At 55.3% G+C, this 70,741-nt stretch overlaps 1 long non-coding RNA gene across 2 annotated transcripts; it reads right to left on the bottom strand.

Moving 5' to 3' along the window:
- Window positions 1-55,313: 55,313 nt before the first annotated feature.
- Window positions 55,314-68,509, bottom strand: LOC119049463 (uncharacterized). Of its 2 annotated transcripts, none has more exons than XR_005082522.2 (3): window positions 68,382-68,509; window positions 56,971-57,101; window positions 55,314-56,198 (listed from the first exon to the last, which is right to left on the bottom strand). It is a non-coding gene; the product is annotated as an uncharacterized LOC119049463 (long non-coding RNA). The 2 variants fall into 2 exon arrangements; XR_005082526.2 differs by having other exon boundaries at window positions 68,405-68,509.
- Window positions 68,510-70,741: the final 2,232 nt, after the last annotated feature.

Below are 70,741 nucleotides of genomic sequence, written 5' to 3'. Positions count from 1 at the left end.
GCGGGACACTCTTATGAGAATGTTCGAAGAATAACGGGACCATCAACGCCCCTCCTGGCAGCTGGGCAGGCTGGAAAAGGGCTTCTGCCCGCTCCTCCAGTGGGACAGAATGAACTGGTGCTCAGGGCTCCCCGGTGCGTAGCCCACACGGTGAGGGGAAGACACGCTGGGAGGGAGAAAGGTCCTCGCCGCGAGGGCCCTGCAGTCAGAAAGGAGACGAGACACAGAGAGGGCAGGGAGCAGCCGGGCGGGTCTGCCCCGTGGCAGGCGCCCCGGGAGGAAATCCTGCCAGCGGCAGTGGCAGCTCAGAGACAGAGGGTCCCTTCAGATGTGACAGGCTCTTGGAGGAGGGCGGGGTGTTCCAGGCTGTGCTTGGGGAGAAGATCCCAGGGAGCTGGTGAGCAGGCGAGTGAGGTCTGACCTGTCTACAAAGTGGTTTTGGACCAGATACGTAGGTCGTGGTCCTCCAAGATATTTGGGCTCATTTTCGTCAGCAATGGGCAGCCCCCAGAAGGCCAGTGGGCTGTCAGAATATAAGCGTGACAGGACTTGGGAACAGCGTCAGGTAATGGTGTGATCTGGGGACAGCGTCAGGTAAGTCTGGATGAGCAGCGGTTTGGCAGGGAGGCCTTACAACTGCGCAGTCATCGAGCAGTAGTTCAAGGTCTCGCTCAGGGCAGAAGAGCCAGGGTCAAGGCGGGAATGTGGACGGGGCAGTGAGCACTGTGAACCGGGGGCTCACAGGGTGCAGGGGGTCGTGCTGAGCATGGAGACGCTGTCCCTCTGCAGATGCAGGGACCGCACAGCAGGCTGGAGGTGACGGCTGAGTGGTGCTCCGGTGCCCCAGGGCTCGCGGGGCTCCCAGAGGAGCTTTAACCGTGGTCTGTGGGGCACCTATCACGTGCTGGATGGGACCGGATTAAACTTGCAGGGGAGAGTAGGGAACAACCTAGGTTAGGGTGTTGAGGAAGAGGAAGAGGAAAAGGGAACACAAAGCCAAAATGAGTGAAAAACATGTCGTGGGACAGGGAGACACCAGGTCGAGGAATTTGAAGTGCAGAAGGCGGATGTGGCGGCCAAAGGGCACCGGGGCTTAGTCCCCTGCACACACGCCTGTGCACGTGTGTAAGGGGGGCCAGGAAGGGGGCGTGAGGACCTAGTGCTGGCACTGAGTACCCAAACTCAGAACACAGGGGTGGGAAATGCAGAGCAAGCCCAGACCATCAGAGGTGGAGAAACGGCCTTAAAAGAAGAATCAAGGGCAGGGTGGAGTCGTGAACCAAACTACAGGAAGGAGGGGCGAGTCGGGGAGCGGCGGGGAGGGAGTGTGGGGGCCAGGTTCTTCCTGCCCACCCGGCCCGCTGTCCCGGGAGCCACCCTCCAGCCTTCCCCAGCCCAGCTCAGGAAGGGCGGCCACCTGTGTCTGGTGCTCTCGCCCTTAGAGCTTAGGAGTAGCCTCCACTGACCGTCCAGGGACGAGGCCACCGTCCCACCGGGAGCACCAGCCCAGCGGTCTGGACTTCCCTGCCCCGGCTGGGGCGTCACTGACCACCGGAGGGAGGATGCACGCCCAGGTTCACCCAGACCCCACGAGCACCCAGGGCTCTCTTAACGCCAGAGCTGGCGGGGCGCCAGGGTACCACTGTCCTGGACAAGCCTCCTTGTCTGTGACACACGGGAGGAAAAAACTCTTCCTTCATGGAAGAAAGTAACTGGGGTTTACCTTTAAGGGATTGAAAACTAAGAAGAGAACGTTGAAAAGAAGCGCCTCCGGGGGGGAATCGCTCCCCCTACACACACAAGGGCTTTCCCGGTCAAGCAGGTCAACGGAAGAAACACAGCGCTCTCCAGAAGTGCCTCCCTCCAAGCAGATAGGGGGGCCCTCGGAGACAGCAGGGGTCGCTCTAACTGTGACCACCGAAAGGGCCCCGAGTATTCATCGCGCTCTGCTACTTGGCCCATAAGTTGTGGGCTCTTCCACGCTCCTGCCTCACGGTTGGCGCGGGAGGAGCCCGGCTGACCCAAGACGAGGGCAGCGTGACATCAGAAAACTCACCCAATGGCATTTTTGACAGCTACACGTGGGGGCTGCTATCCTAAGAACCACTGCACAGAGGGGGGATCTTTGTGCTGTTGGCTTCCCCGTGTGGGTGAGGGTGTTTCCCAGAACTCAGCCACGCCCGGTCTAGTCACAGACGCCTCCGGGAAGAACCAGGGTGTGAGAGTTTAAGGAATAAGGACATCGCACCCTGAAGGGGGGGGGTGCTCCGGAGGGTGAGAAATGCTGAAGACAGCCACCGAATCTGCTTGGTTTCGTCATCTGGTCTCCGTCCTGCCTCCGCAGGCCGGAGCTGAGCTGGCACACCCTTCTGGCTGGAAGGCAAGCCCGGCTCAGCTCGCCACGTGGTTGAAGTTTCCAAAAAGAATTTTCAGCAGATGTACTAAATATGGTCAGGCAAAAATTTCGGTACAATTTCTAATTGTTTGAAATTAAATAACTGAAATCTTTAGCTGCAGCTGGTTCCTAAAGCTCTTTGGAATTAAAACCTAACTTTCCACCCATAGAGAATCCCGCTTGAAGAACCTCTAAGTGATTCTTCCGGAAACGCTCCTCTCCCCCCGGCAAACAGAGCTCAGTTTCTTTCAATGAGAGTTCACAGTTTGTCGCTTCTCATTGCCCCCCAGTACTGCCGTCCGTGTTGGAGGTAAGGAAACCGAGGCACAGGGGGGTTAGAGGAAGCAGCCCAAGGCCAGGTGGTGGACAGGGGTCAGGCCAGGACGCGGGCCACCTCTGCCCTGTCTCCCAACCGTGGTCCGTGCTGGCTCAGGGCGCAGAAGCAGAGAAGGAAGTGGAGCAGCAGAGACACGCCATGACTTGGCATAAAACTGAGGGCCTTTTAGAAAATGAGAAAATTATGTGTATTCTTTTTTTTTTTTTGCTCTTGGTCATGACTTTTAAGTTGTTCGCATTTCATCCACAAAAAAGGAACCCCCATGTGTAGTGACCTGATTTGCATATGACCTTCATTAAAACATGCGATTTAGGTTTGTTCCTGGAAGCCTATTGGCAGAGAGCTGCCTGCTACTCTCTGCCTGGGCCTGAGTTCTCGGAGATGGGCCCGCCCTCGCCCGTGCCAACGCTGGGCGGTCCTGCCTCCACCTCCGCCGTCACCACAGTCAGTGGGCAGTTGGGAGTTTGAGGACCTATGGGAAATGGAGGGTTCATTTTAGGTTTCCTGGTGTTGCTTCTTTAAATCACCGACTCTGGAAACGAGATTGAGAATTCTTGGTGTTGTCTTCCATGTGTGCGCTTTTATCACCGTTTACAACTCAGGATCAGCCAGAGAACCGGCTTCCCAGCTCCCTCTGTCTCCCCACGCAGGTCTCAGTCCCCACGCGGACTTCCCGCTCCGGCACGCACCCACCGAGCTCTCACTCCTTCCCCGTCTGGGGGGCGGATGTGAACCTGCACCCCGGTTCGCTCTTCTCTCTAGGGGAGTGAGCTGTGCCTCTCACTTAGATGGGGACTCCGGCTGAGGGCGAAGCTGCTGCCCGCTCCAAGCCATCGATCAATTGAGCTGTTGATTTTTAGTTAACACACAGTTTCACTATTCATATACTAGCAAATATTTCACCAGGCACCTGTGTGTCTGGGATAGAAAGCACCATCCCGGGCACTTTTGTTCAGCTGCTACCACTGTCCTGTGTGCGCTAGACTGTCCTGCAGACCAGGACTGTGCGCGACTCCGCCTTCACCTGGTACCTTGAAGGAATCGCGCTCACGTGTGTGTGTGTGTGTTTACTATGCAGATGGCGGAGCAAGCATTTGGTGACTAGCCACGTGAAGTACCATTTTCTGTGAAAACTCACATGGGATGCACGGAAAATGCCAAAGGCCACTGCGTGTGTCTAACAGTCACCGTCCCTTCCCTGTGATGGGGGCTTTGGCACGGGACCCCCTTCCCAGGGCGGATCTAAGCAGTGCCATCCACGCAGCCCACCGGCCACCCACCCTCCGTCCGTCCGTCAGCATCTCTCTCTCCACCCCGGACGCCAGCAGCTCAGGAGGCCGACGTCGGGAATCCGCCCCCTCGGAGTGTGGCAGGAGGTGCGGGGACACTCTTGGAGAAGCTGACGGGAAGGAAGGGTTCGCGTGTTGCAGGGGCCCCGGCAGGGTTGCAGACCCTCCGTCTTCATTGGTGTGCACACAGTAGTGCTGACTTTCATCCAGAGAGAAGGTCGCGGAAGCATCTAGTCACCAGACCTGAAGCTTCAGTTATGTAGACATGGTCACGGGGTCTCACATGACCTCGCTGGTCAGAGCAGAGTCTGATGACCCTCAGAGCTCTCCGTGTGTTTGGGACGTGATATGGTCTGTCTGTGTCCCCTTCAAATGCACACATTAGTCCTGCTGATGGACTCGAGGGTACAATAGTGGGAGATGGGCCAACGAGAGGCAATCAGATCGCGAGGGTTCCCCTCTTAAATGGCACTAGAGTCCTTATAAAAGAGGCTCCGGACAGTCCCCTGGCCCCTCCACTGTGAGAAGTTGGCAGCCTACCACCTGGAAGGGGCTGTGGCCAGAACCTGGCCCTGCTGACACCCCCATCTCAGGTGCCCAGCTTCCAGGACTGTGAGCGAATGAAAGTCTGTGGCGTTCTGCTGCTGCAGCCCAAACGGACTAAGACAGAAAGATTCCACCCACCTTTTTGAAATGATACCCAGGTCCCTCAAGGTCGGCAGCAAAGAGGAAACTCCACAGGGACAGCAGTGCCAGATGCCGCAGCCCCAGGTCTTGTGTCCTCTGAGTCAGCATTCAAGGTCTCCCACCGGGTGCTGCAGCGGCCACCACAGGGCCCAGTGCACACACAGCTCCCCTTCTCTCCTCAAGCAGCTTAGAGCAGCTGGGACAACAAACAGGACAGTGACAAAGGGGCTGGATGGCCAAGGGGACAAACAGGAGGAAGCACCCAGCCAGGTCTCCACACGGGGTTCAGGGGTTGCAGCACTGGCTCGTGGCCGGGACATCTGCCCACCCCCCCAAGCCCACAGGGCCCCGCACACCACACTCGAGAGGCCCTGCTGGAGGGGCGCGGTCCAGGTGCAGTGGCCGCACCCCACACTCGGCCTACTGGGAAAAACTCAACCCGCGCCCCTAGCAGAATGTTCCTCTCTCTTCTTCTTCATTGCAGGGCAGAACAAAAGTGGCAGCGAATTTCTACATTTATTAGTCCGCACTCACTAATGCATAGCCTGCGAGCGGGTTACAGACTCCATTCTGTGGGTGTTCGTTCCTTTGGACGAAGGCGACCAGGAGCTCCAGGGAAGGAAGCCAGGCCCAGTCGCACGACACCATCTACCTGTGAAGTGCCCCCACCCCATCACTGCAGGACAAACAGCCTCCTGCTGGGTGCCCGGCTGTGCAAAGGCGCCCTGCTCAGCGTGTATGACCGAGAGCGGAGGGCGCGGTGGTGGCGGGCAGGCCTCTCCTCTCTCTGCCCCTCTCTCTGCAACTTTGGGCTTTATCATCGTAAAGGGAGGGCCTTGGGTGCTCCAGTCCTAATCAAAATGTAACTCATCCTCACATCGGGTCCAGAAAGCTGGTTTTCTGTAGTTTGTACGTAACAGTTGAAAGTGGCACTGAAGCCCCTCGAAGGCTTCATAAATTTCCCGTCAACCCCTGAAAAAGTACAGGCTTGGGTCACTGCGCTGGCCCATGAATTAACCCTCCACCCGCGTCCACCGGTTTGGTCTCCGGGCCTCCGCAAGGGTGTGGTGGGCCTGGGACCCTGGAGGCGCTGGGTGGGAAACCAGCAGCGGCGAGGGGGATGCACCCGCGGCCTCTGTGCACACCTGGTCCAGGCCAGGTGCTGCCCGAGGACGGTGCAGAGATGAACGAGCCTGCATCCCTCCCGCTGGGGGAGCTCCGGACACAGAGGCCAGCATGCCTCCCGCCTCCCTGCACTTTTTATTTCTTCCTTCTTTGTTCAAGGTTGAGGTTAACCTGCTGCTGAACAGCATCCCTCAAGTCAGCAGCCTTAGGAGCCGACCGAATGAACTGAGCCATCAGGCCTGGGACTTCCTCCTCTGGGTCCTTTGGCTGCTCCCATCAGCTGCTTCCTACCCGTGTGCTAAGCATTTTCGTGCGGCCTCATCTATCTTTTCAGTAAGAAAGCGGTTGATAAACTAATTCACACTCAGGTGGGCCGTCGGACCCCAAAAGGTTGGCAAGGAAAACAACACTTAACAAAAAAATCATCCGATGGCAAATTTTCAGTAGCCAGTGAGAACACGTTCTGGGTGCGGGTAATTCCATTCCTTCAGGGGTCAGACCGCAGTTACTGATGTGACCGGAAAGCCGGTCCAGGAGCGAAGCCGGAAGGAATCCTTTCCTATTCATTCCGGGCAGTAGGACTGGGTTTTGGTGGTGGTTTTGTTTTTTGTTTTGTGTTTCTTTTGACCAGTATTCACTGGTTCAAGGACTATGTTTATAATCAGGTCTCACATTTAATTTTTTTTTGTTAGATGTTACGCTTCTGGGAAGTTTCCTTTACTGGACGTTTAGTTTCTCATTTAGTTGGTGTGCAGTGAGTCCAAACAGCTCTGAGCAGAGTTCGTGGACGCGCATTGGGTCCAGGAGCACGCCTGTCACTCAGATCCTGGGGAGGCGGGCACAGGTTTTGGAACACAAACCTGCGTCCTGGGAAGCCGCGGGGAGGGGCGTGCAGACGGTGTCTCCACCACTGGTGCTGACCCCACCCCCTTTTCAGGAAGAGAGGACTCAGCCCACCCGTGGCCACGTGACTTGCACTGCCCTGCGCCCTGGAAGGCGTGGCCCGGGGCTGGCGTGGGCGGGTAGAACATGAGCGAGGAGGGGGAGTGACAGAGTGATAGACAGCAATTAACAAATGGATTGATTGTGTGCCCCCCATGCCAAAAGCCTACCCCAAAGCAAGGACCCCGCACTGACTAAGGCCGTCAGTGAAAGGAGTCTGGGCTTTCTCTCTCCCGTGCCCTTGAAAGGCACAGCATACGGGCTACCTTCGGTTGTCAGGGTAAATGGAAGTACTTAAGCCAATCAGAATGATCTTTGAAAACAGCTGTGATCACAGCGCAGCTTCCTTACTAATTAACTGTTTCTCCTGAAATGGGCTTTAGCCGTGCTGGTCACTGCCCTTTTTCTGGGGGCACATTTAGGGAGAAAGAACAAGGGACCATTAGACAACCCGGCCCAGCAAAGTCCCTTCTGCAAACTTTGCTCCAGCCTCGCAGAATCGCAGAATCGAGGGGCAGGGGAGGGGGAGCGGCAGCAGCTGGGGGGGCGGGGGGCGCAGTCCCTGCGGGCGGCCTTGCTCCTCCGGGCTCTTCTGAGGTTTTCTTCCCCACGAAGCCGAATTCACCTCCTCGCCATTTCCCGTGGGTGTTCTCACCACAACTGTATGGAAACGATTCTAGAACGTTCACCAGACAATTCGTTTGCAGTCGCAAGGCTGCAATGCTGAATACCCATCAAATTATTCTGTAAAAAAAGAAATGAGGCTGGAAAATAACTAATGCTCACCCAGGGCGGGGCGCTGGGCCACTGGGCCGCAGAGATAAACGGGGTGGACACCGGGGCCTGCAGGGGCCTCTTCCGCCTCCGTCCTCCAGGCGACCGACCTGCAGAGAGTGGTCGCCTCTCCCAGCCGGTGACACGGTGACATGGGGCCTCCTAACAGGAAGCTGCTTCCTCGTGAGCCCCCCCCCCCAGGCCCATTAGTAAAGAAGTGTCTTGGGAAAAAGACCCAGAAACCTCGGCCTTCTCTGGGTTTATTTCCAGACGACTCCTGTCCTGCTAATTAAGGTCTCTGCGTATCGGGTAAGCGTGCAGCTGGCTGGAAACCTTCGCAGAGGCTGATATTCAAACCGGGAAAGGGGCACATTAATTTTATTTTTTTCCCCACAGATGGAAATCCGTCCCTCCTCCCACTGTGAGTTTTGTGTTGCTCCGTGCACCCGGCCCCACTCCAGACACCCGACCACCCCGGCGCCCCATTAGGGCGCAGCTAAACTAGTCCCCGTAATTCCTGCTGCGGACGCGCCCAACTTCCTACCAAAACCGACACAAACTCACAGATGAAAAATGGAAGCCTGATACCAAACACCCCAGGAATAGGTTTTGGGCTCCGCCAGGAATTGGATTTCTTCCTCATCCAATCAATATTTAATAAAGAGAGGAAAGGGGCTCGTTACAAAGGCCCTCTCGCTCCTGCACAAGTCGTCCGCGCGAGCTTCCAGGATTTCAGGGAGCCGAGCTCTTAATTGGAACGTTGCGTTCTCTCCTTGTGGCCCGGCGCAGGTCTCCCTTTGCTAGAAAGCTCCCCGGGCGGGATGGGGAGGGGGGAGGCCGGGCCGGCCGGGCAGCGGCTGCGCTGGCGCTGCGCGGTTCTGCAGGCGCGTCCCGGAGTTTCACTTTCGGTTTGAGCCTCCCCGCTCCAGTCGCAGGCTCGGGCACACGCAGTTGCCCTTGCCTCCTCCATCTCCCCTCCCTCCTGCCCGCGCTGAATGGGTCGAAGGCATTGGAGGGTTGTCCTCCACCCCCGCCCGGTCTCCTGTGAGTGTGCAGTGACGTTTCCTCCTCCTAAACGGAGTGCATGCACGGGGGTGCATTGTTTATAAGGTGGAGCCCGTGGGTTCCCGCACCTGGCTGCCTGCCTGAGAGACGCCCCCACGCCAGCCTGCCCCCACCCCCACCCGCGGCCTGGAGAAAGCGCCCGGACACCCACTGAGACCTGAGGATTCCTCTGAGCCCTGCTGGCCTTGCTGCAGAGGCCCCCTTCCCTGGGCTGGCGCTCCACAGGCCCTGAGCAGGGGCCGCCACTCCAAGGCTGCGGCTGTGCAGCTGCCCAGCTGCCCGCTGGCCCAGGAGTTTGCAGCAGGAAGAGTATTTAAACTCTGGGACTACCTTCCTCCTCCCTCGGACGGGGTAGACGGGGTTTTACACCCCCGAGTTACAGTTAATCAGTGTAATAATTTCCCCCGGGATGTGTGGAGACCCAAATTTGCTCCCGACCAGGGCGCCGTGTCCCGCACTGCACTGCGTCTTCTGGGGAAGGGACCGGGTATCGCCGTCTCTGCCTCCCAGAACCTTTGGGGGAAGACGAGGCCCTGACTCAGAACCAGGCTGGTGGAAACGGAGGTGCAGGCCCCTGTGCCCGCGGAGCCAGAAGACGGCGCAGAAACCAAGTCCACTCGCATCCGCAGCCCATGATTGGGGGCGTCCGGAGTCCGTGCAGAAAGGGCTGGTTTTGCTTTTCTAGAGTGAGAACAGTCGACCCTCCACTTGGAAAAGAAAAGTAGAGACTCCTGATTCATACTGCAAACAAAGTAAATTCCTGTTACACCAAAAACCTAAATGTAAAAACTAAAACCCAGAAGATTACTGGAAGGAAATATGGGATGACCTTTTCCGTAATCCTGCAGTGAGAATAAACAACATGAAACAGTGCACAAAATGACATAATTGGCTACAAAATAGTATAAACTTTTTCCAGTGAAAACCAGGCCGAACAAAATTAAAAGACAAGTGACAGACGGTGGGGGGCACAGCTAAGTGTGGACGTCCCCTATTCACTAAGTCTGACAGCTGACAATCGTGGCCATGCCGTGGCACGCAGGGAGATGGTGACCACGCAGGGAGGAGGCTGCAGCTGTGAGCGAGCCTGCGGGGAGATGCCACGTGGCTGACCGCAGGGCCAGGGACTTGGACGACAACCCAACGCCCTTTCTCAGGCAGATGTGCGTGTGAGACAGCGTGAGCTCCCGTGCCCGCTGAGGACATGAGGACCTGGGCACCTTCGGGATTTCTGCCAGGGACACCAGTGCAAATGCTTTGGGTGGGAACCCCGCATCATCTAAGGAAACGTCTGCACCCCCTCGAGCTCACAGCTCGCTTTCCTGCATCTACACGGACATGAAAACGTTGTCAGGATTCACGCCAGGCTCATCACAGGAGCCGTGGCGCGGCCTGCGTGTCCGTTGGCACAGAAGGGCTTCCTAAACTACGACAGGTTCTTCAGGTGGAGTGCCACGCTCCTATTACAACCTGGAGGCCACCGAGTCCCTGTCCACAGAACGGCTATATAAATGCCAGTGTCCCCGTGAAACTGAGTGTTATGTAGCTATTAAAAAGAAGGGGCTGGAGCGGGGGAGAGATGACAGGGGTCTGCGCTTCGTCCAGCGACGGAGGCCGGTGGCAGAGCAGGGACCGGTGTCAGAGGCGGGTACACAGGTGAGACAGGACATGTGAATGACTGCGTGGGCAGGGTTCCTTGGGGGGTGGGTACTAGGTAGGTAGGTGGAGTGCTCTTGCTTAGTTTCTCAGTTGAGTCTGCGCACCTTAACTCCGACTGCTCCGACAAACTGCCCCGGGACGTGCAGCCTGAACTCCCACTCGCTCTCACCGGCCTGGAGTCTGGAAAGCCCAGGCTGGGCCCTGGTGGGTCCGGGTCTGGGGAGGCCCTGGCTCTCCGGCTTGCCTCAGCCCCGTCCTTGGTGTGTCCTCCCGGAGAGGAGAGCAGAGGGCCTGCCCCCCTTTCCTGAGAGCACTAGCCCATCTCGAGGGCCTCACCCTATCGCCTCATGTAGCCCTCGTCCCCTCCCAGGGCCTCGCCCCTCCCCATGCCGCCCCACAGGAGATTCTGACAGTCCACAAGGGGTGTGTGGGCCAGGATGCACAACACACCACCAAAAAATAGTCACACTACAGCATTCTTGGTGCTGGTCTCTGGGGGCGGGCTCGGAGGGAAAGGCCCTCACTGTGCCTGTGTGTGTGTGTTCACACCTGTGTGTGTGTGTGCGCGCGAGGCGGTGATTCTACAGACTCCAGAGCACAGACCCTAACCGGCCTCATTTTCCTCTCCAGTGCCCACCCTGCCTGGTGCTGGAAGTGAGTCGGGGCACTTCTTTCCCCAGGACCGTCTGGTCCTCAATAGAGCCAGGGTGTCAGTGCGGGGGCCCACCTGCACCTGCGCAGCACGCAGCCATGGCAGAGACCGCCCCTGAGCTGGCAGAGGGTCAGGGCCTCCTGGGTCCCGCCCTTGAACACAGAGCATGGTTTCGCCACCCCTGCCCAAGGTGTGGCCAGGGGCCAGGCAGGGGGGCCTGGCTGCCAGCCGGCCCCGAGGTCCCACCCCTCCTGTCTCTGGGCTCCTGATGCTCCCAGAGGGTCTCCCTGGGCTCAGCTCCCTCTGCCCCTTCGGGGCTCCTCTCTCTCCTCCTCAGGAGGGTCCTCAGGATGCGCACAGCGCCCCTTTGTCGGTGACCCACACGCCTGCGCCCCCTGCCCGTTCAGCTCCTCCAGTTCTGGGCCCCGACAAGCTTCATCTTATCCAGACCGGGGGCGCGGTTCTTGCCAACCATGCAGACAAATATACCGTGTGACCCGAGCGACCTTGCCCTCCGGGTTTTGGACTTCCGGAACTCTAGAGCCAAGGTTAACTTTCTCCCTCTTTTTCCTGCTAGAATCACCTCCCCCTAAGCCAGGAACGCAAAACAGAAAAGACTATTTGGGAGACATCACGAACCCCAAACTGACAGGGGTGTGAGATGCCCAGCGACCACACTGCGCGCCCGAACACCCATCGTCTCCTGGCCTCTCTGTCCCAACGCCCTCAAAACGCAGAAAACGCGGCGAGCCACGCACGCCCGGCCCAGGGGGCTCTGCAGGACCCCCTCCTGAGGCGCAGAGTGAGGGGCCCCTACCCCGCCACGCGGAAAGCAGCCTGGCCAGCTCTGCTCCTCGCCTCTGTCCCCAAAGGCCTGTGGCCGCAGCCGCAGCCGCAGCGGCGGCCTGGGCCCCTCTCCCGAGTGACGCCCCAGCCCCAGGTGCCCCTTCTTCTTCTTTGCTCTCCTGGTGTGGAGTGGCTCCCCGTTCAGTGGGCCCGGGACACGGCCAGTGTCATTCCGGTGGACAGAGGAGCTCTGAGTCTGCAGGAAGGACAAAGAAACACTGACTCCTGACCAGGGACTGGGCCCCGCTGGGAACGTGTGAAGGGTGTTGGGTGAAGGGCTTCCCTTCAGTGGAGGCTTCTCCAAGTCTGTGCCGACTGTCGCTGAGACCTGGCCCCCGGGGCCCGGCCTCTAGGGCCCACGGGAAACACAAAGACACAGGTTGGTGCCCCACGGGGGCCAGGCATTTTCTCGCTGTCAGAGCAACTGAGCGAATGCAGGTCCAGGTGTCCTGAGACGCTTCCAAACCCAGACACCTTCTCATGTGACCGTCACCGCACTGGAACTGCCACCAGACTCTCAGCAGCGGTGGGTGTCGGGCCAGCACTCTTTCCACAAACCGGGAAGGCCCTGCCAGGAAAAGCAGCAGGCCGCGCGGTATTTTTAGCGTGTGGTTCTGGGACTCCCTCTCCTTCAAAATCCAATTAAAGCCTGGCAAATAGAAACCTTGTTCAATTCGGTTTTACACAGCAGTTTCCTGTTTTATTTAAGGGTTTGCCTTTAATTCGCCGGTGTTGCTCCCTTCCCTCCTGCCCTCCCCGCCTTCCTGCTTCTATTCCCAGAGTGGCCTGCCTCCAGGGCTGCAGAGACCGAGAATGGAGAGACCGGGCCTCCTTCTACAGGCTGCCTCCGGGGCTCCGGGCTCCCCCCCCGGAGGCCGGGTGGTCAGAGCGGTGTCCAAGCTGGAACCTCGGGAGTCCTTGGGTTCGGGGACGTCCGGAAACTCGCGTGCTCTGGTGTCTGGGTTTTGTGCCAAGAACCAGTCACTGGGCCCACAACAGCAGAACAAGTGTAATGATTCGATTTCTTGTACCCGCTGTCACCTTCCTCCGTGTGTCTGCTGGTGATGGATTAACGTCTGCTTCCCCCGTCTCGATCTGCAGGAGACCTTGCATCGTTGGGTTCTTCTGCAGAGTGGAGAGAAATGGAGGCAGCAGACGAGATTATGACTTATTTTCCAACGCCGAATTTATAAAGAGATCTTTTGTCAGCCATTGCGCGGCACTTTGTGGGGTGAAATTAATCCCGTGAATAAAATCGCTAACCTCACCTAAAACAGGTGCTTTATTTAAAGGAGGATCGATGAGGCCTGTTAAATATTATTTTTAGTGTTGATAAAAGCTTTTCATAATCTTAGGCTGCGAATGGGATAAATGGGCAGTTCTGGGTGGCGCGCTGACAGCCGTCACGAGCTGGTTCCCCCCCCCGCCCAGGACGTCGGCGGGGCAGAGCCAGGCTCCAGGCTGCCCCGGGGCTGTGGCCTCCTCTGCTTTAACCTGGACGGGGAGAAAGGCTAGTTTCTGATGCAGCGATGCTACTGTGCAAACGTGCTCCCAGGATCTCCTCCCAGAGACCCTCGTCTGTGACTTACACAGCTAGACGTTCAGCTGTGTACCAAAAACCGCTCTGGAGGCCGAGAGACCACACCCCTGGCCCTTCGTTCTTTGCCCAGGGGTCTCATGAGTTCTGATTTTAAGGGGAACATTGGTAGTCCATTACTCAGGTGTGGTTCTTTGTGACAAGCTTCATTAAGTATGGTTTATTTCACAGTTCACAGACATTCAATCCTCGATGTGTGGTCCCCACCACAGGGCAGCCAAAGGCTGCGAGAAGCCAGCCTACTGTGCATTACTGATTTTTGTAGCCTTTGGCTCGTCGGGCAGTGAGTCCAAGACTCTTAGCCATCCTGAGCCAAATCCTCAACACCATCAAACAGTGCTAACTCCTGTAAGCAAAATCCTCACCGGCCCAAAGCAGAAACATCTGGAAAGAAGTTTAAATTCAAAATGTGTTCATTGGATAAAAATAAACATTAGATCTTGTCCAATCATTCTTACTCATCAAGAAGTGTGTTTTCCCTCTTTTGCCTCGTTCATCTTTGAGTTTGAAATCATCGAAGAACGCGGCGGAATTGCAATGAACGCCGGCACACTCACCTCCCTCGGGCCCTCACATTCTGGGTTTCCCGTTCCTGAGATAAAAGGAACTTAAGGAGGAAGGAGCTTGTAGGGTCAGCGACTTGCTGCTCACTGTTTCAGAGGAGCGCCACGAGAGCGGGCCGCGCCGGCGACTTTGGCAATGAGAACATATGCTCTCGCGCTTCTCTCTTCCCCCTTCCTGCTCAGGAATGTTCTGGAGGAGAGTTACGGACGCCCCAGCCCCGCAAAGCCCGCCCTGCGTGTGGAGACCTGCCCGGCAGTGTGGAGGACTTCTTCATTAGGACATCGAGCCTGTGGTCATATTTTCAGTCGCTGCCGTAACTGTCTCCTTGCAAGTGCTCCCACTTAGCCCGGGACCACCTAAGGCTCTGTGCGGGACACGGCAGCACCGTCTGAGACACTCCTATGATGTTCTGTACATCACACAGCTGCTAACAACCTGTCAAAGTCGTCCCGACACCAAACTGAGAAGTTGATGGTTTGGGTAACATATTAGAGGAGATGAAAAAAATAAAGATAGTCCTCATTACTGTAATAAAGCCAGCAGAGACACATGGAGAATCAATTACTGATCTGTGACCTAGTGAACCCGCCCTCCGTCAAGCAGAGAACGACACCTCGTCTCCTGCGTTATCAAGGGATTCAGGACGGGGCACTGTCTGAAGTCGAGCCACAAGTCAAGGCAGATCCGTTTCCTTAACTCGTCGCTGACTTAATTACCTCGTTCCCGAGCGCAGAGATCAAACGGAGCAACTTAAGGGGCTGCAGCTCTGCGCTGGCTGGAAACGAGAAGGAAACAATTAACACCAACAAGAGCCACGTCTACAGCTGTGACACCTCCTGGCAGAGGAGAGGAGACTCAGGGCGCAGGCGGGTGCGAAGTCCTTGACTGGCTCCCCTCTGGCTGCCTCATGGTCTGTCCAGGCCGGCCATGGCCACCGAGCGCTGCAGGGTGCGGTCAGGTGAGCTGGGATTCAGAGCTTGCAGTGCAGCCGGGGGCCGAAGGGCAAACCCGCCCGAGGACGTCTGTGCAGATGGCGGGGCTCCCTGGTGCCTCGCACGGGCCGACGGAGGGTGCCACTCTGACGGCACGCCCCGAGTTCCTGCGTCTCAGAGAAAAGGCTCTAATGAAGATTCTAATTAAAACTACACACGGACACACGAGTTCTTGTCACAGATGAAATGTTTTGTCTTTTGTCGCCCGGAGCCGTGCCCAGACGCTGTGTCCTGCACAGCAAGTGGGGCCCGTGGGACGACTGTCCAGAGCACACAGGAGAGCCACCAGCTATGGAGAGACGCTTGTTGCCTTTTTCATCTCATTTGTCACTCTCATGTCCTTCTTCTGCACAGAGAGGTGGCAAGGACACCAAACCAAAACAGAACAGACTCCCTTGTTGCCAGGCTTCGAGATGAAATTCTGGGGACGCTGTCTCTCAATGTCAGAGAAGCTCCTGGGAGCTGAGACACTGGTGATGATAATGCAGGCTCTGGGTCCGTGTCCCTTGCTCCCCCCCGCACAGTGCCATCGCCGGCACCACACTGCAGGCACCCTGGCTACGGGAGATCGGCTCCGCCAACACAAAGCTTTGTGCAGCCGGCAGGGCGCTACTCCCACTGGGACGAGTGGGACTGATCTCTCCGCATCACTGATGAGTCAGCCCCTTCAGCGCCACATGTGGCATCATCAGGGTCCAATGACACTCATGAAGTGGTTTGTAAATGATGACTCATCTCTACGAAGCTTGCACACAAATGAGTCACAGCTGGAAGGGTGTTTGGACCACTGGGCATTTGAAAAATGTGGGGTGTGGGTGGTGTGCCCTCCACAGGAAGTCTGTTGAGTCAGGGGGGGCCAGGAAAACCCCACTGTAGCCACACACCATGAGTCAGGTGCAGGGGCGCTCAACTCCCCAGCTGGCCTGAGGCACGTCACTAAAATCACTGCTTCTCCACCTCAGATTCGCACAGGAATCCTCCGGCTCAATGCAGATTCTGAGTCATAGCCCTGGGTGGGGCCAGAGGGGGTGAAAGTCTAGTCCGGGGGATGCTCCTGGCTGCCAGGCTGTGAACCATCCTTGGAGCAGCAAGTCCTGGAAGCCTCCAGTCTGTCCCCCAGGTCCTTTTCAGTGGAGCAGGCCCACTAACTGAATCCTAGGAGCACAATCATGGTAAGTTTCAGAGCACTGCGCCACTCAAAGAGATGAATGAAGTCAAAGTCCTCCGGAAAGATCTGGAGCACCAGGCACCTTGGCCGGCCCAAGTTCAAGGCTCACTTTGGGGAGCGCGGCCTTCTGGGACTCCCTACAGGCAGACGATCAGGTGGTGAAGAAGAGAACAGAATTCCCTGAGAGGAAGAAGTGGACCTGGTCAGGTGCAGGCAAGCACAGCGCAGGGAAAGCAAAGCCAGCCAGGCCTGTGCCCCTTCCCAAACTGCAGCTCCCTCCCTGTTTGGCTGAGCCTGCCGTGAGGGTGAGGTACAGTCATGGAGGGTAATTTCCAAGTCAAGAAATCCAGTGCTGACTGTGAGGCAATAGCTTGTCCGAACACCTTGTGTAATAAACTGATGGAGGTGTCCAGCCAGCTCCTTCCTGAACTGCCAAACAGTTCCTGGACACCCGGAAATGAGATAAGGAGGGAAGGGCGATTTAGCACAGGCAGCCACGGCCACTCACCAGCATCTTTGTTGAATGAGAGCCAGGCGCCTGGCCGGGTTGCTGCAGCCACCAGGGACACCAGGCTGAGCCATCATTCGATGCTGCTCTGCGGTGGGCAGCCCTGCCCTCCCGAAAGCTGGGTGATTCATTGGATTTAATATTGTCCCGAGTCTCACACCAGGGAATGCTGCAGGAACGTTTTTCAAAAAAAAAAAAAAAAAAAAAAGCGCACAGCCATTAAAAATAGTCTGTAGGCTCCATCCTATAAAAGAGGTTCTTTATTAACTACAACGATGGCAGCCAAATAGTTCAACTGCTGTGCGGTGGGTCACTGGGCACGCGATCACAAAGGCCACATTTTCGATTGTTTCACCTTTACTCCCCACTTATACTGAGGCTTTACCAGGTTGCGAGGCACAAGTCCTCCTGTGAAAGGCCCAGCATGGAAGCCGCATCGCGCTCACCTCCTCCCCTCGCCCACGCGGGGCCTGTAAATACCAGATCTCCTCAGTGAGTCTCTAGTCCCTCCACTGGAGGCTGGTTTATGGGCAGGAAGTAGGCGCTCCGGGGCGCCCTCCTTCGCCTCCTTACATAACAGCCGCTGCCTGGGGTTTAAAATCGCTCCAGTTTTTGTCCCCCTTCTGTGCAATTTTTAACACTAAAGCGGCTACCCCCGGGGATGCGGGCTCCGTCCCCCATCCCGACAGGAAAAGAAGTTTCTGTCCCAGCCTGGGTGGCTCCCACTGTTCTCCGGAGTCCCACGAGAGGGCTATCCCTTCCGGACTCTTGACACTCTTTCCCACGAGCTACCTGAGCCCAACCTCCTCTCCTCTCTCTCCCCGTCACGTGGTGAGCTATGGTCATCTGGAACCACACCATCCATGTACATGTTTTAAATTCCTCACTGACGGCATCTGCACTTCGTCCAGTATCTGCAGCTTCTACGTCCTTTAAGTTTAAACGGCACAGTCAACCTTTGCAGAAAATAAATGACTCACTGACTTGCAGGACTTTAAAGTAGGCTGACTTCTGGACACTGACTTCCGGGTCCAGAAGTCAACTTCCAGACACAGACTTCCGGAGGCGGGCTTCTGCACGCTGGCTTCTGTACACAGGCTTCTGGACCCCGACTTCCGGAGGCCGTCTCCCGACGCCAATTTCTTAACGCACACTTCCGGTGTGCTTTGCCCTGACGTCACCTGTGCAGCTGACGCTGCACACGTCAGTGTCCCGACAAAGGTCCCAGACCGGCGGGTCTGGGAGAATCGTGCCGTCTGTGTGCCAGTAGCTCGGCGTAGCCCCACAGTCCTGTGCACGGACGATGTCTGGGGAAAATGAGAACGCGATTTAGGAAGCCCCGCCACCCGCACACACTGAGGACTCAGTGGTGGTGTCCCTAGATGTCCCACTGGCTCCTCTGGGCACCTGCCCATCCTTCCCACCCAGACCTCTGCCATCTTCGGCTGTGCCACGTTCCCAGTAACGCACTTTAAAGGAACTTACCAGGAAGAAAGCGCTTCTTCAAGGCGTGTCTGCTTCCTCCAAACAAATGTCACTTTCAAAAAATCACTTTGCTTACGTAGGCCATATAAATTGTAGAATATGTGGACAACAGGAGAAAGCACAGGAAAACCCAAGTCCTCTGGTGGTCTTCCACGTCTGCAGATAAGCAAGGATACCATTTTGTGGGATTGCCTTCCAGTCTTCCCAAATTCTGTCCTTAAAAATAGCACAAGAGGCACTGTGAGCTCTCTTGAAAGTTGTCAGACATGAGCCTTTAAGATGCTTTACAAAGTGGTGCTTTAATCTCCTGGTCTGTGCTCTCCACCCGGGTCCCCTCCTGAAGGACTGGTGTTTTACAGTGAAATAAAAGGGTGGATGCTTTTCTGGTCTATTTCCCCTGAGCCAGTACGCTTTGTCTTAAATTACTATTTCTAGATGCTGATAACTTCAGATGTTGTATCTCTGGTTCTGAGCTCTCTCCCAGACACCAAAACCCTGTCCAGTCGCCTCCTGGGTGTCTGCACTGAGGGTTCAACTGTGGTGAACCTACTATCGATCTTACTGCTTCTCAGGAGCCTGTGCCTCCTTATCTCTGCCAAAGGCAGTCTCCTCATTTCCAAACTGGAAATCACCCCAAATTCCATGCTGCTATTTGTTAGCATCCACATGATCACAAGGTCATACCTGAACTCTACGCCAGAAACTTTCAAATGTCACCATTTCTCCTTCATGCCTGAAATCACTGCCTTAGATCAAAGCCCTCACCAGTGTCTTTTTTCTACTTTATGTTTCTAACCACAGGCATAATTCATTTTCAACAGGGAAAAAAATCAGCAAAAAAGAAGATTGGAATCTTCACATCCAGAATTGAGTACTGTTAACATGTGGGTGAGCACTAGAAATTGCTATCACAAGGGCCAACTGTTTGGTTAGTTACATTGTCACCATGGTGCCCTCCCAGGTCATTTTCTGTTTCCCTACATCCATTTCACTTTCAACATGATATTCCACTCTATAATCTGTGCCTTCTCCAGTTGAGATTAAACCAGGAAAGGCAATGCAAGAAGTTGGTTACAAAAGTGAGTTAAGGGCTGCAAAGACAAACTGGGGCCAGAGAAACGATTCAGAGATAGCAGCAGCCGGAGCCCCCGCCGCCCACCATAGGGTTGGGCTACGTCTTGTCAATTTTTTTTTCATTTCTACTGCGCCTCTCTTTTGGCCTCTCTGTTCTTTTTTCCTATGTTAAGTTGGGTTAATTGAATATTTTGGGTATTGAATTTTAATTCTTGTATGGGCATTTTAGCTATACCTTTGCATTCTTTGAGGGGTTTTTCTAGGAATTACACATATGCCTTTATCTTACCATGATCTAGTCATATGTAATATTGGGAAGCTTCATATAAAATGTTATAAGTATATAGTATAGTAGTACAATTGCATTCAGTGTCCTATCTTATCCTTTGTACTATGGTTGCCACAAATATCCACCTATCTATGTTATTAATTCCACTATAAGATATGATCATTTTTGCTTTAAGAACCCCTCATCTTACTGAAATTAAGGAAAGACAGATATATGGCAAATAGCTGTGCGTGTATGTGTGCACGCATGTATACCACACATGCAAACTGTACCCACATTTACCACGTTGGGCCCTCCTTTGTTCCCCCAAACTTAGTGTTGCTCTGGTGTCATTTCCTTCAGCCTGAAGAACAACTTTCCTGGTGACACAGACCTGCTGGTAACAAAGATTCTCTACTGCCAATTATCTGGAATATTTCTATTTTACCTTCGTTTTGAGCAATAGTTTTTCTAGATATAGAATTCTGGTTAACAGCACTTTTCTTTCTGGCATTTTAACTAAGTGGTCACGTTGCTTCCTGTCCTGGCTGCTTCCCGTGAGCGGTCGGTCGCCATTTGGGCCACGGTTCTCCCAGGTGTGATACTGCCTTTACATCTGTGTTTGACAACCGGGCTTCAATGTAGCTAGGTGTAGTTTTGGGGGGTTTTGGGTGTTTTTTCACCCTGCTTGAGGTTTGCTGAGTTTCTTTTTTATTAAATTTATTGGGATGACGTTGGTTCCTATGGCCACGTAGGCTTCAGGTGTATCTTCGAGTTGTAAATTAGCGCTTCACTCAACATTGGAGGCAAAAGGAATCCACGCTCTTTAGAAAGCCGCAGTGACACGCCGTGGGCTCCATCTGTGTGGGCGGCTTTGCCTCCAGCTGCCATTGCTCGTCTCCTGCATCCACCCCCGAAGTGCGAGGCATGATCTCATGCCTCTCCGCTGCTGCTTATGCTGAGGCTTCTGCTTTACGCTGCCTTTCTCCCAGTTCGTTATCAACTTACCAACACCCCACTTTCTCACTAGAGCCCGATTCAGATGTTTTCATTCTGGGATGCTTCCCCACGAAAGCCCTGGCAACGCAACAGCTCCTTCTCTCTGCCCCCAGCACTTCGCTTGGGCCCTTGACCGCCGCCCGTGAGACACGTCACTGTAATTGCGGTTCTGCTACTTCCCCGTCCGACCCATGTCAGGGACCCAGTTTTCCTAGTCTCCTTGTCGGCCTTGCACCTAGACCAGGCCAAAGGCACCCTGTGCATCCGTTCGATGAGTGTTCACAGGGGAATTTGATGAATCAATGAATGAGTGGAATTTACTGAAGACCAGGACAGCCCTGTGATAGGAGACACAGAATGACATTTTTCCTTGGAGGTCCCCTCACTGACGAGCACCAGTGTTTGGACTGTGCGGGAGAACGCGGAGGCCCCTAGAAAGCTTTGGGGACGAGCTCCCGGGTAACTCACGGTTCTCGAGTGGAGGCCAAGAGTGAGTTTTAAATCTGTGATAAGTAGATAAAAGCGGGAGCACTCCTTTTTTATTATATATTACCTCCCCGCTCATTGTGAAATCGTTTCATATTCATTGTGATAACACCAATCATTAATGTACTCATTTGGCATTCATATGGCTCTCTTATGCACTTCCATAGGGATCCTGTTGTAATTAACCATTAGTTAATGTTAATAGTAATGGGTGTTTAAAATAATGTGCTACCAGGTAGGGTCATTGACAGCAAAGAGATCTACATCTTCAAACACGAGGGACAGGGGACCCACCCCTCCCATTGGGAGAAGTTCTCAAGGGGGGTGGGGCGGGGGTTGGAGTTTGAGGCACTGATTTTTGGCCATCTGTCTGGGAAAACTGGGTTTCGATTTAACAAGAGAACTGTGACAACCTGACATTTGATTCAGCATTTTCCTTTCAGTTTATGTGCAGATCAACGGTGTCCTAAATTATCTATCCCTTAGCTGCCTCATTTATAAGCAGCGTTTTTCTGTTAGAGAGAAAACTCTGATTTTTTAAATAAAGGGCTGTTCTGGACGAGGATTTGGGGAAAATGTCAAAGTAACACGTATGATCGCCCTCAGATCACAGAAGTGCCAAATAGTAGTCGGTCAAAGGAGAGCTGGTGAGCCTAACCTCACATGGGGTGGTTTTGCAATGCAAAGCGAGGGAGCTCCCTGGCCTCACCAGCTGGGGTGCACTTTTGTGAAGTGTGGATGAGGGTGGAGCTTGTTTCCCGCCGGGTATGGGTAGATTCCTGGCCCAGGTGCCCTTGTCATTACCAACACCAGGAATTCTGGGGTTGGGCATTGCAGGTACATCAGCTTCCGGTCACCCACCTCCTCCCTCTAGCCCCGGTGCCTGGTGCTCTGAACCTGGCCGCCCCTTTTTGTGAACACAGACCTGGAAGGAGGAAGGGGCAGTGGGGCAGAAGGAACTCCGGAATCACCTGAGTCCAGGGCTCCTCGGGAGTTCCAGCACCGGTGGCCCCAGTGGTGTCTCCGAGAGACCCACATCTCGCAACCTCCGAAGCTCCTCTGGCCTCGTGCCCAGGCAGGAAGTTGGGCACAAGTTCCCTGCGTGTCCGCAGAGGCCCAAAGTGCCACCTGTCGGGGAAAGCCACTCCCGTCTGCATGAGAAAGCCTCGTAAGCCGAGCAGGCAATGAGACTAGCTCTTCGACTAGCCAGTCCACCCTCCACCGTATTCAGACGTGAAAGGCGGGCATGCGCACAGGGGCACACGCTGACCCCGCCTCCCAGGCCTGCACGGCCCACAGATTTCTGGGCCTGAGAAAGTGTGTTTGGTGCAGAGGAGAGGGGCGAACTTTCGAGCACTAGAAGGGGGAGGGAGAGAATACCCCCGAGCGGGACCGGAGGGAGGGAAACCCAAAGTGGCCAGCGGAGTGCCACCCTGGGACCCACTTGGACGCAGCTCCGCTCGGCAGGGTCCCCGGCTGCCCCCTTCCTGGGCAGCCCTGGCAGGGAGGCTGTGGGGTGCGAGGCGCCTGAGTGGGTCCGCAGGGAGGAGTTTTTGGAGAAGGAGGGCACAGTGAGGTTCGCACTCGGGTTTCTGGAGGGTGGTGCAGACGCAGCCTGAATGGGGCGGAGGCGACAGGACCGAGCCAGTGCCCCTGACACCCCAGCGCGGGTGTCCCCACTGTGCAGAACGCTCGCTTCTTTCCTCCTCCAGGAAGTCCTCCCACTGACCAGACCCACAGGATTGTGAACAGTTGTCCCGCCCACCCTAGCGTGGAAGATCCTAACAGCATCAACGAGTTTACCGATGTGGAAACTGAGACACGGGGAGAAGGATGCATGGTTGACAGCACTTGCCCCCTGTGTCCCTAGCCCCAGCTGGCTGCTGCCCAGGGCACAAGGCATTTCCAGAACCCCTGAAGGAGGGGAAATTCGGCCCACCTGCTGCGCACAGCAGGGGTTTAAGAGAAGAAACAAAGGGGGTGGTGGGTTTGGAATGTGTCCCCAGGTGCTTGTGACCACAGGAGGGGGTCGCCAAGTGTGAGTGTCCATGTCACCTGCCCGTCAGCCCGCTGCTGTGCCTCACAGGCAGACGGTAGGATCCTGGAGATGACAGGACTCGGCGCCGCCCGCGGTCCTTTTCCCAAACATCGTGCGGTTGGGGTCTTACAGCCACAGACCAAAGGTGGCTAAACGGGCCCCACGCTCGTCTCTGTGTTTGTCCGCACGGGGCACGACGTGTTAAGAGCATCGCCATTCCCCTGCTCTGATGCGGCGGCATCTGTTCACTCTCCGACCCACTGTTTGTTAGCAGTCAGGAGGGGGAGGCAGGACAGGGGGCCGGATGCTCTGTCCCACGGGACCCTGGCTGCCTCTGGCCTCACATCCCCCCCGCCTCACAGGCTTTCCGTTGAGTGAGTCAGTCTTCAAACTCTTGCAGCGTCTTCCTTTTGTGAGGAATCTAAAACAGGCAAACTCAGAAGCAGAGAGGAGAACTGTGCGTTCCAGGGGCTGAGGGGAGGAGGACAGGTGGAGCTGATCGAGGACGGGTACCCAGGTTCAGTGATGCAGGAGAAATGCGTCCGGAAGCTACTGTGCAGCAGAGAGCCTGGGGCCGGCTGCTCTGTGTGGTGCGCTTCCGGTTCACAAGAGGGCAGGTCTTGCCGTTCAGTGTTCTTAGCACGAGGTTGTTAATAATAAGAAGAACCCTGCAAAGGGCAGGGACACCTTGTAGAGGATGTGTTGGGGGTGAGGGGCCCCCCAGGTGCACACCCACCCCAGACTGAGATACGCACAGCTGTTGATATGCCAGTCACACCTCAATAAAGTGTTTTAAGTGCAATGAGGGCGGAATAGTTCTAGAACAGTGTGCTCAGACCATGTTTACAACTATTCTGGTAGCTGGTGGAAGGATTATTAAGTCATCCAAAGAAAGTATTTACAGACTTTTCCTGTATTAGTTTGAAAATAATTAAGCAGCATAAAATACTTCAGTTAAAAAAAAAAAAACAACCCTTGGAAATACAGAACCCACTCACCCAGGGAGAAAAGTATTTTTCCTGTGCAAGCTGAATACATTCCTGTTTCCCCCGCTGTACATGGGAAGGGCGGGGTCTCCCCAGCGCTCCCTCAGGACGGCCTGGAGTTGCCCCTTCGGGGATGGAGCCTCACCAGCGGGGACCCAAAACGCCCACATCTGCTACCAAACCGCACCCCATAGTAAGTGGGATCTTTGAAAGAGAATTTTTGAAGGTTTGTCTGGAGTAGGAATAGAATTCATGTCACCATCGGCGGTGCAAATGAATGGCACAAGCGGTCTTTTTGATGAGGGCAGACCCACCCGGATTCCAAGGATGCAGCCTCACGTCCTTCAGAAAGAGTCTCCACAGCCCGAGTCCTGGAAAGGAATCGTGATGCCACAGCAGCGAGCAAGGGGGTCGCCGGTGAAGATGGGTGAAGGCTCGACTACGCGAGGGCAGCCCCCTGCTGGGTCCTACTTGTGTGCCCAGCTCAGGGTGTGCAGCTGAGAAAGACCGTGAGCCCCTGCTGCTCAGGGGGTGGTCCCCAGAGTGGCAGCGTGCCCACTGCCTGGGAGCCCCAGAGCCCTTTGCCCGCCCAGTCCCGGCCGCACCAGCGGTCCGGACGGTGCCGAGGGTGCAAAGGTTGGAGGAGCGCCACGCCCGAGTGAGTGAGGCTTGGCTCTACTTACGTTTACGGAGCAGGGACAGTGCGTGGTCCTCCCAGGGCCTACAGTGCTCTTCCCAGGATCGCCGCCCACAGAGAGGAGAGGCAGGACCTCGCCCTCGCCCACCGCACGCAGTCCAGGGCTGACGAGCAAGTGGTCACACTCTGTGCTCCGAACCGAGACCCTGCTGGGGCGCTGGACTGGGTCGGCTGCGCCCACCCCTGGCCCTCCCAGGGTTCTTTCAGACAGCCCGGCCGATGGTAACGGGGAAGGAAGCCAGTGAACCCAGACCCCCGGGGCAGCCACTCCCGTTCGCACCCTGTTTGGGTTTCCTGCCGCAGTGGACACCCCGGAGGAAAGTCCGGCACAGGGCCACCCGCGTGGGGCACGTCACAACCCGCATCTGAAAGTACAGTCTTTGTATTTGGTATGTGGCCAGCGTGACTCTCACTCATCATGAACACTAAGCTTCAGCACGATTCTTCAAACAGTATCTCAGATTTTTATGCGGGGCAGGAAAAAACATTTTCTTTCCTCCCTAAAATTTTTACAGAAACACAAAAAGAGGGTCTCCCCCTCCCAGCTCCTCAGTCATAACTATGTTTTCTAGTCACAGGGCACTTCCTCTGAAATACTGAGCTTTTCAGGACAAAGAACCCCCAAATGGTGGCTAGAAAGTTCCTCCACTTGAGGAGAAAACTCGTAGGCAGACAAGAGAGACAGGAGAGAGGCGGACGCCACCCTTCCGGGCTCAGTGAGGTCTGCCGTCCACTGTGAAACCCCCAGGGACAAGTTCTTCTGAACACTGCGCACGGCACGTCTGTTCATCACGGGCAAACACGGTGTTTCTACACGGGGGTGGGGGTCAGATGGCAGTGAGGAGACCCTGGCAACATGGCGATATTGGGCTCAGAACATAGGGCCACCAGCGCCTCCCTGTTTCCAACCCAAATGTCCCCACAGTGAAGAGAAAGCCCTTGATGTCACCTGGGTGAAGAAGATAGGCCCCTGGGGTGTGGGTGAGCCGGGCCCTGAGGCTGGTCCACGGGGCCAGCAGCCCCGGGCGCCGCTGCAGGTCCCAGCAATAAGAGTCTAGGAACATCAGGGACATGGGGAAGGGCTCTGTTTCTCATCAAGGTCAGTGTTTATAACCCTGGGGAGAACGCACACTGAATCTCATGACCATAAATCCCCAGCTCCAGCCAGGCTGGAGAGTCCTCATCTTCAGCTGCCGTGCCTTTTGAATTTATTTATTTTATTTTCTCAGTTGCCTCCTTTCTGAAATGGGATGGAGCCACTTCCCCAAAGCTACTGCAGACTGGGGAAGACATTGAGCACCAGGGCCGAGAGCCCCCGCAACGCTCTGCCCTGCAGCCGTGCGTCTGGCCCCCTCCTTCCAGCAGCCCCGCCATGTGGCTGCAGACGCAGTCCGTCACGGAGATGGCTCCTTCCCGCAGGTCTGCAGCACTGGTGGTGGGAGACTCAGGTTCCGGAATCTGTCTCCTTCCACCAGCTTGTAGTGTTGTGTTTTGTCTTTCCAACGTAAAATACGCACAGGTACCTAGGGCCCGCTTTTGGGGGTGCACAGGCAGCGATAGGTCAAGATGCACCAAGGGCACAGAATGGCAGGTGGCGCCCTGAGCGCCCCTCACTCCCAGATTCATTGCTGATTGCAGGCTGGAGCCCTGGTTGGCACATGGCCATTCCTGAGCTGCAGGTGTGACAAGGCTCAGTGACAGTTGGCTGCAGCAATCAGGGCAGGTCCACAGGGACTGGGGATGAGTGGGAGGGGACACAAGGGGCGAGGAGGGTGTGGCTGTCACCCTGGGGGAGGGAGTCGCACATCCACCTGTCACCTGGTGGAGCGATCAGGTAACAGCAGCAGCTGTCCAGGGCTGCAGGGACAGAATGCAGTGCACCCGTGTGTGGCAGTCTGCACCACCCTCCCTATCTGTGCAGCACAAAGCCGGTAAACACGGCCGCCCCGGGGAGCACCCCAGGCTGTCCAGGCGGCTCGCAGAGGCCGGTGGCCACCCAGCGCCTCCCGGAGAGAGCACCAGATTCTGCTGTGCTCAGACTCACCCTCTGTCTCTGGGCTCAGGCTGCCCGGCCGTGTCGTTTCCCGGTTCCATTGTTCCCTCCTGGTCGCTTTGAAAGTTGTTTCCGTTTGCCACTTGTCAGCTTTGCGTGCATCTCGTTGTTCTTTCCTCTCCCCGCTCTGCCCCCACCCGCACCCCCAGCGGGAAAGGAGGCCCAGGTCTGCGGGACCAGGTGCCAGTACAGCCGCGTTGAGAAATGGTCACGTCGGTAGGGTTCTGACACTGCGCTGCTCCTCCTGTGAACTTGGCGACCGGGCCGTACGCCCTGCCAGCCAGCAGCTAAGCATTTGTCAACCCGGACTCTGAAGGGCTCCATGGGGCAGTTCCAGGGGGATTGGCTAAAGGTGCTTCTTCTCCCCCCAGAATTTCCGTGGGTCTGCTTGTTGCAAAGACGAGAGGGACAGACCCACAAAGTGATAACCAGAAAGGCAGACGTGAATTCATCAGTACTGGTCAGAAGGTGGCCGGGCACACAGACGCAAGCAGGGAGACGGATGGCACAGGGTTGCCCGCAGTCATCATGGTGCCCGGCCTCCTGCTCCAGGGTGCAGGTCTGCGGAAGGCCGGGTGCACCGCCTTCCACACACCCACCTGGACCACCAGCAAGGCCTGTCCTTGGGGGAAGAGAAGGGGCCCAGAGCTCCTCCCTCCCCCTCTCCACACCTCTTCCCCCTTCCCTGCTGGATCTGCGGACAGGAGGAGCTGGGCCAGTGGGAGCTGTGGCCCTAGCTCAGGTTCCTGTGGGGCAGGTGGCCCCGTCCCCCCACCCCAGGCAGCACAGCCAGCAGTCAGCTGGGCAGCCTGAGTGTGTAAAAGGCCAAGAAATGTTCGCTGTAGCCCAAGACCTGGCAACCACAAGTGAGAGGTGGTTTTCTCGCAGCAAAAAATAGACCTCGCTGACAAATTGTTTAAATGATTGATTTTAACTTTTCTCCCTCTTTGTAGCAAGAGGGCAGGTCTGCGAAGTTTCCAGTCAAAATGGCTCATGAATGGCTAATCACAACAAGCCTAACAGTCTTTTGATTTCCTGACAGATCCCTGGTACTCGTGAATTTCGCATGATTGATGGCTGCCGACTGACAATGGGTTTTATGGAATAATGAGTCCCAGACGGCACACGGCTGAGCGCACAAATGAAACACCCTGCCCAAGAGGTGTACACAAGTCGTGATTAAAGAGCCGCACTTTCAAAACTGCTCCAAACAGATCCATCGCCAGGACCCCGGAGAGCAAGCAGCGATTCCGTTCGCCACCGAGCTGCCCGGGAGAGTCCTTGCCCCTCTTCCTCCTGGGACAGCCTCCTCCACCATGAGCCCACCTTCAGTGGGGAGGACGTGGTCTTTGTCTCCAGTGATCTCACCGCTGGGAGGGAGGACCCTCGGGACAGGGTCCGCAGCGATGGCCAGCAACGCAACCTGTGGTCAGACCACGCTGAATCACGAGCTTGGAAAGACACTGGGCTCCATCAATAACCCAGTGACTAGGAAAACCCGTGAGGGGCTAGGCCACCACAGCGGGCCGGGAGAGAACAAGTGCCGTGGGTGGGGCAGCCCGGGCCCAGGTCCTTCCGCAGAGAGAAGCCGTGCAAAGTCTGCATCTGCACACGGGAAGGTCGCTAGTAGGTTCAACTTGATCTCATTGGTGCGCACGTATTTTTGTCCAGTTTTGGAACCCAGCCCAGTGTGGGCCTGGTAAAAAGATAGGGCGGAGGGGGCGGCCAGGAACCGAGCTCCCCACAGGGTAATTAATGGAGCTGGTTTCCAGGGGTGCCCACCTATAGGGGCCGAGGGTGGGGGCCCTCAACACGTGGCCACCTGGAGCAGGGTGATGAAGACGCCGTGGTCCTCAGACGTGCAGCAGGCCCCACATCCAAGGAGCTGATGGCCCTAACGCCTCTCCGCTCTCCCATGGAGCGCTCGGTTGAATCTCGTTTCCTGGGCCCTATGGAAGGTCCTCCCTACAGACCACACCCACAGAGCAATCCCGCCGCCCAGCGGCTGGCCGGGAAGGATCGGGAAGGACCGTGCAGCTCCTTGGCCTCCCACTCCCGGGACCGAGGGACGCAGGGAAGCAGCCGGGTTCAGCTGCAAGGGTGCAGCGCCCTGCGGGCTCCGCGTCTTAGGACACAAAACCTCAGGACACGGCGTGTACTCGAGCTGGGCTCCAAGGGAACTGCCAGCCTGACGGGCGGACAGACGGACGACAGGAGCCCAGGCAGAGCTGAGACGGAGGTCATGGAGCAGGTGCGCAGAAGTGAGGCGCAGAGAGAGGACGTGGGACTGACACGTGTCGCGGGTCCCAGTAACAGGGCCCCGGTCAGGGGGCCACAAGAACAGCCCTGGCTCCCTAACAAAGTGCTCAGACCAGGCCCAACAGCAAAGGCAGAAACTCGGGTGGGTAAGCAAACCCCGTCTCTGAAGGGTGAGAGACAGGTCCTGTTTCACAGGGACACCGGAGGGCACAGAGGCCAAGGGCGCAGTCGGCAGCCTTTGAGGACCAAGGCAGTCAGCAGCCTGAAACAGCGCCCTCGTGCGGGTGGGAGGCCCGCTGTGGCTGTGCGCGGAACTGAAGTCCAGTATTTATTCCTGCGCTATTCGCTGAATGACTCTGGAAGGGAAGAGAAAGTGCTATGTAAATAGAAACCCTTATTATAGCCAGCAAATTGGATGCATACGGTGATTAATTTGAAATCTGTTTGAATATCCTCTGGATTATTTTGCCGAGGTTCTGGATGTGCAGTGCGAACTGGCGACTCTGAAAATTGATGTCGAGGGCACAAGACAGGGCTAATTAGCCCAGAAGCTCCTCCAGTCTGAAAACCTGGGAGGAGTCCTCCCCACATCAGAAGTGAAGATGAGCTCGGTGCCCTAGAGCTGACCTCTGTGGACGCCACTGTCATCTCAGGCTGTGGGATTATTTGGCATAGCCACCAGGCCACTTGGAGAGAGCTGCGGACCCAGTACCATGGGGCACGGTGGTGGACCCTGGTCACCCGGTGGCGGCAGGGACACGCCTCCCGAGAGCAGGCTCCCCAGGACCGGGCACAGGCCGGTGCTTTCAGCCCTTCGGTTTTATGTGCAGTCAATTCATATGGGGTGATTTTCAAAGAAAGGAAAAAAAAAGGAATTAATGATGCATATCCAATCTAAAAGATAGTGTTATCTCTTTATTTCCCTCCTTGTGTTTCATTTCATTGATTTTGCCCTATAAACTTAAGTCACGTAAGCATATAAAATGATGCAATATTGCGGAACAGGATGCTTTACATGACAACGTGCCAGCCCCACAGCCCATCCCCCGCCATGTGCATGCGCGTGCGCGCAGGCGCAGGGCGCAATGGAAAGGCCTGGAACAACTTCCCGGTGTCTGCAGCCCTACGTGAGTTTCCCGAGGCCGAATTCCAATGTCTGGGAAGGGGAGGTTCAGGAAGGGTCAGAGGAGACTCCACGGGTTCTCCCCTTCATTTGTTCACGTCCACTCACTCCGCACACACAGGGACTCCAGGATGCTGAGCAGGGGTTTCCTGGGGATCAATGGACACGCACCATGCTGTGAAGGGACTCGCAGGCAGCAGTGGGGTGACCCCAGCAGCCCCACAAAGACACAGCAAGTGCTTGACCAGGTGGGCTGTGGGTGGGACCCCGGGTGGGACCCCCCTCCCCCTCCAGGTAGGAGGGGACAGAGAAACCAGGCCGCCCAAGTCCAGCCCCAAAGAGAATCCCATCGGGATTCTCTGACACCCTCCAGAGAGCCCAGCAGCACGGCCGCCACACCCAGCTGGAGCCTGCGGGTCGCAGCAACATAACACACAGTGCGATTCAACTGCTGGACTGCGGGCTGCAGACCCAGGGGAGTTAGAACTCCTGCTTCAGGTTTTCTGACTTCGCAGAGAGCGATCAGCTCCCAGGGAGACAAGAGAAGTAAAACCGGACCTGCCAATAACACCCCTCATCTGAAACACAGGGGGTGGGGGTGGGAGACCGCATGTCCGCCCCTGGTGCAGACGACCAGACTCAGCGGGGAGACGGGGCTGAGCCGGGGCTGAGCTGCGGCTGAGCTGGGGCTGACACAGACGCTACACCCACCTCTGATCGTGGGTCTCCTTTGTTTCACGTATTCACGGAGTGCTGGCGAGGTCCACCCCCGGGCCCTATGGTAGAGCCGTGATGCCTCCCAGTAAGCAGGGGAGAACTCAGGGGCCTGCTCGGGACACCCCGGCCATTTGTTGTAACCAAACCAGTTTGGGCTCCTTGAACTCCAGGGTCATTTCCCCAGGTCAGTGGTCAGCCAGAGCCCCTCGGTGTATCCTCCCACCCCACCCTCCAGGCACCACATCCCCGAGAATTATTCACTGGCTTCCAGGGACACTAATGAGAAAGCAAGGCCAAGGGCAGCCCCTGCCCAGGTGTTGTGTGGGGGTACTCGAGGGTCCCTGTGCTTGTCCGCATTGTCAGTTGTCACCTTGGGGGTGGTGTTAATTGAGCTGCAACAGGAAGGGTGACTGTCAATGGTAGGAGGACAGGACACCATACGTCGGTCAAGTGTGTCCAGCCACCACCAGCATCCTCAAAGCAATAACTCCGTCTCATGTCTTTCACATTTACTAGCAAATTCGCCGTTTAATCTTTAAGAGAGAAGTTACTTATTCTCAGTCCCCCGCTCCCCGCGCTGTGATCATCTCACACCACTCACCCCGGCCGGTGGCGAAGCCCATCACGCTCCCCAGTCAGGCCAGTTTTTCACTAGTGGGCACCCTTCCTGAGGAGGCCGCCTCTGCAGATGGCTGGTCAGCGGTCCACACTAGTTTGTCCCCGTCTGTGGAGCCCGTAACTCCTCGTTTGAAAACCGCTCCTCCAGAAGCCCCTTGGCAGGAGGCCGGGTGAGCGTCACGATGGGGTTCTTATTTTTTCTTGAGAAAAAAAGGCAGTGGAAATCCAAAGAAGAAAGAGAAGAGCAATCCCCCACACACTCTGTGGGCCTCAGTGCCCACCTCAGTCCATCCCGATTGTTAATGGGTACAGGGTCCCTTTGAGTTAGGAACAGAATTAATAAATCCTATTTTCAGTTTTAAAAATGGAGGCAGGGGGTAAATTCCTTAGCATGACTCGAGACCTGTGGGCCAAGAAGCATTTGCATAGCTCAAAACAAGCACGTGAATGTCCATGAAATCTAAATTTTAGACATTGATCGCATTAACATTACCTCTGGAGAGAGTAATTTCTGCAAAGGACCAACCAAAGTTTCTGTCATTGTTCCTACCCAGACACAGAAGGGCGTATGGAGCACTGACAAGGCCACAGACTGAGCACCCACTACCCCTCAGTGTCCCCGGTGAGCCAGCCAGGTCCCACGCAGGAGCCCGCTGCACTGAGGCATGGACACTCGTCCCGAGGCTGGTTCACCCACACGGGGAAACGCTGACTCTTACTTACAACAGGAGGCTCTAAACTATCTCTTGCTCTTCGCTCCTGTATCTCACTCAGCTAAATTCAACATGGCCACACACACGTTGAGAAATCACACTTGTCACCAAGTGAAGGGGACAACTTAACACTGGGTCCCTGGTGAATAAATGCAGTTGTCTGTTAGAGAGGGTTTTGAAAACTTATCCAGATTATCAGGAAGTGTGGGCCGCTGAGATGCAATTTTGGGATCTCGTTTTATTTGTTCCTTATGTGGTTGGAATCGGGGATGTTCTCTCATTCTGATCCTCAAACAAGTAGAAGTAGGAGCCATTTCCGATATGTGAGCGGAGTAACCGCCTGGTCCCATACACGGCCAGGAGGTCTTCCCGGTGGGCACAGCTGCAGGTTTCGGCCCTGGTGTCTTTGCTCGAATACGCCACGGTCTCTGTTTCCGAGCTTCCTGGGTGAGAAAATCAGAGAGCCCTGACCCTGCCAATGGCCTTTGAGATGAAGTCATGCAAACCCGAGGATGGCAACGTCCGATGTCATCGTGGAGCTGAGTCCTGGCGAGCACTGGCCAGAGACCAGCAGGACACCTGCCCCAGCTCCGAAGTCCCCACAGTTGATGGGAAGAGGGGCTTGGGATGTGTGGGCTGTGGACACAGGTCCCCCCTGGCCACGGCCACAGAAGGCTGTTCTCTCTCACCCTGTGGTGCCTGCCCCCGATTCTTTGGTGGCTACATTCCCAGTCCAGAAGGGGACTGTGGCCACACCACTTTCTATACTGAGTCAACCGCCACAGGCGCTACTTCTAAGAGGCACACACAACGTCCAATGGGAGCAGGAGGGGGTCAGAGGCGACATCGCCGAGGACCGCTCGCCGAGCTGTGGGTGGACAGCAACTGCGAGCGAGACTCCGCCACCTGTCCCTTGCTTCTGCCTGTCCTGCAATGCCCCCCTCCTCACTCCGGCCCCATCCCACACCCACCCCCCCACCTCGGCCCCGTCAGCTACGAGTCGCTGCAACTCCCTGACGCAAGGGCTCCTGCCGTGAGCCCTTCGAACTGACCCGTCTCCTTTCCTTCCCTCACTGCACCGTCACGCAGACGGCCATGTTTGGTCCCACCTGGGAGACCGCGACCGACCACCCGGGGGGCGGCGGCTCCCGTGCCTTCCTCCTCTCCCTACTTTTCCTTCTTCCTCTTGGTCCAGCCCATGGCACGCTCCACGGACTACAGATGATAAATTTTGCACGAATGGCTGAATGAATGAAGCTCACCCCAGAGCTGTAAGGAGGCACTTGAAGAACTCGAGGTGGAGACACTACGACATCTGCTTCGCCCCCTCCTAAACTCCGGAAGGGACGGGAAGTCGGTTCATGCGTTCTTTTGTTCATTAGTTAATCCACCGAAGAAATAATCACTGAGGATCCACGACATGCAGGGCTCGGGGCTCAGCGATGGCCGGGCAGAACTCTCCCCTTCCCCAACTAAGTTCACTAAATAGTCAAGAAAGACACATGAGGCAAAGAATCACTCAAACACCCCAAAAAAGTGCGTGGCTTTGCCCATTCGGACTCAGAGATGGATGTGGGCTGCGTGTTTCTTACCAGTTCCTCAAGTGGCACCTGTGTACCAGGGATTACAGTGGACACGGGCACTTAGCCTCGGCAAGCCCACTCTGACAGCATGTCACGGTGGCAAACCCCACAGGACGCGGACCTGACAGCTCGCTGTGTGTCATGCCGTTCCCAGGACAGCGACGTTTCGCCGCAGGAGAAAGTCTGGACAATCGTGTGGCTGTTCTCCGCCTTGACATTTTTCCTGGATGGAAAGGAAGACTTTTGGCACAAGGGCGTATCCGATATGCAAGTGAACCTGGACCTTGTCCTATGCCGGATTGTGCTCAGGTCTACATTTAGATGTGAGCCCTCAGCATCTCAGACTTGCTGTCTTTTCTGGATCCTTCCTAAACCATATACCCACAGGCCAATGTGAAAAGAATCGTGTGGCCATCAAAATTCGTTAGGGACCACTTACCAACCAAAAATGTAAAAATCTGCCCCATGTTTGACTGACCTTCGTTACACAGCGTGTGCGTGTGTACGGAAGTGACTGTGTGTAAACGTGGCTGAAACGTACATGAAGAAGAGTGGGGACAGCAGCCACATTAAAGTGCTTTCTTTAAACATTGTTATTTAACACTTTACAAGTAAAATTGTGAAGGAAACAAATCAAAAGTCCTTGAAAGGGAGTTTGAAAGTGAGTAGCTGTTATTCTTCTCAGGAGCAGGAGGAGAAGAACAGGGGTCCGTGGACCAGAACCTGAGGACGCACCCTAATTCTGACCCTGACACTGAACCTGCAATTGACCTGGAAAAAACCGGCTACTCACTGTGTGCCTCACTTTCACCCAAGTAGATCTGAACTTAGCAATGACCCTTAGTTACCGCTGGGAAAATACTTGCAGTAACGCTTCTGAACTTATGGAGAAGCATACAGAAAGCTGTGACAAAAACGATTCAGAAGAAGCTAGATCCCTTGTGTAAAGGTTAAAAGACACTCGAGATAATTTAGACCACAAAAGAGAACACCAAGGAGTGACTCCGTTACTATCTTCAATTTATGGTGATATTTTTGTATTCATCTCGGTCCTTCTTTTTCTTGCTCACTCTCTTGCAAGCTCTCCAGCTTCCTTGAGCGCTCTCCCCCCTCCCCCCCCACTTCAGAAAGAAGAAACACGGGCCTCACCTATCACTCATCCCCTCTCAACTCAGCCAAACCATTAGCCTCCTGACTTTCTTGGGCCCTGAATCAAGGTCACCCACTTGAAAGTGACCTCCTGTACCACCTAAACTCCTTTCAGCCTCTGGCGTGTCTGCTGACATTGATTGGAAAATCCCCAATCTCGTATCCTGTTTCTTGGCTCCTGGGCCACCTGGAATTGTTAGAATAAAACACAGAATCCCCCGAATTTGTCATACCTTGGAACTCATATAAACCTAAAAGCAATTCTCGTATATTTGTTGTTACCCACTTCTGTAGTAGCTCCTTCAGCAATGGCCTGACCTCGAACTTGACTGAAATATTCAGACCATGAAGGTCACTGATAGAAAGGAATCCACAGTGAGTGAATCAACATGAGACATGAATGCAGTCATCATATGACTGACTCGTTCTGCAACACGGAGAGGGTGAAAGATACTGAACTCAGACTCTCTGCCAAAACCATCGAATTTGGATCCCACGCCTGGAGCTCTTCAGGAAAGAGCTAGCAGTTTGCCACCCCCCCAAAAATATGGGAGAAAATGTAGAAACCCTAGTAGAAAATGTGAGAATTCACTTTAGCATCCAGTTGTTTAAAGGAATGTAATAATGAAGAAATCGACCTCCCCTCAGCAAACAAACCAAACGACTCTCCTTCCTGATCACTCCATACCTACCAAATCCATCGGAACCGGAAGCGGGCTGGAGGACAAAGAGAAGGATTAGTCGGTTTTGCGTCCCTGGTAATGAAAACCACTGATCAGACCTGGGCATCCATGGCTGTATCTCTCTAGCTGTCAGCCAGGCAAAGCAAGCCATTCTTCCTGGTCATTGTCATTCAATCACTCATCAATAATCATTATAAGCCCAGTGAAGTCTGACTGACACCTGAACTGACATCGGAACGTGGCCCTCCGCTCCTTAGTCATTGGCAATGTCAAGAGAGGAACAGAGCGGTTGTAGAGGAAGGACTTAGTCTTTGATTAAGAGTCATAAATCCAGGTTCTTCGAACCAGTACCTTTGCACACAGTAAGTCAATGCTCCTCAAACTTCCGTGTGCTCCCAAATGACATTCCCTTGTTAAAATGTGTATTCTTGGCCCCCAAATCCAACCTCCTGATCATATATCTGAATTATTAACCAGCACCCAGGTGGTCCCGAACCTCTGAGAAACACGGCAGTGAGCGCTCCATCCACGGCATCTTCGGGGTGCTTGGGGGTTCCTGCGGCCACGGGGAACCACAGTTGAAGAACTGACCCTGGGTCAGGTTTACAAGCCCGAAACCTCCACTCTGCTGAGAAGCAGGTTGCTTTGCCACATCAGAAAGTTGCCTCCATTGTCCATTTCTTTCCACGCTTGGAGCCCTCGCGAACCTTCCTGGAATGAGAGTTTGCACCATTGCGAGGCTTTTATGCCCGTTGGGAGTTGCCCCTCAGTGAGTCAGGGCCCCTGGAGATGGCCCCATGAAAGCTGACCCGGGATGACGGCTGCCCCGTCAGGTCTGTAAGGTTGGCACGGACACACTTCTACTTACCGTAAAACCACCCACTAAAAAGTGAAGGGAACAAAAGCCATCCGACAGCCAAGTTCTCACCGGGAACTCACCTAGGGAGGGTCATTTTTCAAGGACTTGTACAGGCTACCCTTTTAGGCTTTTTATTTTGACAGGAGTGGGTTAATCTTGTAACCTGCCCTGCTCTCGTCCTGTCCGACTTGCCGGGGTGCGGGCGGGCGGGCGCGGTCTTCCTGTCTCGTGCTCTCTGCCGGGGGAGGGGCCAGTTGCGTCCCATCTGCGCTTCCATTACTGTCTCAAGGTTGTCAGAAGAAGTGATAAATTTCAGACTGTTTTTCTTGTCCTCATTACAATCTTAAGGTTGTCATGAGAACAAATTGATTTTGTGCCATTTTTTGTCCTCATTATAATCTTGGTCATGAGGATGGCTTCATCTGGGCCCATCTGTGCTCCCACGGGGTTTTCCCTGCGCGAGGAGAGGAGCCTGGGTGGGAAGGGCGGCCCATCTCAGGCCGGTCCCCAGCAAAGACCTCAGGGCGTGCGGAGGGAAAGCCCTTCTCTTGAGGGGGCTCCGGTTTGGGTTTGGGACCCCGGTGTTACCATGGAGAGCAACGGAAGAGCAGAGCTCCCGCCTTCGGGTACCACCATGCACATCACCCCGGCTGTGGGGCTGTGACCAAGGGGCGCTGGGGCCCTCGGAGGCCATGCCTGCAGGTGGACCAGGAGGACCAGAGAGAAGAGGGCAAGGCTCGCAGGCGATCAGAGTGGGGAGGCCCAGAGGGGCTTCGATAGGGCTGGTTATTGGGGCAACATGCTCCCATCATTCACCCCAACAGCACCCCCCTGGTAGGGGGCAGAGAAGAGACACCACGCAAACAGTTTCGGGACCCTCAGCCTTCCCCACCCAGTAACCGCCCCACGGCAGGCTGTATTGCCCTCAGTGGAGCAACAGTCAGATCTTAACCAACTCAAACTCAGCAAGAGCAAATGGGCCAGTTCCGTAAAACCTGGATCGAGGGCCCAGTGTCTGGCTGCCCAGCAGAGTGGGTCATGGATGAGTTTCCGGCAGGAGGACCATGGCCTTGAGCTTGGAGGAACTGCTGTATCACAGACACGTTTGCGGTTAGCATCTAAGAGGCAGGTCCAGCTGGTCAGTGGGTAAAGATGGGCAAATAAGGAAGCTGGGTTGCCACCCATGGATGGATTGCACCTGTTGCTCTGTCCACTTCTTTAACCAAAGTCAAGTCGAGCAAACCATTTTTATCTGCTTCCACTTTTATATGAGATGCATCAATGTGTTGACTGAACTAATTTCAGGCCACAAGCCAAAGAGACAGGAAAGGGATCACCTAGAGGGTGTCTGGACCAGGAAGGATGACACGTTGAATAAACACGAGTTTGAGGTCCCCCGGGCTGCTTGGGAACGGACAGGCTGGATGGCCTCGAACAGGGAAGGAGCACCGGGACCTGGACCCGTCTGGACCGTTCGGCCCACATGCAGGATTGTAGTTCGACTGGGAGTGGCCCAGATGTCTGTGAACCAGCCAGTGGACAAAGGGAACACAGTAGGCCCCCACGAGAGAATACTATTCTGCCGTGAAAAATAATGAAGTGGCCTCCTGCTGCGGCAGAGGTGAGCCCCGCAAACATGACACCAAGGTTAGGAAGGCGGTCACAGAGCCCCGGGCGTTGTAGGGGCAGTGTCTGCACCGTGCTGGAGCAGGCAGGTCCGCACAGAGAGGAAGGAGCAGCGGCGGCCTGGGCTGCGGGGGGAGGGGAGGAGCGGGCGTGATTCTAACGCCGCAGACGTTCTTATTCTTGGCAGGGAGGGGAGGTGATAGAAAGGTTCTGAAGTCAGATCATGGTGATGGCCGCACAGTTCTGTAAATTTACCAAAACTCATTGAGTTGCACCCCTAAAACAATTAAATTTTATAGAATAGAAGTTATACCTCAATAAAGGTGGTTTTTTAAAGCAGCCTAGAGATTTTGAAGCCCCATGGACCACAGACAGGTGCACCTCAGAGGGGACTCTGGGGAGGGTGGGAGAGTGAAGTCTGGAAACTGAGCAGTCGGTTTGAGTGTCAGGTGGAGGAGGCAGCCGTCTCCCAGACGTCTGTGGTGTGAAGATGTCAGCCCCAGGAGGCCGGGCCCTCGGCATCAGTTCTGGGGCAGCAGACCCGTGGAAGGAGGGGTGGGAATGAGGTAGGATGGCCACGGGGACCGTTCCAGGGATGCAGAGACTGAGAGGGCGTGGGGTCGCACCTCCCAGGAGAGTGAGCTCGCCCCGTTTAACTTGAACTCTTAGGCCGGACACCCCAGAACGCAGTGTGGGTGTTCTGAGTTGTGTCCCACTCTGTGATGCTGAGGCGCTAAAGGTCAACTGACACAGAGGAAGGCGCCCTGCGGGGGTCTCTGCCTGGCCCTGCCAGCGGAGGACAAATGGAATCACTGAGAAGGGGCCCAGCCCAGCTCCTTCCAGAATCCCCGACAGGAAGAGGGAGTGCAGACTGAGCTCTGGAGACTCAGGGAGGAATGAGGGAGTGTGGCGTCACCCAATGGCAGTGGCGGCGGTGGTGGCCGATGCCCACGCTTCCCCTGGTGCGTGACCAACTGCCTTGCTGGGTTAATGTCCTGGGCCCAGTTTAATGAGCAAGGAACACGATAGAATTTCTGGATTGTTCTTATGGGGCAGGAAGCGGTTAGGTGGCAGGGTACATTTCAAGGTGGCCAGGAAAGTGTTGAATCAGAGTCTGGGCTGGGTGACAAATGCCACACCTCAGATAAGAAATCTCACCCGAAGGCAGGCACCTTCCCCAGCTCCTGCTTCTGACCTGATGGCTGGATCCTGCCCCTGGGGAAGGCCCCCCGCTGACATGCCTGGGGGTGGGGCCGCCCCAGCCCTGGCCCAGGCCCCCGCACCCAGGCCACACCACGCACCAGCTCCCCAAGCGGAGGCCCTCGCAGCGCCCTGTGGCTGTGTGTTCACCCGCCAGGGGACAGCACACTGGAGTCATCTCACGGAACAGGCTGTTCAGCTCTCCCGCTGTCCAAGGGGTCACAGGACGGGGGACGGACTTGGACACCCCACCCCTCACCCACACTCCTGCCAACACGGGAGGCCTTACGGAGAGTTAGACAAGCCAGCACCTCTGCATGAGTGGGTTCCCCCAGCTGCCTTTGTCCCTTCGGAAGACGGCTGCCTGCCTCTTCCCAAACCCAGGCTCCCCCGTGCCCACCGGGCCCCAGTGGCTGGGACAGGAGCCGGCCTACAGCCCAGCAGGGGATGTGCGTCTATCACTGGTAGATAAATCCCAGCCAGAAGTCCGGTCCCGACAACCCAGTCGCAGAAACCCTGTCGAGTAACCCCTAATTTTGAAGCGAGTGGTTAATTCCTAGCAAATTGATTTATGCTCTGTTTGAGGTTTGGCGACTGGTGTTGTTCATCTGTTATTACCAGGAACCGGCTCTGCCCATTCATTTTGAGCATTGACACGACCCAGTGCATCCCCAGGAAAATCTCCTTCGTCAGCACATCCAGAATTTGCTAATTAAATCAACGATGGCATTATTCACTTTCCCGAGAGAAAGCCCCTCCCCCAGCACGGCGCCTGTCCTCCCTCCCTCCCTCCCTCTCTCCCGTTCTCTCCAGTTTCCAGGTTTGGAAGCATGGAGGGTCTCAAAGGTTCACTGGCCCTTCCTGGGCTTTATTTCGTCTGCCGAAAACAGCACACACATGGGAGCCTGCCTCGCTGTTCAATGTGGAGTAAACACTCAACAGTCGTCCTCACCCAAGTTCACACGCAACTGGGCAGCGCAGGCTCACAAACACGGGCCCACACACAGGACACGCGGCAGAGATGCCTTCAGAACAAAACGTGATGTTCCCAGCCCCCCGTAAGCCATGCTTGCTCTCTGCGTGCCGGAGTATGAGTTTCTGTAAAGCGACGGGGTCAGCCAGCTCTGCAGGCACAGTCTGCACCGCTCCGGCTGGAGGGAGCCCTGAGCCCGAGCAGGGCCGGCCGCCCTGGCTCTACCGTGATGAGCCCGTAACATCCCTGCTTGTCTTCGGGCTCCAAGTCATGAAGAATTACAGAAAGGCTTGAATGAGCCATTTTGCAAAGCCAAGAAGTTTTAGGTCACGCTTTTCTTACGTTGGAATTTTCTTGTTCAATTTGCAGAGATGAAAAAGCACAACCAGAGAAAGGAGACGTGGACACAAATGTGCTGATTTAATGACCTAGAAACACCCCCTCCTGAACGTAAGTAGTGGAACAGGAGCAAGGTCAGAGACAGCGATTAATTCACAGAACAGCATTGTCTACGTAGTCTGGTTTTTTAGTAGTTTAAAATTCTTTTATTTCTTAGCAACAAGGTGATTTTTAGACGTTTAGTTGACTATGAAGACCGCAGTCAATTAGTGCGGGACCCTGAGGGGCATGGCCCTGTGGCATTTGGCCAGGCCACTGGGGTTCACAGGTGTGGGAGCAAGGCACCCCCTGCCCCGGGCTGGGAGGGGCTCCTGCTGGAATATGTCTTCTCCACAGCCTTCTCTGAAGACAGACAGATGTGGCTTGTTAAATTTATTTTTTTGGGTCTAGGTTTTAGCCTAAAATGCAAATGTTACCTGAGATGAGTGAAATGTTTATAAATCAGTGGGGCCTTAAGATAATTGTGCAGACCCAACCAGGGCTTGAATGAAGGGAACCGGTCAGCAGGTAGTAGAGTTGCTTAAAAACTCAGCAGGGCACATTGAGGAGGCTGGGGCTTGTGCAAGAGGAGAGCGCTACTCCCGGGGGGGTTGGGGGGACCAGGGAGAGAGTGGGGCTCTCCAGGCCCAGATGCAGTCACAGAGGGGACACAGAGAGAGACCCAGGCCTTTCTCCCCCCACCTGCCTGTGCTGCCCCTGGCCGACATGTCCCCAGGAAACACAGCCCGAAGACCCATGGCAAGCGGGGTGGGGCAGGACGAGGAGGGCCCTGTGGCAGACGTGGTCGGAGGTCCGGGGAAAGTTCAGGTCTCACAAGCAGTTATCAGACACCCGCCCACGGGGAGAACTCTGCCAGGTGCCTGGTGGGGTCCACAGTGAGCTCCCCTCAGGTTTGTGCTTTCCAGGAAGAATGTCAGTGACATGCCTGTGCATGACAGGTGCCACCTCTCAGACCCTGAATGTCCCCTTCCGTGCAATGGGTTAGCAAAGGCTTCTCACAAGCCGCACATACGGGCACACTCACCCCTCGGGTTTCCTTTCTTGCCTCCTCCCCAGGGAACCAACAGCCTGGTACTCTGCAGGATAATCCTCACAGCAGAAAACACAACACACCATTGTCTCTGCCACAACTTGGCTGCTCCGCCCCCTTCCGAGGGACTCCCAGCGTCACCGGCTCCTCAGAAGCTAAGCTCACAACTCACACCCACATCTGCCTCTTCCGTGCACCCTCCCCTCCGAGGTGCCCACTCGACGGCAATCACAGACACATGGGCCCGAGCCCCTGCTCTTTGCCTTCTTACTGTTGAAATGAGTTCTCTGGGCGCTAGTCTGCAAGCCAAGTCTACTGTGCTGCCCGATTCTGTCAATAAAGTTTTATTGGAACAGCCGAGCTCTCCCTTCACTCAGCCCGGAGGCCGGGGGGAGGCCCCAAGCGCTGGCACTGCCAGCCAGGCTGTGGGCATGGCGGCAAGGGTGCGTCTGTCAAGGGTGCCCTTCCTCCCTGGTCTTCATCCATTACAGGAGAGAAAAGAAAGTTCTGGACTGTGTGTGTACTACCTCTCCTTTCTCAGAAGTCTGTCTTAGATGTGGAATGTGTCCATACGAGGTCAAACATGTGGACGGAGAACAAGAAACTGCTCCCCGAGTTGGTGAGTGGGCTAACGGTCAGGGGCCCCCCACACCAGCGCCACGCCCACCCTGCCTCTGCACGGCCACCACGCCAGCGCGCGCCGCTCGGCTCTCTGGAGCACATCTTCAGCGGGAATACCTGCCCCAGCTCCGAACCACACTCTCACTGATAACAAAGGTGTCTGCCTTTGTTGGTGTAAGTCTTCCTTTCTGAACCTGAGGGAGGGTTTTCCGCAGCACATTGCTTACTAATCAACTATATTTTCCCAGCTTGTCATTTTGTTTAATGTTGCAAAACACGGCAATTTTTAAAAGTAGGATCTGATTCTGCAGAGAGATGTCTAAACTGAAGTGAAATAATGGATGTAACACAATCCCGCCGAATATGACAGCTTTGTTGTGCCGACGCAATTTGCTGATTCCGGAAAGCGCAGGCAGCCGCCGCTCTGGCAGTCGGGGAGGCAGCAGCACGTTCCGCAGCAGCCGCGCCCGCCTTCTCCCGCTTCCCTTTCGCTCATCAGCTGGCTTTCCAGCGCTGCGCCTGAGCCCAGAGCCCAGAAAGGTGCTCTTGCTATAGAGCAAGAAGATGATACGGTTTAACGTTGCTACCGAGTTCTTTTATTTGGAATATACTCGGCAATGGTATTTCCGGAGATCCAGGGTGGCCCAGAGCTAATTTCCAGGGAGATGCCAAGTCAGCGTGTGGAAGGCAGGCAACACCCTTGGCCTTGGAGTCCTGCATACTCAGGGCCAAGTGTGGTTTACGTCGCTACGTCTCCAAGTGCTTGCACACTCAGGATGCACCTTCCACTCCCCATGCTTGAGCCAGGGGCTGGAGACACCAGGAAAGAGGCTCTTCAATAACAACAAAAATAGCACCTTACACCTTGTCTTCTTCTTACCATGAGCAGCCCCAGTTCTCGATCCCTCCAGGAAATAAAGTAAAAGACAGGCAGACTCGGTGCAGACCAGCGTTGGGGTCAGGGAAGAGCGCATGTTACTGGAGCTCAGAGTGGCGGTGTCTATGGAGGTGCCTGCACCACCAAAGGCCAGGGCCAGCAGCCACAATGGGCCACCTGTCATCTCCACTCCCCAGCCCTTTGAGGGGTGTCCGAAGCCCTGGGGGGGATCTCCTCCCTGGCCCCCACCCCCTGTCTTCAGGAGGGGAAGCCCTTTCCCCTCCCCTGAAATCGGGGCTGGTTGGTGCCTTCTGCTGACCCCCAACACGGCAGAGAAAGTACCTACCAGCTCTCACCCTGGACTCAGGGGAACACATGCCCGTCACTCTCTGGGAAGCTTGTCCCTGGCCAGGTGAGGGGCCTGGGCCAGCCCTCATGAGGGGGGTGGCCACACACACAAGAGACACAGGGTGCACTGGCCGTGGCCGTCCCGGACCGGCCGGCCACCTCGCCGCCACTGATGGCAGAGGCACATGAGCCCTGCTGCTGACCCCCGACCGTTACCTGACATCCGGGTGAGGGGGCGGGGTTGACGCGGCACAGCTGTCAGTGTGCAGACGGCCAGCGCTACACCCCCACTCGCGGGTGGGAGGGAGGAGTCCCTCAGGCCAGACTACTTCCTATGGGGAAAACGGAGGAAATGAATTGTTTCAAACAGAATGAGCCGGCATGTCAATCATCTGTAAAACCGGGAAATCGGCGCACAGAAGTGTAAGCAATATTCGCATTTTAATACTCGGAATGAACCTTGGAAAATTAAGTGCTGGGGCCTACTGCTGTCTCCCAGAACCCTGGTCTTCCGGCCAGCACTCCTCCAGGTCTGGTAACACCCATGGCAGGGACAAGAAAGCCACCTGTGCCGAGCAGTTGTCAGGCCGTGCCAGGATCACCTGGCCCTCATGGACACTGGGACGGCTCACCCCGTGTGTGTGGCTGTGCACTGAGTCCTGTGGCCGCCTCGGTCCTGTGCTGGCCAGGGCGCTACACGCCTATTTCCCATTCAGTGGTTTCTCTGGCCAAACCCTGACGGCGCTTCTCCTCGTCGGACCCTTCACTGCCCTTGACTCACGTCTGTCCCACCGGAGGCTAAACCGCAGATCCCTGGGGACGTTTCAGTCCAAACGTTTCAGGCCGCTGAGGTGACCCAGCCAACGGAGGGAGAGTCCTGGGATGGAGACCGAGGAGGACGAGCAGAGCAAAGCGGAGAGGTAAGAAAGGGCACCGTGTGAAGCCAGAGAGAAGACGGGGCTCCAGGAGTCCCCGCGGGAATTCAGCCACTTCATTTCCCAAGAAGACACCAGGGAACACACTCCGCGTTGTTGGCCTGAAGACTAAACTTGACCTCGCGTAGGAGTTCCGTGCGGGGCACTGCTTTGGCTAGGGGCTGGCCCAGACGGACACAGGCAAGGGCATATGTGGAGTGACGGCTCCGCCAGGTACTTTGCCTGTGGCTACAAACAGCATTTGGACTGAAACGTCCCCAGGGATCTGCGGTTTAGCCTCCGGTGGGACAGACGTGAGTCAAGGGCAGTGAAGGGTCCGACGAGGAGAAGCGCCGTCAGGGGTTGGCCAGAGAAACCACTGAATGGGAAATAGGCGTGTAGCGCCCTGGCCAGCACAGGACCGAGGCGGCCACAGGACTCAGTGCACAGCCACACACACGGGGTGAGCTGTCCCAAACTGTCCCCGAAACTGCGGTGCTGCTAGACTTGTGGGTGGGCAGGGAGTGCTGGTCCGCACAGGAGTGGCGGGTTCTGAGCCTGAGTCCTGCAGTGTGACCTTTGTTAAGGTGAGGGGGCGGGGCTTAGAGAAGAGTGGGGGGTGCGACAGGGTGGGGCGGGGGAGGGGTTGTGGAGAAGAACCACGAGACCAGAGGCCCCGAGTGTCCGGAACAGCCCTCCGGCTGGAAGACACTTCCTCAACCTTTCTTGTCTTCCTGGTTTATTCCACAAGGAGCCAAGCTACCTGTTCACTCATTTCTGCACAGGGCAGGATCATCGTGCGAGTAGCAGGTGGACAGAGAAAGGCGTTCTGGTCCCGCACGGGCCGGTAACTGCATACACACGGAGTTAAGATCAGCACTGGCACCGCTTTTCTCTCTAAAGGTGTCCAGGAAACAACGCTCTCAGCCATTCCTATGCAAACTGGTCCCCCTGGAAACAGGAAGGACGTCTCTCCGTCACTTCCAGTGTCCTAGCTAAAGCCAGGCTCACACCCAGGGGAGAGCCGCTATCCGAGAGGTGGCATCGTCCCTGGCTGCCCACACCCCTAACCTCCCTTCTGGCTTGTCCAGGCTCAGCACACACACTCAGCCGGACAGGTGCTCCCCACACGGACACCTGCAGCAGGACACAGAGGCTCGGGGGCCTCCCCACCAGCCCACAGCAGCCTCAACCCTGGGGCCCAGTACCTGCCCAGCCTCTGTGGGTGGTGCCTTCTAAGGAATCACACATAGGGGGCTGGTCAGATGGAGGCTTGAGGGGGCCTCGTGGCTATTTTCAAGTGCTCAGAGGGGGACCACAGAAGAGAATGACCCCATTCCGTGTGCTTTCAGAGGGCAGAACACTGACACCAAGTAGCAGATTTTGGAAAAGGGAGAAAGAACCTCCCAGTGATGAGCACTCGGCAGGAAGGGAACAGGCTGCCTCCCCAAGATGGGACTGGCCGCCCTGAGCAGAGGAGAAGTGAATCGCACAGGACACCTACATCCCACACAGGCTGAGCCCCTCCCACAGCCCTTCCTGTCCCCTCCCATGAGAGTCACACGAAGGTCCCTAGGCTGCCCAGGCCAGCAGGCACCACCCTTAGGCTGTAGCAGGAGAAGCACAGCGTGTCCCATCTGGGGGCAGGGTTGAAGTGCGGCCACTGCTGCGGCTGTGTGGCCCCTCCCTCAGCTGCAGGACAGCTGTCTGACCTCTGCCTTCACTTCAGCTGCCAGGTCCCCCTGTGCTCACGTCCCCCCACTTCCCCTTCTGAAAAGGACACCTGTGCTGCTGCACAGGGCCCCTCTGATGACCCCGTTGGACTTGAGCTGACCTCTGCACAGACCCTCCCTCCCCAGCGGGTCAAGTTCTGAGGAATGGGCGTGGTTCAGACCTCAACACAGGAGTTTCAGGAAGACACAGTCCAAAACAGGACACAGCCCATGACCAAAGCCTCTTAGGTGAGGTCTAAGTTACAACCTGTGTTGACCTGAGGAGGCCACATTTATTCAAGCCTGAGCCTGACGTGGCAGCTGACACAGGCTGAACTTCTTAGAAACGCCACTTAGCCTTGAAATGAGAGAGGGCTCTGTTGCCATGTGTGTCTCCCAGGTTCCAAGAATCGAGGGTGTCCCTGAGGACCATGCCGGTGGCGTGCACGGCAGCCGGTAAACACGTCGCTCCACAGCTGCTTCATGAGAACTGCAGACGTGCGCCCCGCAAACCCACACGAGGCCCCAATCCCCGAGCTCACTTTCCTCTGAGTCTCCGGTTATGCGTGCAGGCCATGGGGCTCCTGTCTGCATTTCCGTCTGGGTGTCTGCAGTTTGTCCACCTGCCAGGCTTGTCCTCCAGCCCCCAGAGGAGAGCCGCCACACTATGGCACCTTCAGACAACTGAGCGCTTTTTTGCAGTTCCCATTTAAGTTCAACGAGGCCACTTTATCGGGGTCTTGCTTAGATACTAGGTGTGGGGGCTGCACTGTGGACCCCAAACAGATAGGCCTGCTTCCAAAACCCCAGTCCCTACCAAGGTGACCGCACTTGGGAATGGGCTCTCTGCAGAAGCAGTCAAGTTCAGAGGAAGTCCCACTCTGTTCAGGTGGGCCCTAATCCAAACCCAATGTGACAGCTGTCCTTACAAGAAGAGACAGGGAGATGTGCAGGCAAATGCCAAGTGACAGTGAGGACAGGCATGGGAGGGGTGCACCTCCAAGCCACAGGATGCCGGCCACGCCAGAGGCTCAGAGATGGGCAGGGGGAGGTCCCTACCACGAGCCTGAGCAGGGCCAGGACCTGCCAGTTCCTCCACCAGGGCCTCAGCCTCTGGAGCAATAAAAGACTAAATATCAGACGGTGTGACCACCCGGTTTGCCGAACGTTGTTACCACAGTGCCAAGAGACCAGTACCCTCGGATGAGGACCTAGGATGATTTTATGACAATCATCACAGCAGTGATTAATGACCATGTTATTGAACAGTCACTCTGGATCCTGGACCTCCCTCCACTATCCCAACCACACCCTGAGAAGTAAGTGTGTCTGCTGTCCTGCCGTCTTACAGAAGGGCAAGCAAAGCGTGATCACCTCGCTGCCAGAGGACAAGGGGGAGCGGGGCACCATGGGAATCCCGGGAGCCCGTGTGGCTGCTTCTGGCCCAGGAGCCCACGCCAGTTCCCCGGAATAATTACCTCGGGACAAGCCATGCGAAAGTCTCCCAGAGAGAAAAGATTCATCTCAAAGTCATAGGCGGGGATCGCATGGACCCTTTGCCAAAATCCTCATGTTCTCCTTTTGGAACGATCTGCAAATTTGTCGTTTGGAATCTGTCTTTGGTTCCTCCCGGCAATATTGACACACAGGCTGTCGTGAGAAGCAAAACAGCCATCACGCACAGCTTCACAAATCCGGAAATTAAATTTAACTGCATTTGCTGTAATTCGTCCAAAATTTAAAATAAATATGAAAAGCATCGTTTTTTTCCAAAGCTCGTTGTCTCCATATAAATGCAATTTAGATGTTTAAATATGTCAGAACTACATCTCCTCCCATCCCTGCTGCCTTTATAGAAACGGCGTTTCTCAAGTGCGCACTTCAGTATTAAAAAAAAAATCAGGTTAAAAAATACCACATTAATAAACATTTATCAGTTCTTATCGAGCAGAAAAGAGAAACATATTGTCTTCTCTTATCTTACACTGGCTAGAATATATAAATTCATATTACGAACAGGTTCATTTTTCTTTCCTCCTTTTTCCCCCTTTTGTGTAAATACCCACTTCTCGAGGTTTCGCGGTGTTCCAGCCTTGGCACTGCGGTATTGGACGAATCACTCCTTGTCGCGGGGCTGCCTGAGCATTGCGGGCTGTTTCTAGCATCCCCGGTCTCCGCCCCTGAGACGCCAGTAGGCAGTTTGCCCTCCCCCACGACTGCCTCCCCATGTTCCCGCAAGGCCCCCTGGGTTGGGGGGGGCAAGTTGACGCCGGTTGAAAACCACGGTTGTAGATACAGACACATTTCCAAATCTTCCTGGTTTTAAGTCAAAAAACTCTGAGTATTGAGCTTGGAATCAAGCCCCACTTCAATTAAAACTAGAAAACAAAGTATTGTGAGAATGGAGAAAAGTGTATTATCCAGAAAACTCTACATTGCTCCCAGGACTCGGTCACCCAGGGCCATCTATTAAGGGCTGTGCCCTTCCCCCAGGTGACTCTGGCCCCTCTGTCCTCCAACCCGGAAGAAGCCCTGTGTTCCTTCCCTGAGGTTTGCGCCACCCCCGCCACTGCCCCCCTCTCTGTGCTCCCCTCCGAGGCCCGGGCTCACCTGCACGGAACCCGTGTTGGAGGAAGAGGTGGCGGCATCTCTGAACGGCTACTGAGACCCCAGAACAACTGAACCAGCTCTGACAACCCAAGGAAATCCCCATGGAGGGATTTTTAGGAACAGCATGTGGTCTCACTCAAGCTAGTGTCATTGTCCGTGCAAAAGGGACAATGCAGGCCCGGCCACCAAGAAGTGCTGGCCACACAGAGCCCCAGTGTATGCAGGAGAGGGCATCGTTTTGGGGGAGCGTGGTGACGGCTGAGTGCCAGTGTGCCAGGGCCTCGCCCCTCGCCTGACACCCGTAGGCCCTTTGGCCGTCGTGGAGCCTGTTTCGGAACAGACTCACAGTGACCTGGGAGCATGGGGCCGGGAGAGCAGAGTGCGTAACGTCAGTGGTGGTAACGCTGCTTTGCTGTGACCTGACCCAACCGCGTGTGGTGGCTTTGGTCCAGCAGGTGTCTGACAAGGATGGGGGCCCTGCCAAGAGTGTGCCAAGGAGACAGCAAAGAGAAGGGATGATGAGCATGAGCAGGACCTGAGAGATGCTCAGGAGAGAGGACACAGGTGCGGGGGACAGTCACTGTTGCCACACTCGAAGATCCACTCAGTGCAAGAGGAGTGAGCCTTGCTCCGGCTGTCCCAAGGTGCAGAACAGGGACAAGCCGAGGAAGCGGTCTTGGCCATCAGCCGCCCATTATGCACGGCCGACGCGAGGACGCAGGGCTTCAGTCTGCTTTGAAGATGCGGAGATGGCAGCGATTTCCTGTTTGGCGAGGGAGTGAGTCCCCCCGCGCTCAGATAAATAAATATTGAAGTTATCACATGCTGCTTATTGAACACGCACACTGCCAAGTGAAGCTGGCAGCTTGCTGGCTTTGTGAAGCTGCGAGCACTTGAGTTCGGTACAGAACACATTGCCTCTTGACATAACGGAGAAAGCCATTTCCATGGACTCTGTGCTCTTGGCTTCGCTGTGCAGAAGGCGCTTTGGGGAATGGCCCTCTGAAGAGACCTGGGGTAGGAGGGTGCCAGGCTGGCCGACCCCTGGCTCATGGGCCCCTGACCCCCGGCCAGCCCTCCACAGGGCCTGCTTACTTCCGAGTTTGATTTCCTAGCTCCAGTGCGCTGGGGGGCAGTGTCACAGCCACAAAGCTTTCCCAAGATAAGTTGGTAGCAGCGGCCAAGCTTTGGGCTCTGGGTTTCTGCAGCAAATCCCAGAGAATGAACGAAGCCAGAGCGCTTTGCCCAGCAAACCTTGCCCTTCTGGGCTGGGCGGCCCAGGAAGCTAAGCCGAGGGCAATTAAAGTCCAGAGAAGCAGGAGGGGCCTGAAGTTGGAGGGAGGATCCATTAGCTTTCAGGGGCCCGTGAAGAAGCAGGTGGCAAGAAAACACGTGGAGGTCGTTGTTAATGTCCTCACCTTGCAAGAAAGCTAATGGGTACCTGCGGGTTCTTGGGCTCCACAGGCTGCACAGTGGTCCCCGCTGAGCCTTTTTATGTCTCCTCGCTTGGCTGGGAAAATGCCGGCATGACCCCCACAACCGTGGGTGTCCACACACCCTTGGACTCCGCCGGGCACTAATGCCTCATTTGAATGATTTCTGCAATGACGACTGTCCAACTAGGCAAATGCCCTTTTAAAGGGCACAGCAAATGCTGTCTTAGATCAACTGAAGATGAAACATGGCATGGAAAATTCCAGTGATCAGCTAAGAAAGTTCCGTTCTGCCATTTGAATGGATGCCCCCGGGGAAACACGAGGGAAATAGAAAACACGGCTCATTATTATTTGTGTAGATTATGCAAACTTCGCCTTTTCAGAAACAGTGACTCAGTTGCAGAGGATCAGGGAGGGGGTTCGGACTGCATTTAAGTGAGAAGGATTAGCTCGCAGGATGTTGATTTATCAACGGCAACAACCCATCGCTTACTCGCTCTCCTGCAACTGCGTCCGCCACGCGGTAATTCCCAGCCTTCCCTCCTCCGAAAGCCCTCGGTACTCAGTTAGCCCCGAGGTATAATGTTTGATAATATAACTACTGCTTCTGTCACGGCGTCTCGTACAAATGCATTATATGTGGCCCGGAAGGGTGAAGATTTATGTACGGGTATGGAAAATAAAAATCAGCATTGATTAAAAGCCCCAGACAGACCATCCAATACCGCCCAAAGAACATCAGTTACTTTGCATGTTGACTGACGATTGATAACTCATAAATGCAAGCAGGAATGACAAATGCGGATGGAAACTGGCTTTGACAAAAACGATAACAGTATCAGTCTCCAGGGGCGATGGAGGTATAAGCAGGAGCTGTTTAAAATATTTAATCATTTTATGAAGGCTGCAAGATGCTGTTTGACCCTGAAGGAGTGTGAATGTCACACGGATCAGAAATTGCCAAGTCTTTGAAGTGAAAGAAAAAAATGGTGTTATTATAGATCCTTCTTGACATCCTATCATTTTTGTATAGGATTAAAAATATGTATACAAAGCACTAGATAAAGGGCTCCAGCAAAGGATGTCTCGGTGGAAGGGAAAGAAAGTCGAGGTATAATACAGGCTCTGAAATGTTTCCGTGAAACCCTAAACATTTCTCTTATTTTCTGCCACATGGCAGGGACAGAGTCCAGAGTGCCCAGCAAGAAGGTGCCTGTGGGTTTTAAATAAGGGGTCAATCACTCTGTATTTCTGTTGTCCTGGGTCCAACTGCTGGGGTTTTTACCAGCTTCCCCCCCCCCCCCCCGCCGTGCTCTGGGCCTTGCCAGGGTCCTGTGCTCTCCGTGGGTGTTTATATGTGCCCACCGTACAGGGCGGAGGTGACCGTAAACAAACACGGCAGATTTCAACACCTGTGCGGGGCTGTTCTTCAGCCCACAGACCGCTGGCCATCTTGGTTTTTATCTACGGTGCTGTTTGAGCCTGTCCCGCCGGCCCTGGCTCTGAGACCCGCACACCTTCAGGCAATGCTGCTGAATCCCCGTGGTGGACCTGGGCCAGCCAGCATTGACCGTGCGGGGACCGCAGAAGAAATGTGACAGTCACTGTCTTCTTGTCTCTGGCGTTTCTCCTCACGGTCCCCCATTTCTGTATCCCTGTCCCCTGGGGAACTCCAGCTTGGTCAGAGGAAGGCACTGCCGGAGAACCAAGAAGCCCCCCACAAGCCATGACACCCCTGGGGTCTCAGAGAAATGCAAGAAATGGTCAGACAACAGGAGCCAGCTGTTGAGGACGGACAGAAATATGCAGGGAGTCGAGGCAGGGAGGCGCCTTAGGTGAGAGTGTGACTCCGCCCCATGGTGACACGGGCCCCAGTTGCCCTCCTGTCACCTCAGGCTCCTGCCTGGGACTCCTGGAGCGTCTCTCTGTCCCCCTCCGTCCCCCACAGCTCCTCCTCTCTGGGATGTCCCTGGTTTCCTGAACCCCTTCATTGTTACGGTAAACGGTTCCCTCTCTAGTCCTGTCTGAGGGACCTGCTTTGTGCCTGAACCAGTCTCCCTCCCGACGGGGCAGGAACGGAGAGGCACTGGGCGCCAGGTACGGTCTGTCCGACTGGAAGGGACCGGGCCCAATGCCTGTCCTCTCTAATCAGTGAGCGGGAGACAGAGAACCAACCCACTCTTTCAGCTCCCACGCAGCGACCGCTCCGGTCCTCTGGCCCCTCGAGATGTCCAGGCCCTTGCCCTGGGTGCCTGTCCACGTGTCCTTATGTGACACCACGGGTTTCACAGCATGATAAAGTCAAAGATCTTGAAAAGGGCCAAGTCAGGGGTGGAGGGTGTCCCCCAAAATTCTATGTTCAAGTCCTTGTTCTGGGTACCTGAGAACGTGACCCTATTTGGAGATAGGGTCTTTGCAGTTACAACGAACCCAGGAGGAGGCCACAGTGGAGCCGGGCAGGGTCCAAGTGCAGCAGCCGGGGTCCTCACAAGAAGGGAAGAAACAGAGAAGAACCACGTGACGAGGGAGGGGCAGAGTGACGCAGCGGCAGAGGGCAGACACCCCCGTTTCAGAATGCTGGCCCCCCCGAGAGGTGACAGAAGAGTCATTCCTATCCACTCAGGTTGGGGGTGTTTGTCATGTAGCCACAGGACACGAATCCGGGGTCCTGGGTTGTTGGGGGGCGGTACCAGAGGTGACGACCACCTGCACCCTGATGAGAGGGAGGCACAGGGCAAGTTGATCACGGGGCAGAGAGACGCAGAGCCACAAAGAAAGCGTCCCACCGCTGGCCTTGCAGAGCGAGGATGACAGCCCCGGACGGTGCAGGACGGGAGGATGCGGGATCCGCCCGAAAGCAGCCGGACGGCGGGGGCTCTGCTGGCACCTTGACTTTGCTCAGTGATGCTGATCTCAGACCTCCAGCCTCCAAAACTGTGACCAGATAAATTCCTGTCACCTTCGGCCACTGAATCCATGATGCAGTGTCATTACAGTCAGGGGGAACCAGGACGACCACCCTCGAGTGGGTGTTTTCCATTTGTCAGGCACTGAACGAAGCGCCTGCTGTATTTTATCACACCTGGCCTTACCTCAGTCCTTGGAAATAAGTTACGTGAACCCATTTCACAGAGTAGCAAGCCGAGGCCGGGAACGAAGAACTAGGCCTTGCCCAGGGCCACACCGCTAGGAAGGGCGATGTTGGGATTTAGACTCAGTTTACGTCTAACCACAAGCTCTGATCTCACTCACCGTGTGAGGAAGACTCTGCAAATCACCCTGAGAGGCCCCTCCGTTCCTTCACCACTTCCCATCTGCCTTGCAGTAGATGCGGGCTGCTTCCAGCTCAAAAGCGACCAAAAGCTACTGTGAGGGCACAGACCCCTCCACCTGGCCCTCGTGGCATTTAATTAACCTCCCCACCTTCTCTGCCACCGTTTCCCCAAAGCCCCCCTTGTGCAGCCCAGTGGGCCACTCAAGCCTTTGTGCGGGGGTGCAGCCTCGGACCCCTCCTCCCGCCGGTCCACTTGTTCGGAGGAGGCTTAGGTGCTGTGAATCCTCCCAGGGGTTGAGTCTGCCCGAATATCCCCTTCCTCTGAATTCCCATCCTACCTGACACGTGGTTTGATATGCGATTGCTCTTTATCGATTTTATTTGTGTCGGTTTTGTCTTTTCTGGTTGGACTATGCCCATTCCTTGAGAAAAACAAAGAAAACGAAGAAAAATCATCTCTAGCCTCCTGAAGGTCAGAGTTCAGCTGGGGAGACAAAATTTCTGAACGGGACAACTGCCACCCAGGTGTCAGATTCAACATGGGGGCAGCAAGGACCACAGTGGCCACAGGAGTCCAGAAGTGGAGAGAACTTGGCCATGGTCCTGGTCCCCTGCCGTGGGGATGTCATTCTGCTTCATCGGGTGTCCTTTTCATTGTCCACAGAAGTGGGCATTGGAGCTGGGTGGCCTCCAGCGTCTGTGCTGTCCCTAACGCCCCAGGGTCTGGGGCTGGCGCTGGGACACGCTCCCTGCCTGCACACGCCTTCCGTGCGCCCGAGGACTCCACTGGAGCCCGGGTGCGCCGCACTGCCATGGGCGCTCCGTGCGGCAGGGCATCCATCATCCTGAAAGCCTGGGCCGAGCGCGGTTCAGATCCAGGGAAGCCCTTCCTGCCTCTGAGCCTCTGCTGGCACCGCGAACCCGAAAGCTGTCCCCGACTTCTGCTGCCTTGGCAGTGCACCAGCAAATGATGCCCTCTCGTCCAAAGAGCCGGGATGGCGCACGAACAAGCGGTGTGCATTCTGGACGGGATTTGTGCCGCTGGCACAGGCGTGAGAGGAAGTTCTAGACCAAGAGAGAGGCCTGTGCAGCCGTGGCTCTCCGCTGCGAATCCCCACCTGCCAGTCCTGGCCCTGGAAATTGGCTTCCACTCGAACGTTAGAGGCAATTGCTTGTTATTCTGTTTAGAAGCACAGGCGAGGTCAAGAGAAATGGGGTCCCAGAGCACCATCCGCGCATTTGGCACCGTGGCAACGACGGTAGATGCTCTGGTAGAAGTGGACGGAAGCCCACAGGAGATGGAGCCGCTCGGCTGACGAAGGCATGCTGTGTCACTTCCAGGAAAAGAGAGCCCGTCAGTGGTGACAGGCCTACCAAGTGCAGTCAGACGGGTCTCCCCAAAGGCCGTTAAATGCCTGTTCTGGCTGCGGCCACGCTACAAACAGCAGAAGGACAGACCAAAAATGGCTCCCCGCCACCCTTGCAGTCGAGCTAACGAGCCGCCCCGTCTCCATGACGGAGCCCCCAGCGCAGCAGGGCTGGCGGCCCCACCCCACCACCCTGTCCGGGCCGACAGCCCAGGCCGGGCAGCATGAGGTGCTGAGCCGAGCAGTCCCAGGGCCACGGGCCCTCTGCTGCGGCCACGCCTTCCCCACGCTCCGTGACGGCGTGGAGTGGCTTTCTGGGCGCTTGAGCTTCTACACCGTGTCACCATGAGTACTGACATCACTTTTCCCTCTCAAAGGCACTGGCGCGCAAGTCCTCATTTCAGAGTATGAGGCAGGGAATCAGCGCACTGGCCGGACACGCGGGGAGTCGCCGCACTGCCCGGCGGAACTTCCCGCCAGGACGAGGATGTTCTCCAGGTGGCGCCGGCCAATGTGGTCACCTCCCGCCAAATGGGGCCATTGGGCACTTTCAGATGTGGCTGAAGTGACTGGGGGACTGATTTTTAATCTGATTTAATTTACACATATTGAAATCTAAATTTCAACAGCCGCATGTGGCTGGTGGCTTCCAGACCAAGCGGAGCAGTCCATGGTCTCTTGCTCTCGTTTCTGATTTTATCTTGCCGTCCACTGAACGAGCATTTGGGGGGCCTCTGCAGCATCCAGAAGGGGGTCAGAGTGGCAGAAAATGGTCACCGTGGACCGTAAGCACCCACTCGGAGCACGGTGTTAAGAGAAACACACAGCCAAACACAGGGGGGCGAGAGGTCCTGTCAGCAGGGATCAGCCACACGGCGGGCCTAGGGGCCCAGTGCAGCACCAGGCACCAAATCGGCTGACCTCACTGATGCCAACGATAAGCAAGGGGACCCACCTTTCTCAGACAGACCAACTGAAGCTCGGAATCCCGGGAAGGGGAAATCCCGTGGCTACAGGAGGAAGCAAAGAGGTGGCCTGGGTTCCACCCGAAACTGAAGAAGACCCTCCCAAAGGAGAGAAGAGCTGATTGGATCTTTGTAGAACCTGGTTTCATCCAGGTCAGGGGTCGGCGTGGGTACCAAAGAAGAGGATGGGGGGGAGGGATGAGGGCAGGTGGGGCAAGAGCATCCCTAGAAGGAATGGCACGTGCAGAACTGAGCTCCATCTCTGGGGGTGGTGGGAGCTGGGAGAGAGGGGCCGAGGGGGCGGTGCAGCCAGGTCAGAGGCAGGAGGGCTGCCTGAGGAGCCAGAGCTGCACCCAGGAGTCCGCAGGAGTCGGAGGAGACTCGAATTCCGAGGTCGGGAAGTCCACACTGGCGGCGTGAGCAGGACCCAGCGTGCAGCCACGGGGAGGCGGGCGGCTGCGGGAAGACGGATTCGGGGCTGTCAGGCAGGTGGGCAGGGTCTGGGGGACTTTGTGAATGACTGGATGTGGCAGGGGAGGGACGGACAGGAGGCAGAAGCTGTAGCCCAAGGGCTCTGTTCCCCAGCCCTCCCCAGGCGGAGGCTGCCCCCAAGTGGCTCCGCCCCCGCCATTCCCTGGGGAACTCTCTCCCTCCCCCTCCCCCTCTGAGCCGCCCTCCCTGCCCTAAAGGCTGTCCAGGAACCACAGGTTCCTAGGAGCTCCCGATTATTTGCTTACAAGCACCTATGTGAGGGGAGAACATATATAAATCTGGTCTGGCACAAACAGCACCCCTTTTTTATTACAAAATCTTTTATTACAAAATCAGAAGCATGTAATTCTGTGACTGAACAGTATCACGCTCAAGCACACCGTTTGACATTTCAGACGAAATTTTCAAATTAAAACTATAAATTATTGCAGCCATATTACTACTGCACCAACCACACTCACGCAGGCGTTACTTCTGTCAGACCCTGTGTGTCTCTAAAAGTTTGCGCATGCAGACCCAAAATAGCTGTGATTATGTATTGATAAATCAGACACGTATACTCCATACCACCCTGTATTATATCCATCGTGATCTAGAAGAACGAAGTATTACAATTAGCTTACATAAATAATATTTTAAATCATTTTACTTATTACTGGCTCAAATTCTGCATTAATTGATTTATTTGTATTAATTATTTTTATGTTAGACAGTGCAATTGAATATGCCTCATTACCTTTAACAATCCTGCTTTAAATCGGTGTCCATCCAAGTACAGCTCATCGTCACCTGTGGGCACCGAGCGAGGCTTGCTCGGCCGTCCGGGAGGCCAACCCCCTCTTCACCCTGCTCCTGGGTGCTGTTCGCCTTGAGGAAGCAGTGGGAATTGTTTTAGTAAACCTTGGTCCTCGAACCCGCGCCACCGTGCTGTCCTGAGTGATGGACGGGGTGTCGCGTGCAGGGGGGCGAGCCACCCCCAGAGAAGCGGGGGACCCCAGGAAGCTCCAGCATGGCCTGGGGGGTGGGGGACAGAACCGGCCACGGAGCAGAGTTTTCTTCCCAAGACGGAAAGTGAGGGTTCCTGACACCTGGGTGTTAGGCAGAAAACTTTCTCCAAGACCAACAAAAGGGAGCGTGAAACTCTAAAGAAAACAGCAGGCGACGGCTGTTGCCAAGGATAAAATTCAACCTTTTGAATGAAAATTAGAATTTTGAAAAATGTCATCTGTCACCACAGCTTCTGGAAACATACGCGACCTTCCTGATGAGATGGGGCGATACTAACGAACTCAGTGTTCTGATGGCGGATAACGAAATTGGCCAGCCTCTGGGAGATGGGTGTAGCTCAGTGGGCCAATATTTTTAAACCAGTGCAAAACGTGGCCAAGTCACACACAGGTTAAAAATTCATTCCCAGGGCCAGAGAGGCCCGTGGGTTGTGATATTGGTACCAACGTTCAGTGATTGGCTTCAGATCCCACGTTACTCGTAACTTTTAAGGAAACTTGTCGAGTTTTGGTGCAATATCACAGGAGAATGTCTACAGTCATCTGGAAAGGCTATTAGAAAATGTCTCCCTTTTCCAAGTGCATAGCTGTATGAGACCAGATTTTCTCCATATATGTCAACAAAGGCACCACGTGGCATCATGAGTGAAACGCAGCAGGTATGAAAACACGGACGTCTATTAAGCCCCACAGTGAGGCAGTTCGCAAAGTGGTAAACAATGCCAGTCACTCAATATTTCATTTTCTGCTTTCGAAAAAAGGCAGTTATTTTATTTTAAAAATGCATTAGCGTAAAATAAACAGCAATTTTAAAATATTGTATTTAAATGAATGAATAAAGAAGTATGTCTAACTTTTTCCACTTCTGTTTCTGATATGGTAAATACCAATAGACATATTTCACATGAATAAAAAGCTCTTTGATGTCACCAATAAATATGAAGAGTGTTAAGGGGTCTTGGGACCCCAGAGCTTGAGAACTGTTCATTTAAGGGCACTGTGGTCCAATTTAAAGAACAGATAAAAATTCAGGTTTCTGAATACGTACAGCCTGTCCTCAGCCACACTTGCCACCCCTGTTGAACACAATGCCTCACCAAGTTATGACAAATGCCATCGACACGTCCTCAGGAGGACCCTCATCCGTGTGGCCCATGCCTGTGAATACTGGCTTCCACGCGCACCCTTCTCGAGTATTTTGGAATGTTGCTTGAGTCCTGGGCAGGTCAGACCCTCACGGAGCAGACCCAGGACCCCATGCGACCATTCAGCAGAGGGCGGGTCTGCCTCACTAGAAAATGTGATCACGCAACATGCTGAAAACACGAGATGCCAGTGTTGAACTGCACGGCCATGCTCATAATGCAAACCTATTGTTCAAAATATATATGTGCAAAATATGTATTCCTCAAAAATGTATAATATATATATTTATACACATGTAAACGCATCTATTATATGTATGTAGTACATGTGGTATGATCTTCACGCGCCACTCAGGAGCTCACTGGAGAAAGGACCATCGGTCCAGCAGGAAGTCGCAGGCCTCAGGTGCTGACCAAGGGTCGGGTCAGCCACAGAACAGAGTTTCCTGTCCTCAAACGCCGAGCCCGGTGATGGCAGGGCAGGGAGACAGACGGGGAGGGGGGGAGGTGCTTTCCCTGGGGAGGCTCTGTCACACCCTCTGGGGACCCACTTTGGTGATGAACATCTGCTCTTGAGGGTTCTTAACAGGGACAGTTACTCAGAGGCCCTGTGGTTTACGCAAACCCTGTCCCCTCTCCCGGTGGTTGCTCTGGAAGGATGAGATGTGAAAAGGTGGCCGGGAGCCACAGAGCCGGAGGCCTTGAGAAAGGGGCCCACAGCTTTGTCCACATCCGTGTCTCTGGGGGGACTGGAGAAGGGGCTGAGGTGGGGCTCGCTGTCACCAAGTGCTGACCCCACGCAGGTGCTCCCTCTGAGTGCTGGAGCCCACTGGACGTCACACTGACGTGGTGTCCTGTCTTCTCGAAGCTGTGAGCAGGGCTTTGTTCTCCACCCAGCACTCTCCCGGGCTGCTCTGAGCTCAGCTCTTTCAGGGAGGGGGTGACACGTCACCAGAGCGTCACCCGTTTCCCCGGGAGGCACTTCAGGGACCTGGGGGGTGCTGCCCAGTCACGGGGCTCCGGGCTTTGCTGCCGTTTCTGACTTGGGTGGGTCGCACGGCGTAGGGCGGTGGACAGCACAGTGCCAAATCCCTCAGTGGATTGGAGACTTCACGGGTGGCCAGAGCACAGAGTCTCCAGTCACTCCAGTTCCAAGGTCCCTTTTCCTTGCCAGGGGGAGGGTGTGCCCGGGGGAAGGGAGAGCGTGCACCGAGGGTCCATGCGCTCATTTCATCTGGCCAGACTCTGTGTCTGGCAAACCCTTCCACTCACAACAACACAGATGGACTCGCCCTCCCTCAGGACGAAGCGTGAGCCCACTCGGGGGAACCGTGGGAAAGGCTTTCCTGACGGAGCTTTCCAGACCTTCCCCAGGACAAAGTCGCGGGTCAGCCCGCAGTCGGACGGGCAACGCCCGTGTGGACTTCCCCGCCTCCTCCTCCCCCTCCCACGGCTTCCTGTCCATTTCAACGTCCTCGTAACCGAATCTGAGACAATGTGCAATCGTTATACAGGAGAAAATCTGCCAGAGGATGGCCTGAGGTGGCTTAAATTGCATTGATTTACAAAGACGAGAGATTTTCTTGCCCAACTAAAAAAAAGGATACCTCTTGTGTGTGCGTGTGTGCGTGTGTGTGTGTGTGTGTGATGGTGAACAACCTCCTGCAAAGTCAACCCCTTTCTGAAAGTCGTTGCCAGTTTTGTAATTTCTGAGCCATTAGATAACAGATAGAGCTCCACACTTAGTGGTTTCACATGTTTATGGTCTGCAATTCATTCTTAATGAGCTCTCTCTGCGTCTTTATCCTTCCCCACACCCTCCTGCTGGGAAGTGTCTTCCTCTGCCTTCGCCTTTTGTTAAGGGTCCGCCATCATTTCAGAGCCGTCCCCGCCTCATGGAGCCCTGACGCCGCCAGGGGCCTGGCTCGCTGCCTCACAGTGGGAAATGTAACCTTTAATGTATTAATTTCTCTTGCTCAAAACAATTTAACCTCTGTCTGGCTTTTGTGATTGCTAAGTGTTCCAATTAAATGCCTCTCTCATTTTTTGTCCTGGAGGGCTGGGTCATACCCGAACCGTGTGTAACGCCTCCTGCCTCGCCGGCGACGGCCCTCAGGGCTCCCCTACGCACCCTCCATCAGTCCATTATCTGCCACTCGAGTGCCTGTCACATTTTCAAAACACCTCCTTCCCTGGGAAGATCAAAGTAGTTTGAAGAGCGAGGCGGCATTGTCTGCAGAGGGGAACTGGGCCGCTGCTGCCCAGAAGGGACAGGCGTCCAGGACGGAAAAGTCCTCTTCCCACCTGCGCTTCTGAACCCGTTGGGTCAGTTTGCACCGGTGAGGGGGCATCCTGGTCAGGACCCCCATGTCAGCCGCGTGAGATGGGAAATCGGCCACGGGCTGAGTGTGTGGACATGTGGCGTGTTCATCCCACTGCCTGCTTGTCCCATGCAAAACAGACCCAGGGACGTGGGACGCTCCCTGACGGCACCCAGGCCCCGCCCAGTGCACCTGACGGGCAGAGCGTCATGTGTCCCCAGGACCGACCGAAAGCCATGCTGATGGAAGTGGCTGCAGCCGCACGTCTGCGGTCCGACGGGGAGGGTTTCTCCTGGGCGGTCCACGCCGGGAGACGCACACCTCTGGTGGGCGGAGTCACTGGTGCCTGCCGGTGCCAAGTTCACCTTCAGAAAGCTATTCACCTTCCCACGAAATGCAGCTCATCACCTGCCTCTGGTCATTTGGGGCACAAACCAGGTTCGGGGTTGGGTCGTAGGAGTGAGACAGGCGGGCACGTTTGGCTGTCTCTTCTCTTTTGAGTGAATATGTAGGCAGATTGGATTTTTTTAAAAAATGGAAATGCCGTATAAGGACACCTTCATGACCACAGCTCAACAAATTCATGCTTTAAAAAAAATTTATACAAATTGTTTCCACACTAGGCACAACTCCCGGGTCTGTCCTGATGCTGACCACATCCTTCTAATGGGAAGCACACAAATGGGAAAAGCAAGGAACGCCCCGCCCCTCCCAGAGCAAGGCAGGAGTTTGTCTCCCCCCCGAAATTCTGGAAAGGCCTGTCTGAAGCTTCCCCCAGTTCGAGTTCTCCTTGAGGGCTCCTTTGTCCCCGGTCTGGGCTTATGCTGGCCTTATGCTGGCCTTCAGAAGCACCAGTGGGGGTCTTCTGAAAGACTGGCTCACTGAATAACCCTGCCCGCGCCGCCCCTCCATTCTGAGCATCATAGAGATGCATGCTCGTGGCTTGTTAGAAGTAACAAGCATTGGAGCATTTTTAAGTGGTTTCAAAGGTTTCACAAGTCTCGACATCTCTCCAACCAGCATCAGAGGGCTGTGAATTATTCTTGAAGAAACATTTTAAAACCATCAAGAGTTAAGTTCCAGTTTACGGGACATGCGGGGATAGAAGAACTTGGTATAAAACCCAGAAGGATGCCACCAGCCAAATCCAGAGCGTGGGAAACCCCACGGGACGAGCGCTCCATTTCTTCAGCCAATAGACGACCAGGAAACAAACAGAGGGGGGCCCTGCAGTTTAAGACCCTCAAGACGCATGTGGGGCAAATGCAGTGCAGAGGCCTGGTTGGGACTCAAGTTTGGAAAAAAGGAGAAAGACACACACACAAAACGACCAGAGAGAACACTGGCCGGATGTTGCACGATTTGAAGGAAGCATTTTCCGTCCTTTGGGGGGCAGTGACAATGGCATTGAGCTTATTGCGGTGGGGGTGGTTTTGTCGGTAAGAGTCCTCACATTGCAGAAAAATTCTGCAGTGTCTATGGGTGGGCCCTGTGACGTCTGAGGATGCCAGGGTAGTCGGAGGAAGAGTCGGGATTCAGATAAGCTTATTGACGCCGGAAGTCCACGCCCGAACGCCCGGTTCCACGCGGTGGAGATGAGGGTGCACTGCGCCCCCAGCAGGTGTGAGTTCCCCGTTTACAGCGGGTTCTGCACATTCTTTCCCATCTCCACTGGGGGAGAGCTGACAGCTGTTGGGGCTGGGGGGCAGGCTCTGTTCTCTGTACTCGCGTGTTTGCTTAAATTTCCCACAAAGAGCATCTTTGAAGGGTCTCGGAGTGGGCCTTCCTGGGCCAGAGCCTCTGTGTGCAGAACAAAGCCCTCCTCCAGCTTGCCCGAGTCACTCTGTCATCCCAATTTTCTCCCTCCGGACAGGGAGCCCGGGGTCTTGCCCAAGGCCAGTCGGGCACAGAGGACGCGGCAGAGACGGAACCTGAAGCCCCCGCCCGTCGTGTCCGGGCGGAGGCCTCCTGTCCTGCATCTTGAACACGTGTGCTGTTTGGGGCCCAGAGGGGCGCTGGGCCTCGTCAAAGACATCACTTCACAGCCCCGAATTCCTCACCCCTCACCTCTGACACACAGCACAGCTCCTGTTGAATTATTACAAGCACACATATGCTTCTGGCGGGGAAATCAATAAAAATGCAGACAAGAGAGGAGAAAAGAAAACTGACCATCGTCTCATCTTGTATTTTTTTTTCAAAAATGAAAACAGCTCTGTACAAATCCTCCATGAACTAATTCTCTGGGAGTTAAAAAAAGCAACCCTCCATGTTTTCCAAAATTGTGTTAAAAGGAGTTTGAAAATCTTAGCACCTCTCCTACTTGCAAAGGCACTGGGCCATGTTTTTTAGAGCAAGTGGAACGTGTTAAGGGTTGTGTAAGACCCTGAATGCCGGGGGGCAGAGCTGCCTCTTCACAGCATTTCCGCGCAGTGCCAGCGGGAACGGGGGGGGGGGGGGGGGGGGCGGGGGGTGGCCAGACCCTCCTGACACCAGGCAGGGAGCTCGGGAATGAAAAGTGAATCTTTCTCCCGTGGTTTTTTGGAATCCGGGTCTGGAAGAGCTGCCTAAGTTGTCTCTTTAAAAAAGTACAGTTTCAGGTGTAAGATGCAGTGACCCGACATTGGTTGTCCTTGTGACGCCTGAGTTAGCCGACCAGGACCAGCCTCGCAGCCACCTGCCAGGGCCCAGGGCGGTCACAATATTATCGACCGTATGCCCTACCCTACCTCACCGGTGTTGGCATCTTGAATTCCCCTTTCTCTGTCTCTCTGCCCGCTCCAGGCTCCACCCTCTGGCAACCAGCTGTCTGCCGTCCGTCTGTATTCTGTTTTGTTTGTTTGTTGTGTTTTATTAAATTCCACATGCAAGTGAAATCACATGGCATTTGTCCTGCTCTGTCTGGCTTATTCACTCAGCCTGATACCTGCTCAGTCCATCCATGTTGCTGCAAATAATAAGAGTCATCCTTTTTCATGGCTGAGTCATAGTTCCTTGAATGGACATACCACAAGCTCTTCATCCATCCGTCTGTTGATGGGCACCCTGCTGCGTGCTGTCTTACTGGGTGTTGGAATAAGTAATGACAGTATCCACTGTAATGCTGCAGGTATTGCAGGCATGAAGGCCAAATTACAGATCTCCAGTAATAATCATTTGTCTCAGAGCTGCCCTCTGAAACCGCAGCCTTCCAACGAGCACCATCAATACGCCCCTCCCACCCACAGACTTTGGAAACAAGCCGCTGTAATTTCCCCCGTGAGGCAGAGCCATGGAAGCAGCTTAGTTCTGATTTCGCTCCTGCGACCTCCTGTTTCCCTCCTTCATTTCCTGCCCTCGCCAGTCCCTGCTCTCTAGTGTCTTTACCGGGAGGGAGGGGCCGAGACTCTTGACCTCGAGCCAAGTTAAGGAGGAAACCATTTCTTTCCCCGGAATGAGTCTCTCAGGGAACATCCTCGGGTCTGAAACTCAGGGCAGAGCCGGCGACCCTGCCCTGGACGCAGGTGAGCTATTTTCTGCTTAGGGACTTTTTACTCTTTGTGTTTTTTTTCTGCACAGGTTCACAGCTGGAGTTACAGCATTTTACTTAATTTTGATAGTAAGTTTGAAATGTTTGACAGTGGAAAATGGAGCTGCAGAAGTGAAGCAAGCAAAGGGAAAAGCAGGGTCCCTAGAATGTGAAGGAAAACGGTGTCTTTGGTAAAGTGTGGGTAGGTGCTGCGGTTCCTATCAGCGGACACTTCCCCTTTTGCCTGGGCCCCGACCTGCCAGCGTTGTGCTGCGGACACGATGAAGCTGGGGACGTCCCCTGTGCACGAGAAAGGGTGTGGCCCGTGGGCACAGCCCTGAGTGGCCTCCCCACCCGAGTCCCCCCTGCACACTTGGGCAGGGCTGTGAGCTTCGGAACAGACCCAAAAGCAGAGGCAGGAATGACCTGGGCGTCCGATAACCTCCTTTGGGTTCTTTCCCTGAGATCTCAGGGGCTCCAGCCAGAGCCGGGCCTCGGGCCTCACTCACACCGACCAGTTTTCAAAGCTGTCACAGCTCCCCATGGGGCCCCACCCCACAGACTGGGGACTGGCTTCTTGGCAGGGACAGTGCTCACGGCTTCTGTCTGTGGGGAGCAGTGGGCCAGGGGGAGCCCGGAGAGCACAGGGGACAAGGACAACGGGCCCTGGGGTGGCTGGTGACACATCCCACCTTCTCAGAGACCTTTTCTGACCTCTGAGCCTCATCAGACCCCTCTCCCCCTCCGACCCAGGCTTCCTCCACTCCACAGGCCAACTCGGGGCAGGCTTCTGGGCAGCACTTGCTGCAGAGACTCCCCCCGCCCCTGGCCACCCAACATTCTCCTTCCCCCTGAGACATTGTTAGTAAGTGTCCCCCGAGGGACAGCCAGTCCACTGGCCTGCTCTGTCCCGCCATCCTCTGGGGGACTGACTCAGCCCCCTGTGGGGCACTTGGCGACGTGGAACGGAACTGCCTGGGACGCTGCTTTCTCCTGTGTCCCACACACCACGTGAACACAAACCGTCTGTCTGCTGTTCAAGGGGGGGGGACCTCTCCGCCCCACAGTACAGGCGGACGTCACCTGCTGCTCCAGTGACTCCGAAAAGGTGGATCTTAGGATGAGGGGAGAGAGAGGGAAGGAAACCACTCGTGTTGCCCTGCCCTCGTTATTCAGAGATAATACGACACGCGACCGCTTCCCTCCAATGTTCGCATGTAATTTTTTACTTGTATTTATATAACTGTGACCTAATCATCATCTGTACTTTACTGGCACCTGGCTCTCACTGGCAGCCATGTCACTGGTACCACCGAGACAAGCAAGAGTCACGCGCTGCCGTTGGGAAGGATGGTTTTGGCCACTAGAAATTCACAAGGACCTCTTGCTTGCCTTGCCCTCTCACCAGAAAGGTCACCAGGCCCAGTCATTGAAACCAAGCCCCAGACACCCCCCCACCATGGTCTCAGCCCCTGGCTGCCCTCCACCAGCTCAGGGAGCAGCCTTGGGTGGTGGCGCCCCTGCAGGGACCCCAGAGGTGATGTCACCACTCAGCAGTGCAGTGAAGTTGATGTCTGTCCTTGGGATCTTGAATGAACCAAAACAAACTTGGGGTCAACTGAGGGGCATCCTGAGGACAGTGTCCCTGAGCCCTGCGCACCTTCTCTCTGGGGTGTGTGTGGCCCCCCACGCTCCGCACTGGGTGGGTGGAAGACCTGGAAAAGGCTGGGCCCCAGATCCCAGAGGGGAATTAGAAATTCTTGCAGCCCCAGTTTCAGCATCTAATAATTACCGTTTAAATGCAAATACTAGTCCCTGGGTCTCCTCGCGCATTTGAATCAGTCTCTTAAAAACAATTGCAGGCTCCAGATGAAAAACAATGTCTCCACAGCTGGAGAACATTTGCAGAAGGCAACTTTTAAAAAACAGAGCCAGGGAGAAAGACAAAGACAGGCATAAAAGTAATCAGCAGCCTCGAATCTAAAGCAGGTCTAAAGCAGTCTGAATCTTCAGAGGGAGTGTTGTTGATGACCACGCCCACCGCCGTGATGACCACACCCCCAGCTGAGCAATGACCATGCCCCCAGCTGAGCTCTGAGCCAAGCCCCAGGCGAACTAGCAAGTGGAGTCACAAGACCATCCCGCACACTCCACATAGCTCATGAAAAATCGTCCTACCTTTTACTTATGGAAAAAGAAAGGAGCGCTTTTTAAAATATCAGCATCTTCTTACTGAGATTTAAGGACGAAAGCTGAAGGGTACAACAGGAAGGGGGTCCGTGGGGAACACAACCATATCTTGAGCAGCGTCTTCACCCCCTCCTCTTGGCGCTGAGTTGGGGCATCCCTGTGAGGGAAGTTAACGCCTGGGCAGAGGCTAAGGGCAGGGAGGGCGCGGGGACCCAAAGGCAGCCGGCCTCCGCTGTGTAATTCGTCAGAAACTATAGATGTTTGTGCATCAACCCTCTGAATGAATTCTGACCAAGTCCTGACCTTTTAAATTAAATATCTATGGCTTGTGTCTTAATCTTTCTTATTTTGCTACCTCCATTCAGATTCAAGCACAATAAAAAATACTGATTGGCAGTAAGAATAACAGCTAGTCTTAACCGCGATGCTGGTAGCAATAGTCAGTGCGTCACAGCACGCACAAGGCACCACCATTGTTTCCGATGCTTTGCTGCGCTCGGTCCCCATCCATCTTGAGGGATCCATGCCCTTTGTACCCCTGCTCTACAGAGGAGGAAACTGGGGGGCAGAGGTCGTGCCCTTTGCCCCAGGTTGCTGGACTAGTGTGCCCCAGGGCCAGTTTTTCTACCTGGACCTCCTCCCAGTGCAGTCCCTGTTCCCTTCGCTCAGAGAAGACTTTCTGCCGGGATTTAAATTGAGTGCGAGAGAGCTCGGCCCCTGGGCTGAGCTGGTGTTCACCCAACAGGGTAATCCGTTGCGGGGCCAGAGGGCTGGTTGGCACATTGTGACAGGGTACAGGTCACCTGTGCTGGCGAGGGGGACCCACAGACTGTGCTGCCTGGTTTTTACCAGATTCACACTCACAGGGGGGCAGGGGATTGAGGAAGGGTTCCTGCCAAACATACGATTCTTGAAGACAGTCCTTGTGCGGCAACAACAAGCGACAAGGAGACAGGGGTGACCCGGCTCAGCCAAACCACAGGACAAAAGTCATGAGGCTCAACCCATCCCCCGTCACTGAGGAGCCCACCCTGGGCCCCCAGTGTGCGCTGGGGGTGTCGGTCAGGGTGGCGCCCAGCACCCAGAGTTAACAAGTCACTGCACAGCCCCGCACCAGAGCAGGCGGCAGGACCTCTGCAGGGAAAACGATGTGCGCACAGTTACTCAATGAGATAAAGAAATACAGAGCTTAAAAATATTTCGTTTCACCCTCACAAGAGCCCTTGCATGTTTATTTTATGTGTGCTTTATAAGGCATTCACGGTGTTAACATGCGTGTCTAGTTCATGAAATGACGAACATGCCAGGGGGGAGGGAAGTGCTCAGAACCTGCACTGATGAGATTACGTAACAGAAAGTTTGGGCTGGAGCATGAGCTGGAATTTAGTGCACCCCCTGGTACACTCTAGGTAACCATGGTAACCCAAATCCACGGCCAAGCATGAGGCAGAAGCTTAGCAACAGGACCAGGGACGCAGGAGAAGGCGAGCAGAGCGGCAGCTCCATCCCCGCCCAGGGCGGCGGGACCCTCCCCCGTGGCAGGGCACCTGGGTAGCTGCAGGCCCTTTTGGAGGTGTGACGTTACCGTTCCCACCAACAGGGGAAGGGTTGGCACCTGAAGCAATAGGAGTGCTAACCTCCCTCAGTTGGTCCTACCAACAGCAGAACCCGAAGCTAAACAGGTGACTCATAAAGGGTCTCAGGTCACAGGGCTGGCTACACGTCCCGTTCAAGACCAGATCTGCAGAGCAAGCGGCCATTCTTCCCAAGCCATCGAGAGAGAAGAATCACGGGCTCTTCCACAGGGGGAGACAAGCCCCTGGCCGTGCAACAGGAGTGTGCGTGGAGCACACTTCTGTCCAGGTACTGAAGGATGCGAATTCGGGCAGGGTAGTCAGTCTACATAGAAGACAAAAGAGTCTACGTCCAAACTCCCAGCACCCCCCATGCACTGCACAGCATTCACCCAAATGTACCTCCCTTCCTAAACCGCCTGCACCTGCGCGGTGGACGTTTCCTTTCACGTATTCAGAGCGAGACGTGCGAAGGAGCAGCATGTCCAGGTTGCGTCCAGGTTGCCTCTGTGAGGGGCTGGGACAGCACCGCGTGTATCAGAAGTTTGGCCAGGTGAGTGTTTCCTCCGGAAGATTTAAAGCTATTGCACCGGCTTTGCGTTTTGCGTTTTATAAATCATTAACAGGAACAAAGTAAGAACCAAAACAGAAATACCCATTTCATGAGTGTGAAGACAGTTAACCTTTAAACAGATGGGTAATCGCAGACAGCTCTGTAAAATTAATAGAGCTTAAACCTGAGGCCTCAGACTGCAGAACACATCTTGGGAGACTATGGTTTCAAGATCATCATAAATCCACGTTCCCCTCACCCGTCCCTGATACTCACCCAGGCCCCTGGAACTACCAGCAAACGGCTGTGCCAGCCCAGAGCGTGGCGCACCAAGTGCTCTGGCTCTCCACTGTCCTCCATTTGACTCCCCCACCTGCCCGGGCCATGCCACCGGAGGTTGCCCTGTCCTCGTAGTGGGATTCAGCTGGAGGCAGGGGTGGACGTGGAGACGGGACCCCCAACTCCCGCTCAGAACCCTCAAGGCTTCAAGGGTGGCTCCCTTTAGGGAAGCATTTCTGCTTTTTATTTGTTTATTTTCTGTTATTAAACCAAAGGTGCTATGGAGGCTTATTTTGTTTTCCCGGCCTATGGTTCTCCACGGCGGCAGGAGCTCGGGAGTGATGGGAGAAGGTGCCTGCATTGCAGTGGGCAGGGGGGACCCCCTCTCCTGGGAAGGCTGCCTCAGGCTGCAGGAAACCACACACACAAAGCGGGGGAAGGGGACTCGGCAACGCCATCAGCACCATCCCTTTCAACTGGTTAAGCAGGTGTTTGGAGGCGTTTTCTGAAAGACTCAGGTCCATTTTCAATGTGGCCACAAACTCCACAAGAATGTGGATCTACACAGAATTCGAGTCACAAGCACGGCCTTGCTGAGCAGGCAGCCCCAGTGGCACCAGCCCCGGGAGTTTCCTTCATTGGTGATGGGGAGACAGTGGCCATGGAATAAACAAGCTGGACCACGCCACCTTCCTTGCCGTGTCCCCCCACGGGCCACTCTGAAGCTGCAGGACAAGCAGGCGGCCCTCTGCGTTCACAGAGGGGCCCAGACGGCCCTGAGCCGCTGCTCATTCCAACACGCAGAGGACTTCGCGCCCCCTCCCCCTCTCCCTCACACACACGGATGCGTGAGAACCGTGGCACAGAGCAAACTGTTTATCTGGACCTAAGTAATCCCGCCAACGGTGACAACGCTCCGTTCTCAGCACACCCCCGCCCCCAACCGCACCTCCCGGCTTCACAGATGAGCAGTCTGGGAAGGCCCTGTTTGCAGCACCGAACATGGATGGAAAAGCTCGCTTAGCAGCATATTTGCTGCAGCCGGTCGGGAGGTCTGAAAGCCAGAAGAATCAGTCCCACAGGGACCTGAGTAGAGCACAGGCTGAGAGGCCGAGGTCACGCTGAACAACGGCCCAGGGCCCGAAAACCTGCGGCCTGCTCCCAGGGAGTTTCGGCCGCACATCAGCATGAATGCCACAAAGGTTCAGTCCTGGGTCCTCCTTACGCCTCTTATCGGTATGTAATATTGGGGGAGGCCGTTACCTTTCTATGCACTTGAGAGCCTTGCTGCCTCGTGCCTTCGCACACTGAGGTTTCCCAGCGCCACGCCGCGCTGTTCGGACAGGAGGAAAAGGCGGGCTCCGCTTTATGAGGGGAGGGCCGTGGGGAGGGGTCACGGAGGCGCTCGGGCAGGAGGCCTCGTGGGATGGGAGCTGGAGGCATGGAGGCCGACCACAGCCCACCTGGCCGCTTCCTTAGGAGAGCACGGCTCTCGGAATGTGTGATGACCCCGGGGCTCTGGCCGTAAAAACATAAAGAGCACCTGCCATGTCTGGAGGCAGGAACGATGGTGAGAGGATTCACGTGCGCCCCGCCATTGACCTGGACGTCCGGACGCCCTCCCCTGGCCCTGTCTTCTCTCCCAAGGACAGGAGCCCAGTCCCACAGACCTGCTCCTCGGCAGCCCCCGCCCCAAGTGACTTTAGCAAATTCACTAGCGAAGAGATAGGTCACAGCTGGCAGTCACACGGCCTGCCCTTTTCCTTCCTTCCTCATGGGGTTGTCAGCCGAGGCGGTCAACCGCAGTCTGAGCGACTGACGGGCATCAGCCAGTTCCTGTCCGTCTGTTGGTACTTCCCACCAAGCGGGGAGCAACGCAACCATCTCGGAATGTGTCCCACCCAGAACAGTGTCTGTAACAGGTTTCTTC

The sequence above is a fragment of the Artibeus jamaicensis genome, unplaced genomic scaffold (assembly GCF_021234435.1).
Source record: "Artibeus jamaicensis isolate MK-2021 breed Jamaican fruit bat unplaced genomic scaffold, CSHL_Jam_final contig_354, whole genome shotgun sequence".
Taxonomy (NCBI): Eukaryota; Metazoa; Chordata; class Mammalia; order Chiroptera; family Phyllostomidae; genus Artibeus; species Artibeus jamaicensis.
The sequence above is the reverse complement of the archived record's forward strand: the minus strand, read 5'-3'. Positions and strand labels throughout refer to the sequence as shown.